Raw genomic sequence first — 72,089 nt, 5'->3', positions numbered from 1 at the left:
CAACCTTAGCTTGAGTCGAAGACAATAGCTCAATCCATGTGCCAGCCCTGCCTGTGGCAAAGTTGCTTACATTTATTCTTGGGTTAATTCGTTTTTGGCCCCACTTTTAATAGGGTATTCAGCGTTTGGCTCCTGTAAGTTGCGTAATTCGTTTTTGACCCCGCCTTACTTGAAAACAGAAAATGGCAACTTTACTTCCTTCACTTGACTTGGCGTGAATCTCGAAATACTGGTTTCATAAAATTTCGATTTTGAAATCCAATACAAATTTCATTTCGATGATATCGATTTAAAAGTCCACGTGGCACGTATCTATGTTACAAACATTGACGGCTTGATTAAAATGTTACATATCACGAGATTTTACATATCACGAGAATGTGGTGGAGAACGCGGAAAAACAAGGGTGAAAACAAGTTATTGTCCCTCGTCTCTCTCATTTACTAAGTTGTTGTCTCTCACTCCAACCCACTCCAAAACAAAATCTATAAAGGATAAGGGTGCTAAGGGAGAAGGAAGTTTAAGACGCATTACAAGTCTGGGCCACAAGTACAAACACAACCAATGATGGTGGTTGTGCAAAGCCTGTGTGCACAAGAGTTTGAAGCTCAGGAAGCAAAAGAGGAAGAAGTGACCAAGATTACATGATTCTTTGATTCTCGCTTTATTTATTACTTGCTTTTATTCACCTCAAGCTCTTTTTTATTTACCGTGGATCGAAAGGAAAGACATCTTCGGTCTTTTGTGGGGGGTTGTAAAGACAGTTAATATGCTCCTTTTGTTTTGTCCCTGTCATTTTCAACTATGACTTTTGGTTAGGTTTGGTTCTGAATGCTTTTGGTTAGGTTGGTTATGTCTTGTCTTTTGGTGTGGTGTTGTAATGAATGTAGAAACTTGGAATGCAATATGAAGTAGGTTTTCAGATGAAACCATTTATGTAATGGATGAAGTTTGTTTTGTAATTGGATGCGTTTTTGTAAGGCCCTTTTTTGTAATATATATAGGGTGCAACTTCAATTTCTTCTTAGATAATAGACTTCATTACATAGTAATACATAGCAATACAATACAGTTAGCGCATTACACAATCCCTCACACACTAACACGCACTATTGGCACAAACATTAGGTAGATGACACCCATTGCATAGGCTACACACTTCACACACTTCTTTGCACGGTTGCAAACTTCATTCTCAACTTTTTGTCAAAGTAGATCCACTCCACAACACTACATTGCTCAAACGAAGCACTTCAACTTCTTGAATTCTAGAATTCCTTGTTCTCCAATTTCATAAAGCCACAAAGAATAAGCACGAGGGCAATGCATCCCAAAGTACTTACATGTAGGAGCATAATGCCCAACTTCAAAACATAATTGACAAACCCAAAAACAAACATAAATTGAAATTTAGTCATTCCATTTACATATGTTTTGTTTTTGGCCCCTCGTTCAAAAATAACTTTTAAGCTTTTAGCCCTTCCTCCATTAATGAGTATTGGGATATCCTTCAAACAAAATACAAACCTTTGGTGCACCAATGATGACAACTTCACTACCCCCATTGTATTATTTGATTTGAGTCGACATGAGCAAAACCAATAAGCAATTGGTCCAATTATAGATGACCAAGATATCCGTTGGGAGCAACATTCAAAGCTCCAACGCTAGTCACTAATAACCCTTGATCCCAACCGTTGGATTTGGACACGTGTCATTAGTTTTGTTAAAAAAAAAACAAGTGTGGCATCGTGAGGGGTATTTAGGCCATTTTGAAATTATGAGGAGCAAAACCTACGTTGCTTAAAGTTTCATTTATTCTTTTCAAAAACGAATTACGCAATTGTTAATTGGTTGTGTGAAAAGTGGGGCCAAAAACGAATTAACCCTTTTATTTTTTTTTCGTTTTAATTGTTGTGTTTCAACAAGTTGATTTGGAATTTTTATTTTTTATTTTTTTTAGAAATATTTAGAGGGTTAAGACACACACCGGTTACATTAAAGGATCCTAGCCCGAATGCTTACATTCCCCAAAGGCTCATCAACATCTCGAAGGGAACCTAACTTGAAGGCTCTCGCCGATGCACCATTTTGAATAAACCCAACTACTTTTATTTTGTCTATAAAAACTTGCTTTCGCTCCTCAATCCACCTATCGAAACTGTCCTGTCTCGAGCTTAAAAGCTCACCTAACTCAAAGACTCGTCACATAATTACACAAAAAAAATCCCAACAAACAGTTGGTGGGATTTAAACTTGTAATTTCTCCAATAAAAATAGGAATATCCAACCAATTGAGCTAGTAGAAGCTCTTGTATAGTTGCTAAGGAAATTCGATGTACCGAATTGCTATTTAAAAGAGATCGTCTCGCCCGCCCACCACACAGTCACACACGGATGGTTTATCGGTATTTTTTTTAACTCTTTCCTAAACGACAAAGAAGAGTGGATGGGTCCACAATCCACAGAAATACACGGCTTAAAACATGGGCCCACCTCTTGTATGGGCCAACACTCGTTACGAAGTCATCTTCTATTACAAACAACTTCGCAAGCATCTCATATCAAACCCTGGACCACTGATCAATCAAACCCCATGCTTCTTTTCCAATGGTCCACCTTTCAAGTGGCCATTCACCAAATGGAGAATAAAGGGTCCTACAGTGAGGTGGCCCATCACCAATGGGCTTGTGAGTTGTGAGTTGTGAGTTCAACTTCCCCACAGTTGGTGTGGATGGGTAGGAGAAGCTGTAGTTTCCGACTTCTCACAAAGAAGGGTAATATCAACTACTCTTAGCAATCGCAATCTCCTTGCATGATTCTACAAGATAAGGACAGATACATCGATTATAGCATCAAATTCGTATTCAAACAAATTCAAATTTACACTTATACTTCAGTAATTTCCTACCCTTTTTCCCATACTTCATACAATTTTCAGCTCACTTAACCAAAAAAAAACCGCCCCGAGCATGTGGCTAGTGCAATAGTGCTGGCTCTGTGGGACATTTTTTAGCATAAGAACTTATACATTTAGTAGCAGACTAGCAGGTACATTTGATGATTCCAGATTTCCAGTAGAAGTCGGAAATCATGATTATATTTTTCCAATAAGACAATCCCTAAAAGGCGACTAGAAGCATCATTTTGAGCTAGAATTATGCTTGCACTTTCATTAGTATTTTCATTGCTAATCGGTGTTATGTAAATGTTTGGCTATGAGCATACCTCAAACAAATTATATCAGTTCAGTTTGCTTATAGAACTTAAACTTTTACCAGTGCCAAAAGATGTCATGCAAACTTTTCCTGATTAGATCATGCACCCATACCACTTTTTGAATTGAGTTGACTAGATCATGTACCTATACGATACGCTATACCAGATAACTTGTCTTCGTTCTCATACTTTCACCACGATTTATCAAGTACATATATATCTTCTAATAGCCATGAACATCACAGAGAGTATAAACTTCATCAACTTCACAAGGCATATATAGAGCAAACAGTTAGCCTACATCAAAACAAAACACCATCGCCAAATTCGTTATCACGTAAATCAAACACCGTGAAAAATTGAAACAGCTACATCACTCAAACGTTAATCAAACACAAAGTACCCTACTTCGATTAGCAAGTCAGCAAAAGAGCATTACATATTTACATCCACTTGATATAAAAAATATATATCTAAAATTCCACGTGTCACGCCAACATGAATAGCGAACACAATGACAGCTAACTCAGCTGCCCCACGCCCCCCACCTAAGCTTTGCTTCTTCTCTCCGGCTCTAATTTGATTTGACCAACCAGAAAACATTAATAAAAGAACAAGTGGGATCCTCACCGGCAAGTCGGCAACCTCAATGGTGAGAAATCAAGGACCCACCAAATAAGGGACATACTTGTTTGTGGTCTACCTCAAAAGTGGGTCCCTACACTTCGCAGGCTAATAATAAGCGATCTTCCCCGGCCCAATCTCCACACGTGTAAAGTCTACAATATATCACGTGCCAAAATCTTTCTCTTTCTCCGTTAGCGTTCACTAATCGAGTTCATTAATGGCGGACAAATCACAAAATATGAGAGCCAGTTGATCAATATTCAAAACATTTAACAAAACCCCACTAAAGTAAATTACAAAAAATTACAAAACTAATGTTTTCACGACTTTGAAGGACTAGATTGATGATCTTGTTGACGATGTTTTCCCATGAACTGAAGCTCTTGTTTTTCATAAATTTCCAAAGAGAAATCTCTAAGTAGCTGTGTAGTAGTTGTAGTAGTAACAGTTGAAGAACTAGAAGGAGCCATAGCTGATGGTTTTCCAGGTTTCGCTCCTAAAGCACAAGTTGGAGAATGGGTTTGAACTGGAACTGGAACTGGAACTGGAACCTCAGGTGGGCGCATAGTTGTAACAAAAGAAGAAATAGGTCTAGGAGAAATGTTAACAAGAGGGGTTACAGTAGGTGTAAAAGTCGTCCATAGTTGAGGTTGATTTGAAGGTCCAGGAATAGATGCTGGTGGTGGTATCATCCAAAAAGTTGCGTTTGAAGGGACCATGTTAACGTTAACATTACCCCCAGTTCCTAAAGCCCACATAGGAACAAGCCCTTGATGCTGCTGATATGCTGTTGCTGAAACTGCACTTGCTTGAATAGGTGCTAAACCAGAAGAAACAGAAACCCCATCGTTAATAGGATCAAAGAAATCACTAGTAACAGGACGTTTTCTTTTCTTCTTATTCATATCTGTTGTTGGTGTTTCTTGACTTGGAGATGTAGTTGGTATCTTTAAAGTTCCACCTACAGACATAGCTATAGCAGGAATAGTTCCAGTTCCTGTTGCTGCAATAATAGCTGGTTCAGCATGTTCAAGTAACCATCTAATAGTTTCACCATCTGATTTATGACCAAGTTCTCTGGTTAACTGAAATATTCTTGCTGCACATGTTGCTGGCATACGTATCCTTCTTCCTCTTCCTTCTACTTTTGTGTGTCTATCTTTTGTTGATGCTCTTTTTGTTGTTGTTGGTTTTGTTACCTGCATCTGCATAGGCATAGGTGCAACTATTGGAAAAAGAGTTCCCATCTGCTGCTGCTGTTGTTGTTGTTGCTCTGTTTGTTCTGTCGGTTCTTCCTTCAAACACCTAACACCAACTCCTCCATGTGTTTGTTGTTCTTCTTCTTCTTCATAAATATTGTTGTTATCTTCTTCTTCTTCTTCTTCTTCTTCTTCACTACCGTTGTTTCCTACACTGTTGATTCTAAGATTAGTGAACCCTCCATCTTCATCTTCTTCAAGTTCATGTTTCTGAATCAAATCCATCTCAACAGAACCAAAGTGTCTGAAGAAAGGTTTGACAAAAACAATAAACCCCAAGGACTACTCGGAAGGAGAGAGTCCCCATTGGTTGAACTGTGGTTTTTTATATATGACCTCAACAAAGAACCCCACACTACACATCATTTCCAAGATACATCAGAAAATTAAAAAAATCGGACGGTCAAGTTTTCACTATCGGAACTTTTTGGGCCCTCACAAGATATTGACACGTGGTAGGTCCTACCATTGAGGAAGCCAGTGTAATTTGGGTCAAAGTTGGTGATAGGTCCAATGATGTAAATTTTTATTTCTCTAAACAGTCTCGTTTTTAGTCTTTTATGGTCTTTATGATACACTGATGCAGAGATTAAATAAACATGTTTTAACTGCAATCTGCTCTAATTGCACTAGAAGTTTTTAACTTTTCTAACTTTCACAAGTTACCAAAACCGTGTGTAGTGGGCTAGTAGGCACTAGGCAGTAGCTTCTTTTCAATGCTTAATTCAAAGTCTGGTTAATGTTCCATCTCCAACTAAATGTGTGCTATATAATAAAGCTAGTTATAATAAACCTTTTGTAAATACATTTATTCACCTAGTACCGATAACCAAACACGAGACGACACATGGAAAATAAGTCAACGGCACAAGTATTGACACGATGCCCTATATTTGGCACCGCTCTACCGATATCTCATCCAGACTACAACTAACATACTACGCCCTATATCTCTAACCGCCTCATCTTCTCTCTCAGTATCTATCTAACCGATCTATAGACCTTCATACACTAACAGAACGCCCTGAACCAAGTCTAGAGGGTCCTCTCCCTCAACATGCATCAAGTACGGACCATCATATATTGGCGTCATTGTCTCACCAGCTGCAATCATTATCCCTCCTACGAACTACAACATTCATACCTCTCCACCAATTATATTCTGTAGTCATATTCTCGGCTCTCGGCTATAACCCAATCTTTGTTATTATGACTCACATTATGACTATAAAAACCAATCCCAGAACTATGTTGGTTTGATTTTGGATCTTTCTTTATAAATAGATATATGTATTATCCACCAATGAAAGGAACCATTACCAAACATCAAAAACCTTCTCCAACGTTTAACTTAACTTAGGGGTCGTTTGATTTTTTTAGCCTCTGAATGGTGAATATTGAATGCTGAACTCTGAAAAAACATATTTCATATTTGTTTTCTATTAGAATGAACGGGCTCTGAATACTGAATAAAAATTATTTAGACAATTTTACCCCTGTTATCAATTTTGAACACAAACTTATTGATGCTATAAACTTCCCACCACATAATTTTCAATATGATTCACCTTGGGTGTATGAGCTTGTGATCATGATCAAATAGATATGATGGGCTTGTTTTCTTGTTTTACTTTTACTTTGATTGTCTAAAATGAGAAAAACAAATGGGTTTTTATAAGTTTGCTGTAACAGAATACCAAACAACACATTTACTTTTGTCTAGACTTGGTACTACCACATCAAATCTTATAAAAATTGGGTTATACACATTGTCTTCAACCTATTCCCAATCAATTTCGATAACTCGCTACTTCAATTTTTCCCCCCCTCCTATTTTTCTTTTCAATCTCTCCCTCTTCTCTCCATCGGCTATCGGAGAAGTTCTCTCTCTTATCTCTCTCACTCTCTCACTCTCGACAATAATTTGAAAATAAAAATATTGAATGGGTTTTTTCTAGATTGCAGGTTTGGAGACTAGAGCATGAAGATGAGCAATTAAACAAAGGGTAAGACTAGTACTCGTCACTTTCAGCCGCTTCAATTCAGCATTTAGAAGCAACTTTAGCGCGGAACGCTAAACGCTTAAACCATTTAGAAAAACAAACAACAATTTGTACGTGTTGTTGAATGCTGAAACTTAAGTTTCATAGGTGTTGAATGCTGAAACTAAAAAAAACAAACAACCCCTTAGTTATAATTAGGGGTGTCAACGATACGGCTCTTAGTGTTGTAAAAACCAATAACCATTTAATTTTACAATTTTGGTTATGGTTCCAGTTCTTCACGGTTCTTAACCATACCCATAACCATCGGTTCCTAACGGGTATTTTTGTTCCGGTTTTTCATTTCGGTTCTTAAGAGATTCATTATTTACTCACATTTTTTTTATTGGTCTTATTAAAAAAAATGTACTAAAAATATAAAAATGCCACACAAACGAGTCGCTTTTTAAATATTGATATAAGTAATGATGTCATCCAATAATAAGTTAAATAAAACCATATATTTTAGGTTGTAAACTATATTTTTATATTATTTATAATATTAAATACTATGAAAACTATATATTATATTAATAAATAAATTTTAGTAATATATAAATGAACATTTTGAGTTTTTATATTCTTTCTTTCAATATTTTTTTTATGTTAAAAGTACGATAACGTTCAGTTCCAGTTTGGTTCCAATTCTAATCCGATTTTTAAAAAAAAAAATTCGGTTCCAGTTCTATATGGTCCAGTTTTTTTAGTACTAATTTTTAAACAGTTTCTTAAAATAGGAACTAGAACCATGATTTTTTCTACGGTTCCTGCAGTTAAACGGGTACTATAATACCATTTGGTGTAATTTAGAGTGAGTCCTAAATAGACTCATTTTAGTATTTACACCTTGTAACAACTTGTCGCAACATTTTTACTTTTTCACGAAAAAGATTTATTAGTTCTATGTTTATTGTATTGAACTATTGATAACTACAAATATCCTGCATGTAGATTGTAGAAGTCAATTGTATTAGTCTAACAATATCGATGCTTATTGGAGTAGATATTATTACTCGCATGAAATTAATTATTCTGATTAAACTCGATGAATATGTTAAATCGTAAATCATAAAAGGGTTCAGTTGATGTACTGGGATAGTTTTTAAAACTGTTATGAAACTAGTGCACTACTCATATAGCAATTAGCAACACAATACTTTTTAACAAGGAACCCTTAATTGCTCGTAATTTTGACTCACACGTGTTAAATGAGTTCCAAAAGGTACTAATTTCCAGTTCTAATGAACCCTAGGATTTATTGCCAATCTGCCTTATGAAATAAACGACAGACAATGATATAGAATGATGTTATTTGGTTATTTCATATTTTCATCACATGTTTGTTTCTGGTCATGGAATCACCTTACTCATGGAATTTCCTTCATTGGAACTTTGGAACTTCGAAGCTTGGATATAATCGAATGACTTGTATTAGGAGGCTCAATGGTCAGGTAGTGCAAAAGATGTGGAAATAAGTTGGGACACGCAGACAGTACTGCACAACTAAAAGAGTCACCTTTGGATTGGAAGATAAATTTCTTATAACTAGCAGAACTTGGGATCAGTTATCTGTCATTCCATACTTGCATTCTGTGACTTCTGCTGTTATTATGTGCTCTACTTTTAAACATGTACACAAGATCATGCTAAGTGAGCAGATGTTGGCATGTTGCTTCCTATGTTTTTGGACCCGGATACCTACGACCATGGAATCAAATGTCAGACTTTAGTTGAAGATGCTAATGCGGACCAATCATCTTCTGCTGTCTCTCTGTTTTTGGTGGCATGCCACAAATTCGGTATCTTTTCCTTTTCACCTGGAAATCAAAATTGAAAAACCACAATTTTCATTTGGGATACAGAAAGCAGCTACATCTTTCTAGATTCACAAAACCTACATATGCGCTCTATGTTGTACGCTTGTACCTAAATTCAGTTTGGGCATTACAGCGACATCCTGGAACCCGAATTGAGAATTGCAATAGAAAAGTAGAAAGCTAGATCTATAGCCCACAAGTTGAAGAGCCAAAAACTTAAGCATTACATATTTGCGGTTCACGAAACTAGGATTCTCCGAAGACCTTTTCTTATGAGAAGATGTAGGGGCCAACTTGTGTGTGACCCAGGGCCCAAAATATCGCCGAGATATCCGATATCTCGCCGATATATCTCGGTAAATTGGTACACCGATATCGATTTTTCCGAGATATATCCACCGAATATTGAACCCCTTTTTTTTCGAGATATATCGATTTTCGTTCACGAAACTAGGATTCTCCGAAGACCTTTTCTTATGAGAAGATGTAGGGGCCAACTTGTGTGTGACCACATTAAGGTTCAGCTCATTGTATCCTCTATGATGCGACGATCTTGGGTCCTACGATCCATCAACTCGATTCTAATCAGATGCAATAAGGATCAGATGTGTTGGGACCCAGTGGCAACAGACATGGTCCTTGGACGCATAATATTTAGGACATAATTTTTTCTTTTCGTGATCGACAAATGTACATCGGCATACCTGGTAGTGGCCGTGGCCGGGACACAAAGTTACAGATCATGCCTGGCATTGGTCTCCACTCTCCAGTACATTACGTGTTTTCTTTGTGTACTCAAGAGAAGGATCATTTGATTCAGGGTATCCTTTGATTCCTGACCTGCATTGATGACACATATAAAGTATCACCGAAAAGTTCCAACCATAGGGGAGAATTCCGATAAGGTTGCTATAGAAAAGCTGCAATGTTGCACACAATTTTAATCATTTTCGAAAGTTCCGGAATAAACAGCTGATTTGGTACAAGTGTACAACAACAAAAACATTTTCCAGAGGAACCCACGAACTAAAGCTGACTTAACCAACGGGTGCACGCGTGGGTAGGAATTAAAGATCAAATAAACACCACTTTTCTCGAGACACGTCGTTGTGTTGTAAGGCTGCACGCACCAAGTTAGTTAATTAATTTTACGGTATCTTTAATAGCAGCTGAGCTGGATGGACCCAATTCCCTTTAATGTAGGTCCCTATAACGGTCCCAATCACCTTGGGTTGTGGTGGGTCAACAAACTACTTCAACGTGAGAGATGATACTAAGTGGGCCCCACTCATCTGCTGTCTCGTGAACCGGTCCCATCTCAAAAAAAAATGGGACCCGAGGCCACGACCACGTCCCATTTACCATATGGTGGTCCCAAAAACCAATGGATAGGGATTTATCCCCTTTCGTGGGTCCCATTTGCGCTCAGCATCTCTACAAAAGTACCACGAATCAACCGATGCTATCTTCACACGTGTTTGAGGTTGTGGCCCATCTTTCTAGATTGAATCTTTGGTTCTTGTTTGGCTCACGTGTTAAAAAGTAAAAACGCTACACAAGTGCAAGTGGGCTGGGTTGGGTTAGGAAGGCGTAGCCCATAAAGAAAATAAGGATGACCGTTGCCTGGGTAACCGAGACCTATCTATATAATAAGATAGAGGTTTTTTAAGCACTAAAATACAAAATTATAATAAAATATGGTCTAAATCATTTTGAACAAGATCTAATGGTAGAGATGTGGGTTTCATTTTAATTTCTGAAAAGGGGCAAAACAGCTCCCGCTTGGTTTTTACGGGCTTCTGCTTCTCTTACACCAAGTCCCGGGTTCAAGCTTATTAAAGTGTCGCTCATTTAAATTTAAACTGCTCAGACAAAAGTTATCCAAAAAAAAACCAAAGTAAGCCAAAGATTATAAAAAAAAAAAAAGAAAGTAAGCCAACACCACAAATCCTCACCCTCAAAGTTTTCGCTACTCTACTCATATATGGGAATACATTGTTTTCCATATATGCAAATGGAAAAAAGATCGATACATTGTTTTCAAAACTCTGCCTTGAAAAAAGGTTAACAGATTGAGGATCAAAAGAATTTGGAGGTACGATTACAATCTCTATTTGAGTATCTATCTATTGAATATCATTTTTAATGGTTTTGGATCTGATTTGATATTGGAAATTTGGATTGGATTGTAATTTAGCTTGGTTTTTGTTGTTTAATGTTTGATTGGTTGGATTAAAATGAGCTGGTTGCTATTTCGTTGTTAGATTTGGGTGTTTTCATGTGATTTATTTGAAAATGGTTGAAATTTTACATCGTTAGGTGTTTTGTTTGAATTATTGTTGTATTATTTGGTTGTTTTGTTTGGATATTTGCATTGGTATTAAGAAGAATGTTCTACTGTATCTAAGATTTGTTAACTTGAGATTGTTTTTCTTAGGGGCCATTTGTTTTTGGCTCTTATAAGACCTTGAGGTCTTATAACCTCTTATAAGATGTGGCCCAGTGATTTTGGACAATTTTTTGGTTTGTTTTTGCCTTTATATATAAGGATTCTACTAAAATGTCTTATAAGAGGCTCCAATTCTATAAGTACCAAAATTAGATCTACTTCAATTCTATAAGTCTTATAACTTGAAAATTGACTCAAACACTCCCGTCCATATACCCCTAGCCTCATTTATCTCTTCTTCCATTTTCATTATCTTATTTTCCAAATAACTCCATTACCCTAACCACCACCGACTACCACCACCACCACCACCACCACCACCACCATCACCACCACCACTAAACCCTAAACCCTAAACCCTAAAACCACTATCACCACCATCATTACCTTCACCACCACTACCATCGAACTATTAAGACTATCACCACCACCACCACTACTACCGTACTATTAAGACCAATATCATCACCTCCACTACCACCACCACCGTACTATTAAAACTATCACCACCACCACCACCGTGCTATTAAGACATCCACCACTTCTACTACCACCACCATCACCATGCTATTAAAATCAATATCATCACCTCCACTACCACCACCACCGTGCTATTAAGACCACTACCACTACCACCGCCAATTAAGGTAGTTTCTTAAAATTGATATTCTAATTATCAAAATTGATTTGAAACCGAAAATCAAACTATACGTTTATTTCAAATTAATATATTCAAGTTAAATGTGATGTAAAATAGGGTTATATTTGTCAAATAACCATCTATAAGATGTCATGTATTTGTTTTTTCTATTTTTACAAGTGCTTATAAGAGGAACTTAAAATTAAAAACAAACCACTTTATAAGACCATCTTATAAGACCCTCTTATAACATATGGTCTTATAAGACCCTCTTATAACTTAACCCAAAAAAACAAATAGCCCCTTAGTGTTAGTTGATACATTGTACTGCTTGCATATTGTGATTTGTTAAGTGATTGTTTTGATTCCTGGTGCGCTGATTTTAATTGTAAGAATGGCTTCTGCTTGGTTTTTCAGGCCTTTGTTTCCATCAGGTTGCGGGTTCGACCCCAAGAAACTTTAGTTTTAGGTGTTTTAATAAAAAATCAGGTCACTCTCGCCTACCGCAACTTCACTTCTCTCAGAGTTCAATACCCATCTTCTTGCTTGAGGTATTTACTCACAGTTCAATTTCATAAATTTCTAAATTCGTTTGATTCTAATTGATAGGGTATTCTAATTGATTCTTCGTATAGATTTGTAGTGTATTCTAATTGATTCTCCGTATAGATTTGTAGTGTATGTGAATTCACATTGCTAAATTCTATTTCATCTTTTTCTCCATTCCGGTTTAAATATGATGCATGATTTTAAATTTGATAAGATTCTTCAATTCCGTAAGTTTGCTATTTATTTCGAGTTTTTATGTCTTCCTTAACTTCTTCATACCATTCTATTTACGTCGAATTTAATCTTTTGAATAATTTGCATTTAATTATATAACTGTATCTCGATGCTTTTTAACTAGGTATCCAACAATTTACTACTTTGAGTCTTCGCCGTACTCTTTGATTAGAGCTCCGTTTTGATTATTTAACTTTGTATGTTTCCAAATTTTTGCAAATTGATGCTTCCTAGACAATCATGGTTAAAAAGCGCATGGAAGATAGAGGAAGGGAATCGTTAGTTCACCAAGTTAATTCCATAGCACGCCATCCTATTGAACCTCCCAATCTGGTATATGTGCCTCCACATCGAATAAATGTTGTGTCTCCTAATCTATATGTGCCTCCTAATCGAAGATCAACTGCGACTCCCAATATTTTATTTGTTGTGCCTCCTAATCGAATATCCAATGCGGCTTCAAATAGGTTATCTATTGTTGTGCCTCCTAATCGAAGATCTAATATGCGAGTCCTAATAGGTTATCTGTTGTGCATCCTAATAAAAAATCTCCCGCGGCTCTTAATAGGTTATCTGTCGTGCCTCCTAATCGAAGATCTCCCGCGGCTCTTAATAGGTTATCTGTTGTGCCTCCTAATTGACGATCTCCCGCGGCTCTTAATGTGTTATATGTTATTTCTCATCATCGAAGATCTACTGCGCCTCCCAGTCAAAGCTCTATTGCACCTCCTAATCGGAGATCTATTGCACAACGTCTTCGAAGAGAAAAAGATATCGATCAAAGGACTATAGCACAAAAAAATCAGAGACGGAGGGAAAAAGACGTTATATCTGATTACATTTCAGATTCCTTTAAGAAGACGAGGTCAACGTACAAAGTTGGGTCCTCTTCATCTATCACGGAAGATGTCACAATGCAAAGTTGTGAGGATAACACTATGTAAGTCAAGCGCTTAAATTCTCACTCTTTTGTTAGGTTTCAACATACCGTAAAGCGTGATATATCATAGGTCTATTTTTGCAGTGATCATGATATGACTGGATTTGATGAATGTGAAGAAGAAATTCTTAATCCTCATAGAGGCCATGTGCTTCCTATTCCAAATCGCCGCCACTTTTTGGGAAAGATGGATGTTCTCTGTCCATTTTGTTCGGCCCTTCATTGGAAAGATGAACAGTTATCAAAATCAATGCGCAACCGACCTTTATTCGGAACTTGCTGTTTACAAGGAAAAGTTAAGCTACCGCTTCTTTCTCCACTACCTCCGACACTTAAATATTTATTCGAAGGATCTAATAAACGTGCAAGATTATTTTATGAGTAGATTCGGCAATACAATGTGTGTAATGCCTTTACCAGTCTTGGTTGCAAATTTAACGATCGTGTGTTACATGGACGTGGTCCAACCTCATTCACTGTTCATGGGGAGTTGCGGCACCAAATCGGTTCATTGTTGCCTGATCCGGGGATGGAACCTAAGTTTTCACAACTTTATATGTATGATCCCCTAGCTGCTTTGGATCACTGCCACAATCGCAACCCAAATTTGTCAAGGGAAGTGTTGAAAACTGTACAAGAAACTCTTCTGCAGACCCACAAGTTTTGTGATATCTATAAGCAAGCATTTGAGGTTTTAACTGAAAATGCTTTTGAGAATAACAATGTTCTGGTCCATCTACATTATCATCTGCGTTCGGATAGATGAAGGTACAATCTTTCGACAACTGATGAGATCGCAGTGATATTGCCTGGAGATGGGAGTAAGGTTGATGTCATGCGTGATATTGTACTTCGCTTGAGAGGAGGGCATGAGTTGGAACAGATAAGCGAATGTCATCCCGCTTATTTGCCTTTGCATTATGTTCTTATGTTTCCTTATGGGGATTTGGGTTGGTCACCTGATTTAAAGTTGTGAGACGTTAAGAGAAATGCTCCAAGCAATGCAAGACTCACCCAATTATTATATTACGCCTACCGTTTGTTTGAACGACCCACAGAGTACTCATCCATCTTGCTGGGGTGTAAATTGTTGCATGAATTTTTGGTTGACGCTTGGGCTGCATATGAACAGAACCGTCTGCGATACATTAGACTAAATCAAGACACCATCCGTTCGGATGTGTATAAGTGCTTGACAGATGTTGCACTTGAGGGATTAAGTTCTGATCAAATTGGCCAACAGTTCATTTTGCCTTCCTCGCATGTTGGAAGTCCAAGGCACATGTACGAGATTTTTCAGGATTCAATGGTTATCACCCGGCACTATAAGCACCCAAATATTTTTCTTACGGTGACTGCAAACCCTAATTAGCAGAAAATTAAAGATGCGCTCAAGGAACACCAAACTTCGACACTTCGGCCTGAAATAGTTGCACGGGTATTCGAGCTGAAACGAAAAGCAATTATGAAAGAAATCTTGAAGAATGATATCTTCGGTCGGGTGGTTGCATATGTCTATACCATTGAATTTCAGAAGCGCGGTCTTCCACACATGCATTGCCTTTTATTTCTCGCGCATGATGACAAGATCCGAAACAGTAAGCAAGTGGATAAATTTGTATGTGCTAAATTCCCAGACTCCGACACCCACCCTGCATTGTTTGAAACAATGAAGAAGTGCATGGTTCATGGCCCCTGTGGTGATCGAGATCCGAGTGCTTCATGTATGGAAAATGGTCGATGCACCAAAGGCTATCCAAAAGAATTTGTGGAGGAAACAATTATGGATAAAAAAGTGTACTCCATTTACTGACGGCGCGACACTGGCAAGAAATATTTTGTGAAGAGGAAGAATAAAATGGTTAAAGTTGATAATAGAGATGTTGTTCCCTACAATGCATATCTGTCTGAAATGTTTGACTGCCATATCAATGTTGAAGTTTGTGCATCGTGTCAAGTTGTTAAATATATTAACAAATACATCTACAAAGGCTATGACAAAGCAACAGTGGTGGCGGCAGGAACAAATGATGAGATTCAACAATATATCGATGCAAGGTACATTGGACCAACAGAAGCTATGACATCTATTTTAGAATCCAATGCATAAAGAGTTTCCAAGTGTCCAACGATTGGCGCTTCATTTGGAAGGTATGCATTGGGTTGTTTTCAATAGCAAAGAGCCTATGGATGCAATTCTTGCCCGAGCCAGAGACCAAACTTCAACACTGACAACTTTCTTTAAGCGTTGTGTTGAAGCTCCAGATGCACGAGCATATACCTATCAAGAATTTCCACGACACTATGTTTTCCACAAAGACTCTCTAGAGTAGACTCCTAGGACTCAGGGATCTTCCATTGGTAGGATGTATTTTGCAAGCCCTAATGTCGGGGAACGGTTTTATCTACGCTTGCTACTTACTGTTGTAAAAGGGCCTACCTCATTTGCATATCTTTATAAAGTCGGTAATATCGTGTACAACACATGCAAAGAAGCATGTATTGCCCGTGGGCTATTGGAAGCTGATGATGAGTGGATACAATGCCTAGAAAAGGCGGCGATAATGAAAACTGGATATCAACTGCGGATGTTGTTTTGTGTAATTCTTTTAGAGTGTCATCCATTATGACCAGATCTACTTTGGAGCAAATTTGCATCGAGTATATGTGATGATCTTGGACACTAGCTTCGAACAAAACACGACATCCCAGATCCAACTGATGAGCAAATAACAGATTACGACTTATATTTGGTGGAACAAATCCTTTTAGAATATGGGAAGACATTGGAAAATTTCCCGCCCATGCCAAAGCCAAAAGAGGATTGGAGTAAAATTGTTGGCAATAGGCTCATTTGGGAGCAACGCCAACTTCAGCATGAAGGCATAAGAGAAGAGGCTGCAGTTGATGTGAGTCGTCTTAATGATGAACAACTTCATGCTTACACTGCTGTGACTGATTCAGTATTTGGTGACAAAGGCAAACTTTTCATTTTGAATGGAGCAGCTGGTACAGGGAAAACTTTTTTGTATAATACAATTGCAAAGGCCTGCCACAGCATGGGTCTTATTGTCATCATGGTGGCATCATCAGGAATTGCATCTTTGTTATTGTTTGGTGGATGCACTGCTCATTCTACATTTAAAATTTCAATTGATGTGATGGATACCACTTTTTGTGGCTTCACTAAACATTTTGACCTTGCTGACCTATTTAAAGAAACAAAACTAATTGTTTGGGATGAGGTGCCCATGCAACAAAGATATTGTGTTGAAGCTGTGGATAGAACACTTCAAGATATTTGTGGAAACAAGAAGATATTTGGTGGTATCACTATAGTTCTTGGTGGTGATTTTAGACAAACACTGCCTATTATACCGTTAGGCCAGAGAGAGCAATTTGTTGGTGCATCACTACGACGCTCTTTCCTTTGGAGTTATTTAGAAGTTTTACACTTGGTACATAACATGCGGCTTGAAATGGCAGAGTCCGAGAATGTCGAATTCACCGATTTTTTGTTGGAGGTGTGCTACTAATGCCTTCTAATTAGAATGTTTTTTTCTCCATTAGTTTCATATATAAACGAACTATTTTAGAAACTAATGAATTCATTTTTTGCTTTGATTCATTTAGATTGGTTCAAATCCTAAAGAATGCGTACAATTGTCGAATGGAATACGCAAGGGTACCAATATCCAAGAACTCATCTTCTCTATCTATCCCCAATTGGATGTTATGGACACACCGCCTCCAAATTTCTTAACTGATCGTACTATTCTTGCTGTCCGTAATGATGATGTGAGTGCAATTAATGAGGTTGCACTAAATTTGTTTCTGGCGGCAGCGAGTATTTGGTCATAGATAAAATCATCGAAGATGATATTGATAATCCAAGTGGGGCTCACTATCCCACTGAGTTTCTGAACTCCCTCGACCCTTTTAGCTTACCACCTTTCAATCTCAAGTTAAAACCTGGATGCCTTATAATGTTGCTCAGGAACATAACACCTAAAGATGGCCTTTGCAATGGGACACGACTTATGGTGCTTCAATGTGCGAGTAAAATCCTTCAAGCCAAAATTTTGACTGGAGAGAAAGTTGGAAATCCGGTACTCATCCCAAGAATATCTCTGGCTCCCTCAAATTCAGAGTTGCCTTTCAAACTATCAAGGCGACAATTCCCTGTTCGACTAGCTTATGCCATGACAATTAATAAGTCGCAAGGCCAATCAGTGAAATATGTTGGCATTGATTTGAGGACACCAGTTTTCAGTCATGGGCAACTCTATGTGGCCATGTCCAGATGTACTTCTTCAAAAAGAATATCCGTTTTTCTTCCACCTAATGCAAGAAATTGTACCACAAATGTCGTATATCCAGAAGTTCTTCTCTAAGGACATCGATACCAATGAGAAAAGGTGAGTGGGAAATTAAATAATGTTATTTTTATTGGTTTAGATATTAAATAATATGTTGTATCCATATATATGCTATGTAAGTTTTTATGATAGTTATTTTTTTGATGATAGCGTGGATACTTAAAAATAAGAATAGAGATTATTTTATTTTGAGAACCATCTCTTTTGTAAACAATATGCTAAATGTGTCAAGTCTAAAAAATCATGTGTATGTGGTTTGTTTGCAGGTACCAATTTAAATTGCCATAATTTTTCAGCGACATGATTGTAGTCTTTGTTCCATAGCACATTTATCCATATGGTAGCAGAATGGTGTGAACAGTATGCATAGAGGGGAGAATGAGAGAAATGAGGAACTCGAGCAGTGGGTGTGGAGTTTTTATTTTATTTTATTTTATTTTTTCCTTTCGTTACTAGAATTAGCCCCAGGTGAAAAATTATGCAAAGTCTTCTTTAATGTTTAATGAGTTGTCTTTTAGTTTTAGAAATAATTTGTGTTATGTATAAATATGAAGTTATATATTTTGGTATGGTTGATCTATGAGAATTGTATTGTTTGATTTTCAGGTTATGACATGATTTAGGTTTTTGAAATGTTGAAAATACAAATGAGACTGCTGGATTTTTTTTATTTTTTTTGCTGGATTTTTTTTATTTAAAAAAAAATAATAATGATGCTCTTAATTGAAGACTCTCTCCCTTTATTTTCATTATTCTCATTCTTATATGTATTGAATTAATGAATGTGTAAGAGTATGTAAAATGAATTAGTTTGTGAGAAATGAAATGCATAGAATTGCAATAATTAAGCTCACTTGAGTATGCGTATGAAATGATTATGAAGTATAAAACTATTGGAAATGGTTATATTATCGATCCAATGCTACCATAGAGATGGTCTCTTGGGGTGTTGTTCAAAAGCAATGTGTCTAGAGTGCCGACTGGCACGGGCATTCACTAGTCCTCAACAATCCATACCAATGACTCTGATCATCAGCTATCGTGTTGCTGCTAAAATCCATTTGGGTTAACTAGTATTACCCCACTAGATGAGCCAATTAAGATTCCCCCATATGGGGAAATTAGTCTCCCCCCAAATACACACAAAACAAACACAGTGAACCCAATGGGACCCTAATTTAACCGGGTTGACCGTGTTTTTTTTTGTGTATATTTGGGGAGAAACCCTAATTTCCCCTTCGGGAGAGGGGAATCCTAATTGGCTCATCTAGTAGGGGGTAATACTCGTTAACCCAATCCATTTTAAAGATTCAGCTATATGATTATATGTGATAGAGACAAACTGTGCCCAAAGCAAGATTTCAGAAGGGCGTTTGAACAGTTAGTAACATTAGGTATCACAACAAACAGAAGTCCAGCTTATGACAATGGAAATCATCATGTACGAAAATTTCAAGTAACTACACTGACTCAAATTCTCAGTTTAAGCTAATAAGTAGAAAGTAGAAACAACTCAAAAGACACTTTCTGAGTTTCTGCTATGAATGAGATTCTATCCAGTTATCCTTACTGAGAAGACATCAAGGAAAGTAGTTGAACTCTCGCAGGACTTAACAGATTATTGATTGTACAAGTTAAAAGGTCGAATCATTTCCACTTCACCTTTCAACCAAATTATTTTCTTAGTGAAGGCAAAATGCCAAAAGCAACCTAAGAAGTCAACCAAGCATTTAGTTTAGTGCATTTCAACTGTATAGATATGGATGTTTAACCAAGCTGCTCTAAGATCAGTATCAAAACGGTTGTTGCACATCACAAGCAGAGTCCTTCACTCAATCTCTACTGTAGCCCAAGCAAAAGTGAGGCAGACATGAAAAAACATAAGGAAAGCTGTTGAACCTTCTTCTAATATAGGTGACTTTGTTACCTAATTGATTACAACACCATATAAATCCGATAACAAGCTACAACAACAAACCTATTTTCAGACTCACGATATCATATTTTCCTGTTACCTGAAAAGAAGAGAGAGAGAGAGAGAGGCATCTATCTCATGTTTTCCCTCAAAGGCAATTGAACCACCAAGTGGGAGACTAACAAACTGTTTAAGTTGCTAATGCAACTAGCTTCTATTAGTCGCAGAACATTAGTGTGGCTTTTGGTTGGAATTGCTTCTAACAAATTAGTACTATTACTACAATTTAATTACATACTTACACTTTTGGCGAAAAGAGAAGTTTATACATACATTACATCAATAAAGTTGACAAATATATTAAAGTACTAAAGAAGAAGCACCTGAGGAAGGGCTGTCCATTCCATAAACATAGAATCTACTTACTAAAAAACACATAGAATCTCTTCAAGAGAGCTTTTACAGGAGTACTGAAGAAACCAAAATAAACAGTTGCTGAAAAGCAGAAGTCTAATCACATCCAAGCAAAATGTTTCCATTTATCTGCACTATACTTTGAGCACAAAAATAATACCAAAATAAAGGAGCAGGCGTGCGAAAAAGTGGAAAATACAACTTTCAAGTGTATAACAGAACTATGAGAACGCATAGGTGAACTCCCCGCATTTAAACGACCTAGATGATGTGCTCACTACCTTACCCTCTTCCCTTCCAGAGTAATTTAATTCAAATTTAAAACAAATTCTTTCTTAGTTCATTGACTGGCAGGATTCTCCCATGTAAGAGTCAAATCTGAAAAGTAATTCATTTCAGACATAAATCCAAACACTCAAAATGCTTTCATTGGAATCTTCTTCGCTCAAGCTTGGGAAAGAACCCAGGTTTACCAGCAATGGCATCATAATATACTTTTATCACAGACAACACCAGAACTTGTCCCTCTCAAAGCCTTGGATCTCCTTCCTTAAATGGATAAGAACTCTGACGCTCTTAAGAGTGAAGAGACAACCTCTACATATGAAGCACCAAGGCTACGTATTACTCCCTACTATTAACATGGTCACACATTACGCCACAATTTAGATCGATTACAACAATATTTGCAGCACAAATTTTCTTCAATGTTCACATTCAGTATGTGTTGGTCCACTCAAACTACGATTTTGTATTCAAAACTCACCTTGAACTTTACCTCCGTAGGGAACAAGAACTTGGTGTTCACCAGATATCCTTAGTCCATACATCACACTCCTGTGCTCCAAATCTCTCAAACACACTAACCACTTGGCTACGTATGATCCAGGCGTAGGGATTTTGAAGATGCGAAAGAGATAATATTGTGGGAGGCAGTTTATTCGTCTTGGAACAATATTCAAATGGGAATTTTACGGGTCTGAGGCAGTCTTGGGTATAGTAAAATTGATAGCTTTAGTCTTTCTTGCGGCCGAGAATTCTACCAATTCTTCCTTAGTATCAAGATTTTTTATCTTAGCCACCTACAACATGATAGATTGGCAGGATAAGAACTAAAGGAGTGCCTCGCTTAGAACGACAGGAGCCCTTCCATTGCTTGTCATACTAGACGTGTTGACCCAGTTCTCGTCCATCGGCCTATCCCCGCTCCAGTACGTATGCCTTCCACACCTTTCTTATAAGGACTGGTTCCCCCCTCCCTTATCACAAAATCAGTTGATAGGTGACTAGGTGAGCAACGTCAGTGAAAAAGGCTCGCAGAACTTTTATACTTCAATGCTATCCTTTTAAAGCCCACTTCTCAGTTTGATAGGTGAACTTGGTCAATGACGAGAGAAAAAAAAAAATCAGAGCGTGCTTTATGGAGAATTCTACGGTTCAATATTACCCTAAGGCCTTGGAGGTCACCTCTTTTGGAATAGGATTTAAGACCCAGATACCTCAATAGATACATTTGTTGTTTGGTGTGTCAACCTCAACTTAACCCTCACCACAAATGATATCTAATTAGAAAGATCATCACTAGCTATTGTCAGTTGTGCAAACTAGCAGGGGACTCTTTTCCATTTTGAGCACATAACTATATGAGACCTCACTGTTTCGGAATAGTCAAAGAGACAAAGGTCAATAAAACCTTCCAGATACCATGGTCTCGCTTGCCATTTCATCCAAAAGAAAATTGGTAGCATTCCCAGTTTTGCTATTTTTTGGGGAATGCAACTAGAAAAGTTAGTCTTCCCCTTAAAAAAGAGAGCAAGTGTCATACTTAGAAAGGAGTTACTTTTTCTATGGACAAAAATAAGTAATATTTCCTTTCCTTTTAGTGTTTATTGGGAGAACATGAAAAAAATTAAAGGCTAATTTGTTAGCAGAACGGCCCTTAGATTGCTAGTTCTGGTAGATTTGTTTCTATAATTCTTTGTGTTTTCATTTTTCTAGTAAGTTCTGTCCAATTACTAAATTTACTTTTTGGTTGATAATCATACCCTTTGTACCAACCTATATACTTGAGCAAGAAAAGTTTCCTAAAAGTGATGAAACAATAAAACTAATTGATGATGCAACTAATCTACCTTTATTTATTGTTGAAAGGGCATTTACAACAGAATAAATTTGTGGACAAGCAACTGTTTGCTGTCCACAAGACCTCAGCTTCTTATTGGTGGAGTGGCTGCCCAAAAAAACTGTACCTACTGCCCGAAAAACTGTTAAACTGACCGAAAAAACTGTTAACCAATAGAATTGTGCTGTTTGTGGACAAGTCTGTCCACAAATTCAACTCCATTTACAAGGGTACGAAGTATCTCCCAAAGCAAAGTACCAAAAATTGAGGTCTATATAACCTTTAATATGTATCCGTGTATCCAACACGAATAACATATCTGTGTATTCTGACACGGATGTCTTTTAAAATATAGACTATCCATGTTACATAGTCTATAATGCGTACAATTTAGACTTGATTACAAACCGTTCTTCTTTCAAATAAGGAGATGACTGATGAGGATATTGTGAACACAAAAAAAGAAAGGCACCTTTATTCTTACAATTGAGGGATTGCTTCACAAAGATCGAATCGTCATATAGCTTCCTTATGATCCTGACATGTAAGTGTACCGTGTTTGAGCTCCAATTGCAAGCTCAACAAGTTTAGCTGCATAAAATGAAATGGAGAATCAACTATATTATTTAACCTAACAGTAAATCAGGAGTCAGGACATCCTACCTACATTAATATCCATTCTGCCAAAATGCTCATAGGGAGCCACGTCAGCATATTTTTTTAAAAAGTCCCTATTTGAAAAATAATTAATTGATTGATTACCAATTTAACCTTATTATTGGTATATTTTATAATTTTGGAAAAAACGTTTTGGTCTTTTCAAATGTTTAGGAATTAAAAAACCAAATACACGCTTTTTTTAAATTATACGTCAGGGGTAATTGAGTAATTAAACACCAAAAACAGAAACAAAACCCAATTGATTCGTGAAAATGTGAAATACTCCAAACTCTCTCACAAAAAAAACCATAGTGACAAAATCTCTCAAATCTATCTCTTTGAAGAAGACAAGATCGACGAATCTTCCAATTGGGTAACTCATCTTCACTTTTTTTTTCTCCAATTGAAGAAATCGTTCTAAAACCAAATTTACCATTGATGGTTTCTATGGGTAAAAAATAATGGAAGAAGGGAAGGGCGTTTCTTCATATACAAAAGATCGATTTTTCTATGTGCTTCCCAATTTTTGAAAATTTCGAAGCCCCAAGAAATAGCTGAAGAGATACAACCAACTGTTGTATTTGAACAGAGTAGGAAAGCGGTTATCGGATATGTTCAGGGCTTAATTGAATGTGTTCAGAGCTTAACTGGTGGTTATCTCGGTAGTGAGGTGAGATTTTTACTGCCCAAGTCTTTATTTTTGTTTAAATTTGATTCCCACGTTCAACTACATAGCATTGCATAACATGTGTGATTTCGAATATATGTGGTAGAAAGCATGTGTTGTTACCTTTAACATTTCTATTAGTTGTGTAAATCTCACTTCTCTATTTCTTTATTCCGCAGATATATAACGTACTTGAGAGAGGAGGAAGCAGTTCACTGTATTCAATCCGTACATGGCCACATCTTAGACAGCAAACCTTTAAGGTAAACCATGTTCCCATTGTTTCTGTTATGAGAGACTCCTTAGTTCTCCCTTTCTTTTGTTTGTAATATTGTTTGTAGATGTCATTTGCAGAGCCTGCTTTGGAACCACAAAATATTGCCATGCGTGGTTGAGAAATATGATACAAATTATATTTTGATTATTTTCATTTAGCCAAGATTTTTGTTTCTGCTAGGCTATAATTTTTTATTAACAAAATGTATCTATTGTTCCAGTCTTGTAGCAACCTGATTGTCTCTATTTGCATGAATTTGGCTCCCAAGATGATAGTTTTATTAAAGATGAGACAATTTCAGATTATACAAGGTATATCTTCATAGCTTGGGCTACTTTCCTTTCATAATTGTGGTAATGGGTTTTCATTGGATCAATATTAAGATGAGACATATCCTTATAAAGTTATAAGTTGAGTGGTTTTAAATATGACTGGAGGGTTGAGCCAAGGTTTTTCTTGGAAGCCATAAAGGACTTACTGATCCTTGAAAACACTAGAAAGCTTCAATGGAATCTACTTATTGATCCTTTTCGGGTATTCTGTCTGAGTTATATTGAGACTGGAGAGTGAGTCCTTTTTCCTTGAATATTGATGATGAGTATTGTTTGTGTTGTGATGGTTGCTTCTGTGAGAAGGAAATAAGGATTAGGGAACTGACTTTTGTGTAACTTTATGCCGAGGAAGATAATAGTTAATATAGGACTTTATGATATTGCTCAAGCTTCTTGGTGGGCTCCATTTCATATGAATTTATCATTTATAATTTTTTTTATCTCTTCGATATTCGTTGGTTTTTTAAAAAAATGTATTATGGTATAGTTAGTTGTTTTCAATGATTAATACATCTTCGGATCTCTTGCTAATTGATTAAACTCTTAAGTGTGTTGTATATGAATGTAAAGTTATAAAAATTCTTATATATATATATATATATGAAGGTGGCAAGGAAAATTTGAAGATATTGATTTTAATATTAGAACCTAAGAACAAATTTCATCGCTTAACCAATGATTTTGACAGTTCCAAGTGCTAAGCATATCATTCTATAAGACTAAGCCCTATAAAATCATAATGGATTAGTACCGTATCATTGAACATAAGCTACCCACAAGGTTTTAGTTTAGGATCCCAAGTGTTTTGAGCATTAATCTAATAACGAAAAACCAGGTGTCTCAGGAAGCACAGGAAGCATGTCAATCTACTTTCGAGATGTGAGCTTGGATAGGAGCTGCGTCCGAGCATTGGACAATACAATTCCATTATTTGACGACAGGAGCATCCTGATAGTTGTTGCATGCTCCATTAGTATAAACAAATAAAAACTATTATTAGCTATTCCTTGGGGGAATTGAATTTGTGCTCGCTGCTTATATTGGATCGTTTGAACTTTGGAGGCAGTAGCTTGAAGAGGTATGATCTATAAGAGTTGCACGTTCGCCTTGCCGAACGAATTGTTGTCATACAGGAAAAGGTTTGCTCTTTATTTTCTTCGATTAGTTAATATGCTTTCGAGTAGATGAAAATTTGATTTTCTATTTAGAAACCAACCTTGGTTAGAGTACAGGTGTAGTTTTTCTATCGTGTTTTTATCAATTTTGTTGTGTTGCACGCCATCAAGTTTTGCTCAAGGATGGGAGAGAACAATGATGGGAATCCAAACGTGTTGGCAACGGTGAGGCCTTATTTGCCCACTTATTCATTTGCCCACTTTGCAATCGTACATTTTATTTCCTGAAATCACAAATTGAGTTTTTATAAGTCCCCCACCTACCTAATTTACGTTTTTTGTGATATAAATATTTATAGTGTTGTTCTAATGTACTCAAATTTCATGGGTACCTAATTTAGTTTTGCATGCGTGTCTAATACAATCTGGAACTTGCCCATTCTTAAACTACTTTTGAATGTTAAATGGTTAAGAGATTACCTAATCATTTTATTTGAAAAGGCTGTGTGGTGTGATTCTCCAAATAGTTAAAGTTTGTTGTTTCACGCAGTCCTTTCAAATCTTCATTTCAACAGTTACTATACTATCCATGTCCCAGTCTCCGTCTTTGTAGATTGTACTACTATCATAATTTTGTTTACATAACATGTACATGTACAGTTCATTTATACTCCTACTTATTATTTCATTACATTAAATTCTACACTATTGGTATAAATCAATACTGTGACACATACCTTTTCCCATTTGTATCTTCTTTTTTTAATAGTGATTCGTTTCAAATATAGATTGATCAAATTGATAATTCCCTTATGATAGGCATGATTTGTTTTTCTTTATTTGAGTTTTCTACTGAGTTTGAGCATGTTTGTATCTTTGTCCCTGTCTTGAGAAGTCAATATTGTTTCTCTATTCCCACGTCAAAAACCGTAAGGCTACCACCTTCTTCACCAAAGGCTACCTGCTATGTTAATCAAGTTCATATACGTTGAAAGAGATTTCTAATATATATTTTTTTAAATTGTGTAGTTGCTTGAGGCGGCTTGGTGCTTGACAGACACAACGGCTAGAGAGTTAAAGCAAACAAAAGCTTTACTTCCTGCACATTACCTAAGCTTATTGCTCATCTAGGAGGTTTGTGGTTGCCTTTGGATTCTCTTTGAAAATTGTATGTTGTGTTTTATAGTTTTAATTGCAAAGTTATTATTTCTTTTAATTGCTGTTGTTTTTGTGTCTTTGGTGATAACAAACCAGTAGCTACCTGCTTCTTCTAGCCTTGAGCCCAGTCTTTAAGACCTTGAAAAGTTTAGGGTCATTGATTGGTAGAGAAACAAAAAAGAAATGTCAGGACATATTTATTGCTCTATTAGCTAACCCATATGAGGGGTTGCATTCAACTGGTGAAATTCGATATCCAATCAAAGAGTCTAAAGTCGTCTAATTAGGATTGTCATATGTTCTATTGGTTGTACTGGTGAGTTGATGAAAAACTAAATTTGTATCCTACCACATGGTTGTTGTTGCAAGTAACATATGGTGCACAATACTTTTTTTGGAAAAAAAATAAAAAGATCAATTGTATCATGAAAATTTGATGGGGTCATTCTTCAAATCTATCGTCTGTTTTATTTTTTAGCATGCGCTTTGTTATTATTCGTTGTTATAAGTTGTGGATTAAATATTGAAATGGTAATATGTTGCAGAAAACATATATTTTGCATGAAATTGGAGATTCTTATATTTTTAGCAAGTTATCAGTTGAAATTAAGACCCCAAGGATGAGTCTCGAAAAATAGGTAAGTGTCACATTTGGTTTTTCCATTGTTACTGAGGGTATCACACAAGAGATGACGATAAAGGATGTGGATTAATAGCCACGGCTTTGGCTACTAATTGGGTGATTCTCATCTCAACTAAAAGAGTCAAGTACTGGCCCGTCGGTTTGGCACTCTCAAGAAGGATCTTAGAAAATATGACGAAACTCAAGTGACTAGGGCAAACTTAAACTCTTGCATGTTTCATTTATTGGTGAATTCTTATTATGCAAAAGCTACTATTCAATTAGTTTTCTGGAATTTTCTAAGTGCTTCATCAAAGGTGAGTATCTTAATTCTGCTATTTTAGATGCATATGATATCAACAATGTAACGTGTGTGTGTGTATATATATTATGAACAATTCTTTTATCCTTTTTTTTAATGCAAGAACAATTCTTTTGGAATTCCACCTCAGTAGTGAAGACATTAGCAGGTAAGGTTTGGTTTTCTTTCTGATTTAGTTTTATATCTCATTAACCTCTATCTTCGTGTTTCTGTGAGCTAATCCAACTTATATCATGCCCATCATCTTTAAGAGTTAATGTGAAGGGAAGAGCTAAGTAGCTAACAAGCCGGAAGAACTAGATAACAATGTCATTGCTCAGATATGAGGACAAGTCGAGTGACCTACTACATATAGTGACTAAGGGGTGTACTTTAATTCTTATTGATGTAATCTCTTATGTAGATTCAGTATGACCCTTTGTAATACATGGTAACTAGGTACTATGCCTCAGATGCTATTGTAACTCATTTTTTTCGATGAATGATTGACCAACCAACTGACTATTATTGGAAATTTAAGAGATTTTATTTTCTATTTCAGTTTTACCTATTGAATCCAAGTCCATGCCCAAGGTTTTCTCATCTACAACTACAACGTGCACTTGCTAGGATAAGTCTAACAAACATAATTGAAAGGCTCAAATTACGTGTGATTTGGAAATCAACTTATTAGTGTATATATATATATATATATATATATATATATATATATATATATATATTTAAGGATAAGTCCATAACAAACATAATTGAAAGGCTCAAATTAATAACTTAGAAAGTACCCAAATTAAGCATGTCTTAAATTAACAGATTTGGTTTTTAAAATAATCTGACGAGAAGAACCAATCAACTTATTTTTCCATGAAAAAATCTTTGCCTGCAGTTTTGAAAAAAGCAAAAGTAAGTAAGTCAAAATGATCAGCAGAATTTACAATTGACTTCAATGAATTAAGTATATTACCTGGTATACTTGCTGAAAAATGGATCTCTCATTAGGTATAGGGCCCACAACATCTTTCTTCTTCTTACCTGTATCAACACCAAAAAAGAACATTACAAGCATATAAAGAGGAAATGAAAGAAATGTAAAATTTATCTATTAACTGCAGATACATCGTTCCAAATTTTATTTTATTGGCTTTTCTTTTCTTTTTTTTTATAGGCAAGGTTTGTTGTGGCGATGGTATGTTTGGACTCAATTTTGTGGTACCAGCTCCCACAACATTAATGATTGAGTAATTATATGTAGATCTTTTACAAGTTAAGAAGCCAAAGAATGCTCACCTCATTCTTCTCAAGACTGGAAAGAGAAGTATATCCGCCATTCCTACTAATACCAGGGAGTTTAACTAGGGAAAGAAGCCCTGTTCCAATCAGTTCCACACTCAGCGACAGAAGCCACGGTATCCATGACTGTACCCCATATTTTCTGATTAATAGAACATAAATAAGAGGTCTGGTGATATGGAGCACCTCTGCCATCAGAAACAAACTCCCATAAAGTCCTCTCTCAAACAAAATGGTAGAAAGTGTAGGTCTCTTGACTGAAGGAGCTGCGCGAACAAAAACTAAGCATGAGCAAAATTATCCCATAACTTTTACCCTGTTTTATCCATATACCAGATTATCAAAAACATATACCTGGAGGCTCCAACAATGCAGCTTGCTGGTGCTGGAGCGTTGTTACCTGTGTGGGATCAGAAACCACTCGCGCATTCTCTCCAAACCTGCTCAAGGCAGAAAGTGCTCTTCCTTCGAGATTCTGCACCTGACATCCATAGCTATAACCCGGTCCATGACGATTAGGGTTTGCAATACCAGTCATTCCATTTTGTGACATCAAATCATTAGGACCCTTTTCAGAATTTGGAATCTCCCCTCCATGCAAAAGCATCTTGTAACCACTATCTCGGAACAATGCTAATCGAAACAATACCCTGTAATAAACCAAATGGACCATACTTAGCCAGATGGTCACAGACTCACAGGGACTGCGTAACATAACATACAAGGGAAAAAAAATAGTAAAACACTACATCACACATGCAACTTACTTGGTAGCTTATGTGAACGCAAGGAAATTCCATTTCTTATCCTCTCCATAGTAGTGTTGCGCCGCAACTTCCACCAATGTCTCTAAGTCTTTAAGTGCAGATATACATAACGGCCAAGGGAATGACGATGATTCCACAAAGCCCATTCGAGTTTTGACTGGGGCAGTGTCGATTATATGTTCGTTTATGGCAGTGATTATACCCAAAATAGCAGTCACTACAGAAACCAAAACAAACACGTATGTAGTTCTCAACACCTATTACATTCTAAGTGCAAGTCAATAGTTTCTTAGCTCAAAAAAAAAAGTAAAAGTTACCACAAGTTCACAAAACCTGCTTCTGGTCCTATTTCTGTTTCCGAGAAGCGTTCCGGTAGAAGCCATGTTAACCCCTAAACAATAATTCCAAATTTACCGAAATAAGAAAACTTGAAAACAAACGTGTAAAATAAATGTGGAGAATTGGAGAAAGAGAATATTACATTGGCAAGAGACTCTAAGGAGTGAACGTAATCCTTATTCCTTCGAACCCACTTCTTGTAAACTTCCATAACGAAGCAATTCTTCACTCTTTCTAAAACTTCTCAGCAAATAAGTGAACAAGGAAACACCTCGATTTGATGAAAATTTTAAGAGGGATGAGTGCGTATGTGCCCGACTTCCCTTACGTGTGTAACTGTTTAAAACTAACACCGCATAATCATGAAATTTTATGATATATGTCGGAATTTTGACAAAACGATACCACACTATTGGGCTATGGGCTTGATATGTTGATGTTCCAGCCCAATATGTCAACAGGCACAGGACACCTGCTTAAGTCTGAAAGAACATTGATGATAAAATGCTTCATAGGCATAATAACTCTAATGCATGATTTTATTTCCTTCACTTTTAACTGACAAGCTCCTAGAAGCAACACTCGCAACTCTTAAGATAGTCTAATCCACCACATAATGGATGGTATCAATGTGAATCTTGAGAATATTTGCAATTCAATATCTTAACAGAAAACTTTTCGCCTGCTTAAGAGAGATCCGATCACCTCCAAGAATTCCCGCAGCTATAAAGTTTGTGAAGATTATAGAGACGTGGCACACATATAGGCTGCGCTTGTTTACCTAATTAATTACTTGTAAATCATTCCACATGTGAATTTGAGCTACAGTAGTAATGTTTCTGCTGATCCCAAGGATTTGGAACCCAGCTACCAGACCCCATGGCTATCCTCTTCTCCTCCAGCTCCTGCTGCTAAGCAACCTTAAGAGGTGAAGGGTCAGATTAACCTTAAGCTGAAGGAGTTGCTGACCCGATGTGGCGATTCCAAGACAAACTTGGATGAACTATCAGTAAACTCAAAAAGAAAGAAGAACAAGAACTGGGAGAGCTACAGTAGGAATGTTTCTAGTTGCGATTTTGAATGGTCTCAATGATTACACTGATTCACATTCTTTTGGAGGAACTTTAGTGGAACTTTAGTGGTTGAAACATTTCTGGATTACTTGAAACATCGAATTTATTTCAAAACTAATTAGAAAATATATACCGACAATGTAATGGGAAGGACAGTGACATTTTGAATGAATTAGGATGCATTAAGAGATGAATAATCCATTACGCCTACAGCTTATCAAACATAGAGGTTAGCAACCAACTAAAAGCACAAACATTATTCTAACTACTACCACCATCTGGTAACAACAAATGCCAATTGCTGCCCATATCTCCATCATTGACCCCTTTTCAGTGACCATTAACAACGGAACCATTCTCGCAGGTGGCAGTGTTGGTGTCTTCCTGAGACTTCTTGGAATAGAATCTTCGGTACAACGAATCAACTTGGGTGAGATAGAATGTTCCGGGGGGCAGGAGACTGTGGTCCTTGCTTGTCACAAAGTCCTTGCCTCCATAGCGATGCTCCATTAACTGCAAAGTTTTGACAAATTTTTCTGGAGAAACCTGCATGTAAAAGAAAGCAATCCACTTAGTAACCACAGATCGGGGAAATAGTTATATCTGAAAATAAGCAACATTAGAAATACCTCATGTCTTGATTTCAACTTCCCAGAAATATCCATCACAGTTGCAATATTTGACAAGCTGAAAGGATATTGACCTTCCTGAAGTCGGAATGCAAACATCGTTGAACTGAGACCACTCCCATATGAGAACATTACTACTCGTTTGTTATCCTACAAGTTTTTGAAACAATTACAGTTAAAAAAGAAATCTGACGTTGGACATTATGTCTCAATCGGATAAAGGCATATTCTTTTACCATTGTGCTATGCTTGCTGTCAATGAGGGATGCGAATGCTGCATAAAGTGATGCAGTGTACATGTTACCGACTTGTTTTGGTATCAAAGTGGTTGGTTGCACCTTTGCATCATATAGGCTTTTCGCAACTTGTTGTGCTGTCTGTGGTTACAGAGAATGGAATAAACAATCAGCAGAAGAATCTAAGCTATGCAAAAAAATAAGACAACAATTGTGCTTGAAATATGGTAACAGTATGCCCAGACGACCTTCTCAAGATCTCGGCTAGCATAGCTTTCATCACCCGACAGAGATGAAAATGGCGCCAACTTTTCTTTCGCAGCTTCCTCAACAGAGCTGAACAGTAAAAGATGTGCAGAACAAAATCACTTTTATGCCCAGTCTTCATCTATGCATCAACTGATCTAAGAGTCTTACTGTGAAGGACAAAAATGCATAAAAAAACCTAAGGTGGGAACCTGGCATTTCTCAAGAAATCCATATAGTACAATCGAGCAAAGCTTTTCTGCACGAGCTGCAGGACCAATTCAAGAAACAAATTTTTTTTAACTCCGTGTCATATACCAAAAGGACAAAGGGTTCGCAAAATCGCAAATGTATTAGTAGAATACCTTGTTGTATGGTGAATGAAAAACAACATAATCCGCATCAGATATCGAAAATGGCTTCCCCTGGAATTTCTCATACCTGCAAAGAAAATAAAAAGTTAAAGGTTATACAACTAAAAAATTGTACAATGCATAATCGTTTCTTCCTATACACAAAAAGCTCACTTAGCACAGAAGCGTTTGTAGCAAGAATCAAGTGCCATGAGATAGCAAGTTTGTGAAAGCTTTCCATCAACAACCTACAAATGATGTTCAGAGGACGTAAGAATCTGAAACTTTTTTCCATAACATAGGGGGCACTGCTTTCTAAAGGGGGGCAAGTTGGCAAAATACTTGAGGTATGCAAATCTGCCATGCACGCCTATAGTTTACAAGCAAAAGAAAGGAACCGTGTGATGATCTCAAGAGCCAGAACAACAACACCAATTGCAATATACATTGCAGTATAATAACCTACAATCTTTTGTTTGTTGTCTATCCCTACATGAAAACTTTGAGATTGGGCATAGACTCTTGTTGAGTAGTAAAACAACACAAATTACTAATACTCGGAGTGGAACAAAAGAATACCGGGTATTCACTTGCAAGATTAGGCTTATAAAAATCATAGGCATGAGCCATGTGTGACCCTCTGAATTTGCTTTCAAAAGCAATTGGAGCATTTGGACCTATCAACATAGCAATGGCAGCTGCTCCTCCAGTAGGCCTTGCTGGACCTTCTGCATAGACCTAAAAATGAAAGCTGTCAATAAAATAATGAAAACCTCTCCACTTCCACCTCGAAAAACAAAAGAATTGTGATAGAAATCTTTATTCACATTGACATCATGTGAAAAAACAAACACGTAAAGGGAGATAAAACTAGATTTAATAATTAAAAGATAACAAACGCCCAAATAAACAAAACCTATTAGCACAAATGTAAAGAAAAACAAGATGTCTAGGGAAGGTTGTACCGCACTATCTGTGCACACAACGAGTCCATAGCGTCCATCCCAGGACCTACTCTCTACCCAATTCACAACATTCAACAACGCTGCAGTTCCGCCATAGCAGGCATTTGTTGAGTCCACTCCTTCGATGTCAGTATTACCTTGTTCCTGTTGATTTTACATGAAGAAGGATATATGAGATGGCCATAGTTTAAGAAAGAAATTAAGATGGCAACCATACAATGACCACATTAAGTAAATCAATTCTGACCATAAAGAGGGATGCTTCCTCCAAACTCATCTCAAATAACTATCAAAATAGTATAAATAAACAAGTCCTAGAGAGAGAGAGAGAGAGAGAGAGAGAGATGGGAAAAAGAATCTATTCAAGAATTGCCACCTTATAAAGGAACAGGATCTCATTCGTTTGGAATAACCTAGGAACTATAAACTCTCTGAGTTCAGTCTGAAGCTTCTGCTACGTCTCAGCTGTAAAGGTTATGATCTTACTCAATCCTAATCATTTATTTGGGGTCGGCCGGTGTATTCAATCTTGTTCCGTACCAATCATTTATTTAGACGACTTGACTGCCTATTCAGTCTCCAGGGATACCAATGGATTTGTTCAAGCAAATATGGTCGAATTGAGTGGAATTCCATTTTTTGTTAGTCAAACCAGCCCTAGCACCCTTCTCACATTCCTATTTTTTTAATAGGAGAGTAAGGGATCGGGCAGATTTTAAATATAGGCATATTGTAACAAGTCCCACACTCATAACAACAAAGCTAGCTACCACCTTGCAGTCTTAGCGTAATATAATATGTGAAGTACTGTGTTCAAGTGGAATGCATTTATATATAAATGAAATACAACATTGAGTTCATGCAAAGCACCGTAGCTAAAGGATTTCAGAAGTATACCTCAAAAATTTGCATCAGGAAGGTCTTTATGGACTTGCTCTTGTCTATTACAGTTTCACTGCCTACTTCCAAGCGACCAATTTGTTTAGGGTCAATCTGATACTTTTCAAGTAGCGAAGAAACGGCTGTCAAACTAAAGGTGAAAAGAAGACATTGGTTAGTGATTGCATGTTAATATGAATGTCCTATTTAAAATTTAGATCTTGATCAATTACGTCAACTGATATCTTATCAAAATCCCTAAAGTTCTTGAAATTCAAAACATCGGAGCAACACCAAAACCTCAAACCCCAGGAAAAGTGGATAATGAATTGACTTTACAATAACAGACAGCGACAAACCTCATTGAGACAACATCTTCCACATCTGTACAAAATGCCATGCAGTCTTGCCCAAGTCCAATGGTGTATTTTCCTTTACTTGCACCATCATGAGCTTCCAATGCTTCCTATAATTGCATACAGAAAAGGAATTAAATAAGGAGAATAAAACCTCAATACGAAATGCATTTTTAGCAATTTCTCATACAAAGCAGTCAAGCAAGAAGACCAGAGGAAATTTTTTACACAGAGATCTAAATGTACATGGAACTCGGAAAATACTCCAACTATACATGCATTGCTTTAAGGGCGTAATGTCTTTCTCTTTTTCTTTTTTTTTCGGGTAACACTTTTGGGACATAATCAATTTGAGCTGGACGTACAACAATATAATTATTTAGGTACACATATCTCTGAATCTTCATTTAACAGTCCGAACATGAACATTTTCTGTTTCTATTCTTAATATATCTTGGTGTATCCCACCATTGAATGTGCCTATCACCACTTAGATCCAGCATCATCTGCTAATGCTCTTTTGTGGGGGTGAACCTCATAGTAGCAAATCGTAGCTTAAAGGACTTAAGCCTATGCCGAAACTTTCAGCGACCATAAGCCTATGCCGAAAACTATAGAACTAATAAGCCAAGCCAGTGTGCCACAATTCAAGGTCCCAAAGTTGATAAAAACCGCCATTAAGTCTAAAACCAAAAGAACCCACCTAACTCCAAAGAACAATGAAAACAAATCAACCCCACTAACTAATTAAAATATATCAACGACAAAGATTCAAGAATTGCTTAAACACATGGATCCAAACAACAAGCTAATAATTGCATTCAGATCCAACAGTAAAACATTTAAGTCCAATATTTCTACAAATGCTTAATTCCATTTTACATGAATTTACAACAAAAAGAAACAAAAATAAATTCACCTGCTGAACACAAGTAAGTGGGAAGTAAATTTCCATAGCGAGAATACCGACATCTTTCTGATTCAAATCCATATTATTCTCTCTTCCCTTGAAGAAAATAAAACCCTAGATCGAAGGTGTGAGAGAAAATAGGAGAGAGCTGTGTGATTGAATGAATGAAGAGGTGTCGTCCCAATATATAGGAGGAGGAGGATACTCAAAATGAGAACCTCTCAAATGCAGACTTCGTGAATTCGAAGCCTGCCTTACCTGGCCTAACAGAATATTTGTGAATTTACCGTTATGGACATCATTCTTTTCTGGGTTTTACTTTTTTTTATGAATATTTTATTTGTTAAGTATCTGCATCGTGAATTCGGTCATGTGACTTGACAGTGACATGAGAGTTTGCATCTGGTGGTTTTGGGGATGTGTGATTTTGTTGTGATCTCATTACCTTCTCAAAATCAGAGATTTTAGCTGTTGAAATTTCTCAAAATAAATACTATATATTTTTGGCATGGCAGCAACATCTGGAAACAGTTTTACAATGGATTTTTTTAATTAACTATTTTGTTGAATTTACTCCCCATGTTGTACTGTCTTCATGAATAGCAATCCAATTGAAATGCCAAGGTAGCTGATTTGGACCATGGAGTACACACTCCTTCAATAGGCATACAAGTATTTCAGAATTCACGAAAATATGGAATTTCACATTTCACCCATAGTTCAGATTTCGAAATTTTTAGAATTCCGATAAATTCAAAAACCAAAATTCATCAAATTTCAACCCTATTATATTTGGAATTTCGATTGATTTCAGAATTTTTAATATTTCAACACTATATTTAGAATTCCAGTTTTTTGAAAAATCAAAATATTAAAAGAAATTCCGAAATTTCATTCGAATTCGAATCATGAACACTCATTTCACCCAAGTCTCCACGTTCTTTTTTTGGGTAATCTATGTCTCCACGTTCGTAAATGATTTTTGGTTTTGTGTTTTTTTTTTTGGCACTTGTTATTTTATTTTTTAAGTGTGGGTCAACTATAAAAGACGCTTAAACTCACATATTTTCAACATGGGAATATTTGAAGAGTGTTTTGTACCATTTGAACAAGTTTTTCCTTTGCAGATTTTAGGTGTTTGCAATTTCAAAACATAACGTCCAGATTCCGACTAGTATTTTGTCTTTTCAACAAACAAAATGGCATCAAAACTTATTATAAGTGAAATTTCAATAATTTCAAAATTTAGTCGTAAACATTCACAATTTATTGGAATTATGATTTTTAAAGTTGTCGGATTTGACAGTTCCAAAATCTATATTTATAGGCATAACAGGAGAACAAAGAGTGAGGGGAAGACAAAACTCAAAAGAACAAGCAGCAAACTCTTTAACGTTTGCATAAAACAAATCATTAATGTTGAGCACAAAACATTTATTCCACACTAGGGTATGCCCGTGCCGGCACTGATAGAGTCGCAAGCTGATAGAGTCGCCTGCGACGCTAACTCTGTAGAAGTAGCCTAAACTTGTACACACCCCCCTCCCCCGTTTTGATTCTATTATACTAGCTATTGTTCCATTTATGGTCAAGAATGATTATTAGGCTGAGAAACTCAACATCACACTAACTTGAACTACCTGAGGGATAATTTGGATAGAACCTCTCCATTATTTTATAACTTTCCAATATTTTAGATCATGTTAAAAGGTTGCAAAGACAGTTCTCATTCAATAAATCATGTAGTGATTTGCACAAATGCTCTAGACTCATTCATCTAAATGGACTTAAACATAGAAGAACACTAATTAAACTAAATGAAATAAGAACAATATGAGAAACAGATACATAATCAGACTCCCACCATTGGTTAGAATAAGAACATCAAAACAGTACCAAAAAGAGCACCCACAAACCAAGTACAAAAAAAGTAGCGAAAGTATAGATAACATTGTTGACAATCATAACTCTTCCATAAATCCCATCTTCATTCGCCAATGTCAAGGTCATTATCATAAATTCCGAGCCTTGAGAAAACTTCATCGAATAAATATGTAATTATCTGTTTTAAATTCGTTAAATAGAGTAAGTAGGAAAGACTATATATACTGAAGGGAAGAATAAATTGACAATTTAGAAGTGAAACAATCAACGATTGTATTCACCTCTAGACTCTCATTGAAATCTTATTCTCGTGAGTCCAAATGTGCAGCAATGTCTTTTGATAGAGACGAACGCAAGACATAGAAGATGTGAAGTAAAAAAGATTCATTGCGCTCCTGCAAGATGTATCACAAAAGTTTCATCGAAGTGGCAACCAAATGTTTTGTGGACTGAGTCCAAGATGATGACTATGGTCATTTCTACAAATACTTAATTTTTCTCAAGTTAACTTTTATTAGCAAACTCATACCCTAATTTCTTTTGAGTGTAATGTTGGACAAATAACCACCAACACACAATACAAAATGAGGATAAAATTGAGGATATACAATTGATATAGATGGTGAAAATACCTTACTGCCAAAATAGGCCATTGGGGTAGTTCCATAAACGCGACTTTCTGTAACAACACTAATAAATCAAAGAACAAACAATAGCCACCGAAATGCTACCTGCATTAAAATACCTATAAAAGTAACAGAACCAAATCAAAGCTCAAATCAATCAAAATTAATACTTTTCAACAAACCCAAAACCAAAAAATAGAACCCTTAATAAACAAGCAAATAAATACTTGTAACAACATTAGAAGAAGCTCAGACTAAACCTTTACATAGAAGAAAACAAATAATTCATCTTTGGCTAAACGATTTTAAAACGAATTGAATCTTTACATGGAAAATCAAAGAGATTGAGTTATAAGAGAAGAGATATTACTTGTTTCACTTTACTGATGTACCTGTTTCACTTTACCTGATGTTACCTGTTTCACTTTACCTGAGAATCAGCAGAGATCACTAAGTTATAGTGATTGGCCAAGGTCCATCGCCACGTTCATAGATGAAAAAAAATAAACAACACAATAAGTAAAGAAAGAGCAGGGAAGGAAAAATGAAAAAAATGAAAAGGAACATACTTGAGAATCAGCAGAGATCACTAAGTTTTGAAGATATGAGAATCAAAATTTCTTCGTTCAGCTAAATACCATATAAACAGACGTCACTATTTAGTAGAAATTGAAATAGATTTGTATAGAACTATAAATTCAAGTGCGGTAAGATCAAAAAGAATAAATTAGGGGAAAAAAAAACTAACCAAGGTGTGCAAAAAGTTCTTCAACGCAATACTGACAAAATGTAATTACACTCCAACTCACAAAACCTACATAATTTGAACGAAGCAAATTAATTAAGTAAGAGCAAATACAAATGTATCAATTTGATGACTATAAATTCAATGAGAAACTACTCAACACGTGACTATAAATGAAAAAGAATTATGGATTATAGTAAGACTTCTGGGTAAACAAAGTTTGGAGTGTGACTTTCCGAATTTGGAGGGAGGAGAATACTGATTATGTCTGAAGAAGTGCACCTTGATAGTGCAACATATAATTGACCGTGGCTAAAAACTTCAGTGCGAAGGTCAATCTCCACATACTTCACCGATTGTCTTTGTGACTCATTTATAGTCATTGAATAAGCAACACGCACAGGAAACTATCTTCTTGTCATATGAAAAGGAAAATCAGAAGACGTTGGTGACAAAGATATTCTTGGAATAAATGCATGATTACCAGCTTTTTCACCAGTCAAAATTCTTGTGAAAAGAACGTGAGGTCGACAATGGACCACCATCAATTGGGTTCCATTGCATAATCTATCTTTGGGAGCAATATTTCGTAACAACATTATAGGACAACCGACTTTTAGGTTGAGATGAAATGGTGGTAGACCAGCTGGATCAAGTGAGTTCAGGTACTCATTTGGGTATTGATTAATATTGGCTGGATTCGTTGCATCCTTGTCTGCCATCTTGCCTACAACTAGAAATAGAGTACTTTCCCCTGGGAACATATTTAAAGCTATTGTATTAATATCATTGACATCATCATTGCGTGCAGATAGAATTGTGCGCTCAATTAAATATTCCGGTGTAACTGTGGTAGGTTGATTCAACTAAGGATATGTAGTAGAAATGAGATCTTGAAGATTTGCACATTGATGAATTGTTGATGGTAGTTCAACTGTCTCGCTTGGGTCACTTTCTATCTAATTAACCAGAAAATAGTAATGAATATTAGTACGAATAAAAATAGTATAAAGAATGATGCAAATGAATATTAGTATTAAGCAAAATAGTACAAAGAAAAATGCACAGTTTGGTACCTCCATTAAGAAATTTGCGAACGCAATATTTGCAGAGTTCCCATTTTCCAATCGTATGTTTTGAGCAAGAGTTAGAACATGAATGTGACTCTAGAGGAAGGAAGACCACAAGGAAGCACGCACAATCTGTTATCGAACCCCTTTGGGTATAACTGGAAGGCATTGGCGGAAGTCACCACCAAGTACAACTGTTATTCCACCAAAAGATTTATTATTGTCGCGAGTATCCCGAAGTGTGTGATCAATTGCCTCAACACAAAACTTATTTTGCATTGGGACTTCATCCCAAATAATAAGTTTAGTTTCCCTGAATAATTCAGCATGAATTGAATTCTTACTAAACCCACAAACAAAGGTATCAAGAATATCTAGTGGGATGTGAAAGGTCGAGTGAGCAGTACGACAACCAATCAATAGTAATGAAGCTATTCCAAATGAAGCGACCATAATAACAATATCCCCCTCAGCACGACACGTAGCAATGATTGTGTTGTAGACAAAAGTTTTGCATGTTCCTGTTGCTCCATCCAAAAAGAAGAGTTTTCCTAGATTTTGTGTAAAGTCCTGAATTCTTATTAAAGGTAAATTAGTAAAAGACAAGTGAAGCTTAGAGACGATTACATACGTGACCAGTCGGATAGACGTTTAGCATGACGTAACGTAAAGTAATTTAACACCGACCGAGAAAAAAACCAAGTTAGTTCAGGAAAACCACTTGGAAAATTCTAAGATTTCATATCACTGGTTACTTAGAATATACGAAGATCGGAAAAAGAAGATAAATAATAAGTGATAAAATAATTCGATCTGGGATAAATTAGGTAATGCCGTAGAATAAAATATTTGCATAGTCAATAGAAGTCCGTCACCAAAACCTAAACCGTAGCAATTCATCAGATAGTGTCTTGCGCCACTTGGGCATTGCACGCGAGAGCGTGTGATCAAACCCTTGTTTGATACTAAATTACAATATAAGGGTAAGATGGTCTTTTTACCTAAACCTTAGAACTTGGCCAAAACAAAATCGCACCAACCAAAATCGCACCAACCAAAAATTGCACCCAATTTCTGCACATAATTGACTTCAATACCTGAAATATATAAAAGCACGTAATTAGCATTAACTCTTATTTATTACTCACATAATTGGTCTAAAAGTATTATTGTTAAGGGGTTAAAACTACAGTTTTGGGCTCTTATCAAACCACCCCCAAATAGCATTTTGCTTGTCCTCAAGCAAATATGAGAAATTAGCATAAGTGACCAAAAATGGAGTTCTAACTAATCTCGTTTCGCCGAGTGCGATTGCATTGACCATATGCAACAAGGCCTTAAACCACTATGAATTCCCTAATGGATGAGTTATAGCCTCGTGAGAGTTTTTCAGTGAAGGTACTCACAAACTTCATCTATACTACAATGACTCAGAAATAAAACTATTGTTTTCTTCTCTATGTCTCAATTATCTATATATCTCACTAGCAATGAATACAGAATAATCAAGTCGAAACCTAAACTAATATATGCATAATAATCAATCATCTACGAATAAATATATATACAATGAGTAATACTATGAGATGAACTAACAGGTCCGTTTATGAAAAGTCGAAATAACGTCCTTAAGTAGGTCCTCACGTAAATGTCAAGACAAAAATCACTCTACTTTTTCCGCTAAAGTTTCGCTACTCCAGTGTGCAGTGGGCACACTTTACCTTACAAACTCAATGACACACAAAGAAGCCGGAGTCGATTAAACACATCTGCCACTTACTATCATACTAACATATTCCTAATTGAGCTAGAGGTCTGTATTAGGTGTTGCGGGGATTAGGAGATCGTTTAAAAAGGAAGGAAATGGATATTCAAGAAGGACAAGTCTGAGATAATAGAGTCTTCATATTATGTAACTAGAGAAAACCTTGTTATTTACTTTTGCTTCTACACTTTGTTTCCATCCTTAGCCATATTTTTATTTTTCTTTGGCTTTTGACTCCTTTGATTCTATTTTTGGAGTTCTAACTCTTTTTTTATTTTTTTTATCATATATATATTTTTTATTTGGATAGAAACTTACTTTTCTCATCTGAAGCGACTAACAAATTCTTGATTTCAAAGGTTCTTCCATTTTCTATTCTTCATCTATATTCTCAAACTTATTCAAAGAATTGGGTAGGTTGATTTTTTATTTTGTTTTGTTTTGTAACAGGGTAAAGAATTTGCGGTTTATGAAAGGTTCAAGAAAGGCTCAGAGGGGCGACTAGCGGAAAATAATTCATAGGTTTGAATTTCTGGCTATATCGATCCAAAGAGGGCCTAAATTCTCGCTTAGAATATGGTATAGTGATCAAGCAAGTGGACGTGTGATTTTTCTATCCGGATTTTACTTCTCCCTTGTGTCATTTCTCAAATGTTTCACTCATATAATACTTTAGGCTATATTCTCACAGGATTTGTAGAATAAGTATTCTAGCCTAGATTTCAGAAACTTACTGCCAACAATCATAAATACTCATGTAACATATTTATAGATAGATTCAAGGATTATTACCTACATATTAGCTTAAGTTTCTAAAAACTATTCTAATGCAAAAGCTACGTGAGACTTTTAGATTATTGAGAGCATAGAGAAAGAAAACAATACCAATATTTATAAGTGTATAACATACTTTTTATTTATATTTTTAAAATTTTTGAATTTTTTTAACTAGAAAACAAGTGCATATTATATATATCTATATCCTAATTAACATATGCCTTAATTATACGTGTTTCTATGCCCCCCCCCCCCCCAAACAAGAAGCATGCTTTGTCCTCAAAGTATTTAAATAAATAGGGTAGAGAAATACCATAGAAATGCGTGAAATTCTGGAACATTTGCAAAATAAGGTTAAACATACTAATATAGAAAATAAAAACTGACGCAACTCTATAAGAGTTCCACCCGTTATGGGGTTAATGAGAAATAATTTGCTTGGGACATAAGCAGACACTAACTGAAATAAAAACTAACATTAACTCCCATTTAATCATTTTCCTCCTCATCCTTAATAAAGAAATGAGGTTCTTTCGCATCCTGTCATGCCATGGTAATTTGTCAGGCTTCATGCCACTTATCATCTACTATAGCTAACATGTCAAGCGCCACTTGGTCGGATGGGGTATAAGGTGCAACCTGATGAGGTTATATCCTCTACCCTTGCCAAGTCATTGTACGGAACGATCGAATAATACAATTGATGGGTCTCACAATGTATCGACCCCAACCAATCCGTGAAATAGGCACAAAAAACAGGGAAGAAACATAGCATAATATGACAAATTAAAACAGGCATAAGAATGTACTTATGTCGCTTGTTATGGGCTCGGGCTAAACTAGACACTAGACATTAGGGTCTGGGGAATATCATAGAGTGTACGTCCCCCAGCTAAAGCAAGGAAAATATTACAAGTTTCATCATTCACAGAAGAATAACGTCATTCCCCTCTAATATTTAACATGATCCAAAACATAATAGTGCCCACGTTCATAGACAGGCTACCAAGGGCGACGTTATAATCCCCTTGGTCCTCTATCCTAAAGATTCCTGCCCCATAATGCTCATGCAAATCATCATAGTTATACATGTACATATTATCTACTAAATAGGCCCATGAGTCTTGTATTTCGGCCCGCATATCAAGTCCAAGCACAAAGGCTAACAAGAACCTAGAAATTTCCATTGGTTCATCCCCGATGGTGATGGAGAACAAGTTCCATTTGGTCTATCAAAAAACTTACAAGTATCATAAAAATAAGATGTAAGTGCAGGAGAATAAAGTTCATCAGGACTTACCAATAATGGCTCCTAGTCTGCTAGAATGATCACTTCGCGAAACCACGCACCATAGGTGTCACTTTGGAACAAGTCTTCAAAAGACTGTTCTGGTATGATACGAGGGAATGTCATCCCTAATAAACTCGCTGGAATAGCTGCAAAGGATCCCGGAACAACCCACAAAAAATCGGATTTTTACGTGCCCATAGGGTCAAGGAGCGGGGTGCGCTCAACCTATGCCTGGGATGGGCGCGGGGTGCGCTCTTGTGAATTTTGAGTTCCAGGCACTTGGGTGCAAGGTGCGCTCACTTTTTGCCAGGGATGGGCGCAGGTCGCGCTCCGGATGAAAATTGGAATTCCAGTGTTTTAGGCACAGGGTGCGCTCAACTATGGGCTTGGTAGTAGCGACTTCGTGCTCGTGGTAAATTGGATCGGCAAGCAGTTATGGCGCTGTGGCGCTTCCAATCGAGGCTAGACGAAGCCTCGAGGTGTTGAAATGCTGAAGTGAGAAGGAAAACTTGTGAAAGAAAAGTGAGAGATGAATGTGAGAGATGTGAGTTTTGTGTGGGAATGAATGAAGTTTATATAGGTTTGAGTTTCCAAAACGAATCGGGAAGTTTCCAAAAAGTTTTAAGGCAATTACCGGAAACAAAAATTCCCAAAACCGGAAACGGAAACAACCCATATTCTTGATTCTAATACAAACCTAATATCTCTTAGACTGAATTTAGAATAGTAACTTCTAACTCTTATGGATTTCATCCTACCACCACATCTAAACATAAGAATGCCAATATCGGCAATATTCTCAACAATCACTCCAAAACAACTTCGAAAAATGAGGATCATATAAAAATCATGTTAGAATAAATAATACCACCACCAAACAATTCGGGAATGTGGGATTAACAATAAAATAACGCACAATTTGAAAAGAACCACATTATATTAAAATTTAAATTTAAACAACATTTAACTACCAAATTCAAATTTAACTACTGAATTTAACAACTTAGCATCCAATCTACTAAAAAAAATAAAAATAAAAACAACATCAAAACAACAAACAACAAGAAATCTAGCTCCGAGATGAGGAAGGGATAAGAATAGGAAGTTGAGTGATCAAGAATGGAAAAACCACACACTCCACCCCCAAACAAATTTTATAGAATAGAGTTTAGAAAATTTGTTTTAAACATGGGTCTTTTAAAGTCAGATTCCCCTAGACTTAATATGGGGTAGTTTTAAGTCGATTCCTAGATCAGCACACACCCCTAAACAAGCAAGAAACTGGGGTGGCACAAAATAGATGATGCGTGGTCAACTATAAACTAATAGTTGAAAGAATTGGGGGTCTAGCCATAAAAACATGATACTAAATGCACTTCCAAACATAATGAAGTTCTATAATTGGAAGCAATCATGTAGAAGAATGAAAGAAAACTTATGCAACCCATCAAAGAACATATGCAAACCATAATGTTGTAGCTGTGTTAAAAAATTGGAATGACCCAAAAGATGAATTAGCAATACTTTAGGTGAGAAAGTAATAAAGTATGGATCCTGAAGTCTTTTATGAGGCTCAGATGAGGAAAAATAAGACAAAGTAGGTTTCTCTCTACACTCGGTCAAAGCTTGGCTCTCAACTACAGGAATGGTGTACTCATGGGATTGTGTACTAGGCAAACACTCTTCACCGTGAGGGTTGAAAAAATTATAGAGTGTCTCTGAGGCAATAGGCTCAAGTGCAAATTCAAGGTTCCTCTGAAATGGTGGGTGAATTGATGGTTTAGTTGTGATAGATGGTTTGATTTTAGGAGATGGAAACTTAGGTGGATGGTTGGTGGTTCATCAGTTGGTGGATCCTCACATGCTCTTAAGAAATCATTGAAGTATTCATCTAGCTTAGTTGAATCCATAAAGTTGTGGTTTGTGGATTTATCTTTAAGAATTTCATCTATGTTTTCCATTGTTATTTCCTCAGCTGCCAAACTAAATTTAGATTCACATTGCTCTAAAGATGTTACTTCCTTTAATTCCTGCACATTACCTTGTTCATGCCTTAGATTAGAATTGTTGATTTCTATATTTCCTCACTCTCGTCCTCTAAAACAATATAAATTTCCTCAATGGCATCATGGTCATCCGAAACAAGTCCTACAGAGTCGTCTTCAAGAATTTCCTCATCCAGGTTGTGTGTGGAGTTAATATAATGGTTAATGGGAGGGTCATGGGAAGGTAATGGTTCATCTTGTGTGTCGATCTTTGGCAAGGTTGAAAGTTATGTATTAGGTGAGGTGTCACAGCTCGAATTTCTAAACAATAACAAAGTGAATATTTGAAATATAAATATCTCAAACATTACTATGTTCACTTGTTTAAAAACCCAGACTATGACGGGGTGGATACAACACATACAAAACCCTAAAAAGCCAAATCATAAAAGAATCAACTTAAACTGCACAATCCCCATAATTTTTTCCACCATCACTTTATTAAACTATCTTCCGTCCAAATAAAACATCAAACAAACCCTCTAAATAAAAGTCTTCAATATCTTATTATCATGTCATGCTAAAAATGTAAACTATGTTATTACATCCCTCCAATAAGAATCAGACCTAATAAAAGAACTAACGGACTGCTCCAGGCAAGAATCCAAATCACACGCCGCAGTTCCACTGCCTTCCACCTATGTTCCCAAGAACACACCCACGTTGCCAAAACAAAGCAAACATGGGTCAGCAAAATGAAATTTGCTGGTATGAGTAGACTAACCACATAAAACAATATCATGCTTTAATTATCCAAACAATCACTTTATATTTTTCCATAACTTAATCATTTTTATCTTGGAAAACAGGTAGTTCCGTCATTTCAACCGGCATAGTTTCTTCTCAAGCAAGACTTCCATTCTATTAACTCATTATCATAACACGTTTTAATAACTAGGTTACTGAATTAAAACTTACCGATATCCACTTCTGGATAAGGGTAGGACTGCGTCCCTGCACAAAATATTATTAAGTCCTACCCTCCTGCAAAAGAAAGTTAGAAATTTTATATAACATATGTAGATATCATATAGATATTCAAAAGCAAGTCCAAGCACACTAGCACCATCAAAGAATACAACTAACCCGCAAGGCGAATACTTTAGTTCCTCTATAGGGCAGTCCAAACAATCTAGTCACTCATGACACATTCATTGAATACCCATCTATAACACTAACAGGCCATTTATGGCACATTCAATAAATGCCCACCTAACATATGACATCATCAGTCATAAAACTCAAATCCAAAACTTGAGGCGTGGAGAGTTCTAAAAGGATGCGGTAAAATTTGTTTACGCATTATTGAACTTTATTGCATATATTATTTCCGAGAACGAAGGAGTATATTGTTTCTTATATTTTTGGTTTACACGTTATTAATTACATGGATGTCTAAGTGTCATAGCGTCGTATATAAAACTGAAATATCACATAGTAGTTAATACACGTACACACGTATATATAAAGGTCTTAGCCAAGCATGCTAATGGCTCTAGACCTATCCTAATAGACCGAATCATAATCCGAGTTAAAAGTCAAACTGAGTCAACTGGTCAAAGTCAACCCTGGTCAACAGTCAAAGTCAACCTGTCCATGGTCAACAGACAAAGTCAACCTGCCAATGGTCAACAGCAGTCAACCAGCCACTGGTCAACATCAGTCAACCAGACCTAAACTCCTTTAACCCAAAAGCCCAAAGCCTAAGGCCCAAAGTCTAAACTTAAGTCCAAAATAAAAATCTAAAATGTAAAACACATAAGCCCACCCACGATTTGGCCCAAGCCCAAATCAAAATTCACTATTCATCTTCTCCCTCACAACACCTCCACCACCACCGACCATCCAACAAGACTAGTTGGTTCGACCCAGACAACCATAGGAATGGTTCGGCCCAAGCCCAACAGAAAAGGAAATTGTTGGTCATCTTCTTCTTCCTCCAGCACCTCTACCACCACAACCACCACCGGCCATCACTTGCCACCACCATTGAACCCAGCGGTTGGGTTCCTTAAGAAAACCCCTACACACCTATACCAACAAATCGTGATTCTATTATACGATGAAAAACTCGAATCGACGCCATTAATGTCTGTAAAAGCTTCCCCTCACACTCTCTAGTACCCAATCTCCCTTCAACAATCAACAATCAAAACTACAGTCTAACCTCACAACAAAACCAACAAAACAAATTATTCAAACAATCAAAATCATGACGATTTGGGTTTTTTTTTGTTTGGATGCCACTACTGCTCTTCCGGAGCTTCGACAGTCCACATCTCATGACACCAACAATCACCGTCAATTCAACTCAATAAAAATGCATATATACTTATCTAGTTTGACCTCAACATTTACAGTAATCATAAACAATCTATGTACTCGTTTTGTTTCAAGGTAACGGGGCAGATTTTTCTGTAGCCAGTTTCGAACCAATGAAAACAGTAGTTAAACCATATAATTTTAAATGTAAAATCGACTATATGCACACAATAGGTATTCTCCAATTCCTCCTCATACATACAGAGCGAGCAAACACAAAAACTTAACATGAGTAGTAAAACAGAAAACTGATATCATTATAACTTTGTCGGTAACCCAAAACAGGCTGTAAGAGTAATAAGAGTAAGAAATTTCATGTTCAATGAAGTGAGGTATTCTTTACTCACCTGTAGCGCACTCCGACTATCAGCTAGCTAACAAAAAAACTTCCTTTTCTGCTATCAGTAAACCCCCCAACCCCCCCCCCCCCCCTTTTTTTCCCTCTCTATCAAACTCTCGTTGTGTTTTTGACCAACCCTATTTTGTTTCTTTTCTGTTTAAAAAAAAAACCCCAAAATAGGGAAGAAAGTTTATCCCATAAACCCACGCCTCCTATTTCCACTAACACTTATCCTATTTTATTTTATCTATTATCCATTATTATTATTATTAGGAAAAAAAAGAATAAAATACGGGGTGTTATAATATACACACCTTAGAAGAATCTCGTCCCGAGATTCAAGGTAGAGTGTATAGTAACCAAACAAACAGTATGTCAAACAATAAATATTTATAAAGTATAAAGTTGACAGATTACATGCCGACAACTAAACTTTAAGTAATAATATAGAACATGTAAGCAGGGAGATTAAATTAAACACATCATTTACCGCTTGCACCCAATGATCATAGTAAACCAATATCAGAAATGAGACATACGTGTATGCGCAAGTATACACACCTTAAAAGGAATAAACGTAATTAGTTTTTTTTCAATTGTCAACACTTAAGTAAACTCATTATTTCTCAATTTAGCAAAACTCATATTCTTTGAGTTAAATCATACTAAGAAGGCAAGCTAGCTAACAGAAAAACTTCCTTTTCTGCTGTCAGTAAAACCTTTTTTTTTCCTTTCCTCTATCAAACTCTCGTTGTGTTTTTTACCAACCCTATTTTGTTTCTTTTCTGTTTAAAAAAATCCCCAAAATAGGGAAGAAAGTTTATCCCATAAACACACGTCTCCTATTTCCACTAACACTTATCCTATTTTATTTTATCTATTATCCATTATTATTATTATTATGAAAAAAATAATAAAACACGGGGTGTTATATGAGGGGATCATGGAAATCATTTTGGCTAGATTCTGAAGCATAGTTTGGGTTTCTGCATTTTGTTCTCTAAACGTTTTTCTATTGTTGGCTATTTGTTGGGAAATTTGGTCTGGGAAGGGTGGCGAGCTAGATGGGTGGGTGATTTCTGGCATGGTGGAAAGGTCTGGCGTAGGTGAGGTTAGCATCAATCTTGTCCGTTCTAGGTTCTAAAGTATTATTTTGTTTTGAGCCATTATTTTATCAAATGTTGTTAGCGGAGGGGAAGCTTGTTGGTGTGGTTCTGGTTGATACGGTGTTTGATAGTCATAATTATTGGCGTTTGAGTAACTCTGGTTGATTTCGTACTGTGCTAGGTTAGGTTGACTCCATGTATAGTTTGGATGACTAGAAAACTCTTGATTGTATTGGTTACTATGAAAATTTGAAAATTGAGGCTCATAATTATTATTATATTCTATAGTAGGTCAAACTCTTGGTATGATGGGCAATGAGAAACCCAATGGTAAGGACTACCGTAGCATGAACATGGTGAAGGGTTTACATAATAATCACATGATTGTTCGTCTACATATTGATATGCCATATTGGTTTTAAAAATATATTCTAAGACAATTAATATGCAAATGAAACTCTAATTAACTATAAATTTCTAAATAGGCATGTGCGTTGACGTTTATGAAAAAGAAGCCTGATTATACTAGAATTAAACTCCTCTGACAGAAGAGGCGAGGAGTGGACGAAGGAGTACCTGAATGCCTCCTTGCTTCACTTATGAATAACGTCTTGTTAACGCGTGCTCAGTGTGTATAACAAGTTAGAACACTAAAAACCTTGAAAGAAATGGAAGTTTGAAACAAACCAGTGGAAATCGGGCAGTTTCAGCAGAGGTCGCAGGTCGTGCTCAGGATAAGCCTCAGTAGGGCGCGGGTGGCGCTCATGTCAAGCTGGAGTTCTAGGCGTTAGGGCGCGGGTCACGCTCTAATTTAGCCTTGGTAGAGGCAGTCGCTGCTTTCGAGGGAAAAACTCAAGGTCCAGTGCTTCAAATACGGGGCTTCAGCGTTTTGCCTTGGCGTGCGTGGCTGCTTAGCCAAAAAAATAGAGTTCCGGCGCATTTGGGCGGGTGGCTCCAATTTAGTTGCCCATGGCGCGTCAGCTCCCGTGTATTCTCAGAGGAAAATTTTCGATCTTTGAAACGGATAACCACAGTAAGAATCAAACAAAAGTGGGTAGGTTATGGGACTTTGGAAAACTAACAATTCTAAAGAAAACAATACTAAAGGGAAATAAGATGGCAGCGGCGCCATTTAATAAACATAAAATTGATAGTTTTACTAATGAATAAAGCGATGAAACTCTAAACGCAAGTAAAACTTAAACTGAACTATACTCGTGATTATCAAAGATTTCTACTCTCGATACTATTGAAGTAGAGTTAGAATAGAAGATTCGTTCCACTCCTATTTCTTTAGCATTCAAGTTTCCTATGACTATCAATCCTACCAAAGTCAATGAGAGAATTACGAATTATACTACGAAATGCTACGGAATACTAAGTTTGAATCTAGAATAAGAATTAGGGGGGAATTGAATCCACCTTGAATCCAACTTAAGAAACTAGCATAGATTGTTGTAATCCAATTCTTAATTTCTTACGGTAAGAATTAGTCGTTTTAATCCCTAATTATACATAGCATCTCTACCAATTCATAACTAGCATGTGAGGACGTCCACCCATTCTCATGGCGAATCAACGACCTTCTAGATTGGAATAGACTCTTACAACGATTCTATACTACACAATCAAGTTTTCATCAAGGCTTCATCAAACCTCTCTAATGGAGGTTTAGCTTTGATTCATCAAACTATCATTTCCATATGAAATTGAATAAGACATAACATAAAGATTCTAACTTTATTAATATAAAGATTCTAATCAATAATTCAAAACTAAATTAAACAACTAAGAAATGAATAACAACTAATAACTGAATTTAGATCTAAGTAATTCAATAAGTCAAAACCAAAATTATCAAGACTAACTATTTTATTTAATCTAATGAATAATAACAATCATTCAATAATCTAAATTAAAATAAGGTATGAAAACTAATGAATAAACTAATTAAAATTCTCAAAACTATATCTAGAACTAAGGTTTAATGGCTACTCTAATGGCTACTTCCTAACCTAAGCTAATTGATACTTAAGATCTAAGTCTTGTGTGTGGAAAAGGAGGAGACCAGATCCACATTTTCGTGCATGGGCAGAGGGTCCATGTTTTGGGCTGGAAAATCGAACCCAAAGCCCAATTTCTTCAGTTCACAGGGTCATTTTCAGCTGGCTTTGACTTCAATAGGCTTTTTGTCTACTTTTGCTCTTCTGATTTGGTCAAGGTTTGAACCATTGGAAAGCTCTTTCCGAGACGGTCGTTTTGACATAAGGTACGCCCAATTCTGAGGCCTGAGTCCAAATATACGATCTTCGGAAGTTCTACCAACTTTTGTGTGCTGTTTTTGCCCGTCTTGGCCTTTAATCACAGAACTTCTTAGCAACCAACCCTTGCTCCTTTATATCGCCAAAGTGGCACATTTCTGCACATAATTGACTTCAATGCCTGAAATACATAAAATCACGTAATTATCATTAACTCTTATTTATTACTCGCATAATTGGTTTAAAAGTATTATTGTTAAAGGGTTAAAACTACAGTTTTGGGCTCTTATCAGTAGCTGACGGTAGTAAACCACAAGCAGTGATTATTTCGCATGTAAAGGTAGTAGTAATTAGGCGTAAATACATAGATAAAAATTAGGTTGTAGTAAATAAAACAAAAGGGATTAAAAAAAATTAGATGGTAGCAAGCAGAAGTAAATTAGACCACATATATAAAAGTACCACATATATGTTAATGCCAACCAGTGGCTCAAGAACCTCCCACTAACTTCCATGATCAAACTTTTAGCTTCTTCACACTCCTAAAGCCCAAATATGGGCACTGTGCGCTAAAATTTTGAAGAGGCTTTTCCATAAACTTGTGACTTACAAGTTACAACCCCTCTGAGCAAACACTTAAATGTATTCAAAACATGATTCTAAACTAGAAGAAGCAGTCTATTCAATGCTTCTAAAAAAACTTCATATTTGAATTTACAAGAATGAATAAAGATAATAACACTGTATGATTAGGTTGGAGTTGTGGATCTATTGCTAATCAGCTTTTTAATATCAATAAAACAGATGTGTCCATTGTACTTAGAAATTTGGAATGTGGAGATGTTGAATTATATGTTAGTGGTGATGTTAGGAGAGTTGAGACATAAATGTATTAGAGAAACCAAGAATAAGAATTGAGAAGACTAGAGATTGATTAGGGTTGAAATATAGAGGTTCTCAGAGAGTTTGTTCTCTACCCAGAGTTACATACTTATACTAACCTAAAATATGATAGTAGAAACTACTAGATATGGATGTCCACACTTATAGAAACATGGGACTTTCCATATTGGACATATACTAATAGTAACATATTATAATACTCCCCCTCAAGTTGTAATTACGCAAACTATGCAAATTACAACTTGGATTACAAAGAAACAAAAGATAATAATACTGCTCCTCCAATCGCATAGAACTGTCTTTAGTTGAAGAACTCGAACAACTGTTGAGACGTTCTGGAGGTGAAATCGGTGTAGGCAATGGCCTAACCTAAATCTTGAAGGTGTACCACCGATCCAAAATTGAAATCATAACACCGGGTTTAGTGGCTTTTTGCTTACTACTACTCCCACTCCATTCATTGTTATGGTCATAATAATAAAAATGAAAACAATAACACCGACTTGATGTGCACTTCATGGTTGCTACTATCAATATCACTGTTAATGTTAACAAAATACTATTATGGGTACTCCTGAAACATACTTGCAGTTGAGGCTTGACTGCTACTTGAAACATAGTTGCAGTTGAGGCTTAATCGCTACACCAAAACATAATGCGTCAAAGTTGAGACTTGATCAACTACCAAAAACATACGTCGCGTTTGAGGCTTGACTACTACCTAAAACATACTTGCAATTGAGGCTTGACTGCTACCTAAAACATACATGCAGTTGAGGCTTGACTGCTACCTGAATACTGAAGACTAAATAGTGGAGATGTCATACTGAAGACTGAATATTGGATATGCCATACTGAAAACTGAATAGTTCGTCAAGGCTTGCTGAATATGGAGACATGAGTACTCTTTCTCATACGTCGCCATATTCTCCTTCCCTCATATACTATTGAATGTCTTCATATCTCCCTATTCCCCCTCTCAAGTTGGAATATACAAGTCTGTCGAAACATACAAAGGCTTGTCTATTCCGACTTGAATTTGAAACTGAGAAAACTAAATATCAACTTATACAACCAACCAATGCCCACTTCAAAAAACTATACCTCATACTCCAATTCACAAAAAAAATTCTAACAGAACATGCATCAAACAATACTCACTATAGAGGGTGAAGGGTGGGCGCGTCTTTTTATGACTGCGAACTTCTGGAACAGTGGAAGATGGAAAGAATAATTCCTCGTGAGATAGAGGTAATGTGCCCCTATAATACTTCAAACAAACAACTTGATCATGTTCTAAAAACTGAGACAGAAGACGGCATCAATACCAATTGCGCGGAAGCTAGAAACCCAAACATCCATAACGGCATACAAACAATACTACCCCTCCAATCCTGGATGAGAGTGCAAACTACCTTCCAAAGGCTTGATACTTCAAAAATCTCGAAAACTTATGTGTGGAGGCATGAGTGCGTGCGCGCCTTCATCAAGGCATATTGGAGCGCGCCCCGTGCCTAACTGCTTGGAAGTCGAGTCAAGCAAGAGCGCACCCCGCGCCCATCTCAGGCAATTTTGGAGCACACCCCGCGCCCTATTCTCTGAATATAAAACGAACAATACTGAAAACAACTTTTGGAGAGAACTGAGTGCGTGCGCGCCGCGTCCAATACTAACTTCAAAGACTCCAAGATACAGAGAGGTTATGCCCCTCTTATCAATACTAAGACAGAGAGATTGCGGAAGACGTAGATTGCAGAAGCGAAACAATACTAATAAACCAATACTGAATGTCTTCATATCTCTCTCCTAGCATTCTTCAAACAAACTTTAAATACTAGCGGAATCTTGAAAACTTACTTTAATCATGTCGATGAACAGTACCAGTGAATAGTGACGATGAACAGTACCGATGAACAGTAAACCCGCAAATAGAGAAAAAATTGAAACTTCAATTGAGACCTTCTTCTTGTGAGAAAGCTTAAAACTTAACTTGAATACTATACTGAAAATTAAAACAAACTTAGATTTTCTTGGTGAGAGATTCCTCTCCTAGCATACCACTGAACCTCGCCCTTATACCATGTTGAATTCTATGTTAGTGGTGATGTTAGGAGAGTTGAGACATAGATGTATTATAGAAACCAAGAATAAGAACTGAGAAGAATAGAGATTGATTAGGGTTGGAATATAGAGGTTCTCAGTGAGTTTGTTCTCTACCCAGAGTTACATACTTATATTAACCTAAAATATAATAATAGAAACTACTATATATGGATGTCCACACTTATAGAAACATGTAACTTTCCATATTAGACATATACTAATACTAACATATTCTAATAGGAGATATGATCATACATATTAGATGACATTAACTTAATCAAGACCTAAAGGCAACTTAAAAACACACTAAATCAGTAAATTGATTAGCGAAAGATGCCAGAATAGATGCCTACATCTCACTAAGGATTGCCAAGGATAATGACCACACAGAGCCTAAAAGTGGAAAGGACCACATATATAAAAGTAGTGGGATAGTGGAGGGTGGAGCACATATATATATATATATATATATAAAAGAAAGGAAAAAAAACATTTTATTTTTTGGAGATATGATCATACATATTAGATGACATCAACTTAATCAAGACCTAAAGGCAACTTAAAAACACACTAAATCAGTAAATTGATTAGCGAAAGATGCCATAATAGATGCCTACATCTCACTAAGGATTGCAAAGGATAATGACCACACGGAGCCTAAAAGTGGAAAGGACCACATATATAAAAGTAGTGGGGTAGTGGAGGGTGGAGCACATATATATATATATATATATATATATATATATATATATATATATATATATATATATATATATATATATATATATATATATATATATATAAAAGAAAGGAAAAAAAACATTTTATTTTTTGGAGTTTGGTAGACATTGACTTCGAATACCAATGAAAAAACATTGATAATGTCTGGAAGTTTGGCTCCTGTTGTATATAATGAAGGTATTCTTTGCTTTAGCCATTGAGTTACCCTTTTTGGGTGGTGCCTTTTAGTGCTTCGGCTAGGTAGTGTTTGTATTTATGAGAGTGAGCTCTGAAAGAAAAGATGAGTGGCGCAATCAGGTAATAACCTTTTGAGGAGAAAAAATCCACTAACTAATTCCTTTGTGCGAGCAGAGTTGCCTCTGAAAGTGGTAAGCAACTAATTCCTCTCGAGGTGATAGAACCTTTTGAGCCCACTCTTGTTGGCTTCGCCTTCTTCGATTTAGAGATCCCTTATGCTAAGAAAGCAATCAAAGAGGTTCATCTCCGGTTTGGTTGAAATGCTACTGGTGGTTGATGCTCCGACCGCAGTTTGTGCAGGAAAAAAGCTTAGAAAGAGTAACTCTTAAAAAATGTGGGAGTGACGGCGGCAGGAAGAATAGGGCATAGATGTTTTGTTCGCAGATATGAGGAAAGAAGATCTAGTAGATCCGAATATTTTGGACGTAAGGAAGCATACTCCTTAGGGCTTATTCTGCCATGTCACAACTTGCTAAAAGACAATAACAACCATTGGATGGAGGCCTTGCGGGCCCCACACCATTGCTTTTTATTAGATAGATTTCTACATACTTCGAAACCCAATGGAAAATTGGAAATTATAATAGTGTAACACCATCTGTTACAGACATAGTATCACACAAGCCAATGACATTAAGCCACATGTAAAATAAACTAAATAGCTTAGAAAGGTGGTAAATCACTAAAAATAGCCGTCATTCTCCTCCTTCTCCCTCTTCACTACGCCCACAACCGCGGCCCTCTGGCCTCCGCATTTACAAGAATAAATTTCCGGCCCCTGCCAATTACAAGGGGATGTGGCCACCGTTGTCCTTGTTTACTCTCTCTTTCTTCGTCTTTATATCCCAACACTACTGACAAAAGGTAAATGTGTTGATTTTGGATGAAATGATTAGTGCAATCGGATTCATGGTATTTCACTTATTTCTAACTAAGAATTTTCAAGACCAATACAATTTAAAATATTTTTTTGTTTAAGTTACCTATTAGGATGGATTTGTTTGTTTAAGTTATCTATTAGGATGGATTTGTTTGCAAATTGTTATAGATTCGAAGTTTTTTTTTTGTTCAAATATAACTTTTTTAGAGAAGAATATATGTATATGTTTAAGTGAGAGAGGGGAATATGACGGTGGTCAAGCTGGTTGCGGGCGATGTACACAAAAGAACATTTTTTTGTTCTTCTTTTAGAAACCAGTTCATCAAGTTATCAAATCGTCCCATGACGGGTCAATTTTATGTTGGGCGGTGTTATACTTAAGTGTCACACATATTTTTAATTTTTGGTGTTTTATTAAGGCTTGATCCATGACCAGACTAGCTAATAGTCAACCACACTACCAACCAATCAATGGAATCGTAATGCACGCTGTGTGACCCTAGAACGACACTTTATTTTTTTAAATATATGCCCAAGTATTTTAAAAAATGAATCTTTCAGTTTGAGCCGCTTGAATTCGTCTTTGCCATCATTGTGCAAGTCAGTGACTTTTAGAATATGGTAAAAACATTATTTATTCTAGATTTAATTATTAGAAAAAACCATCATAGTTTTAAGAAATTATTACTAAAGACATATGGACATGTTTTCGTAACTAGAAAACTTTGTTTTTGAAATTTAATTATTGACTAGGACAAATTTGCAAGGACTTCTATAGCTTTATGCATACCCAGGTAATCTGCACGGCTTCTGTGCATGCCCTATGTAATCTGCACAAACATATCTGCATACAACATTTTTTTTTAAATATATATTTTTCAGATTGTAATTAATTAATTTGCACTATATTGTTTTCTAAATTTAATGACTTGATTTGGATTTGATAGTGATAAATATAGTTTTTGGTAGCTTTTCCTGTTAGACTAAGATGTAATTTTTTTTTGTATGGTTTTCAATCTTGTCATTTTCGATAATTTTAAAATAAATATGGCTATTAAGTATTTTCAAACTGAAAAATGTCCTCGTCACTTTTCCCTTGCTAGTGACTTCGCGTTGACTAGAAGATAAAATGAAAAAATAAATAAATAAACTTGAGTGGGCAAACAAAAGTTATGTACAACTATGGCAATTAATCAATGGTTCTAATGTAATGGCAAGGGATTAGAGTCAATTGGAATTTTTAACCACTATCAGCCCTGTCAACTCAAATGCGGGATCTGTTTCTTTGAAAGGTGAGTTGGCCAGTGCATAATTCTTCACCCACTTTCATTCCTCGCACAATAAAAACAACAAGAAGATTGGCCTGGAGACAAGTGTAACCTTGTAGGACCTCGGGAAGGAATTTTTTATGGGTGAGTTATGCCAGTATAAACAAAATCGCCCGTTGAATTCCGCAGCATATATAATAATTTTTTTTTTTTGGATAATATTTCGCAGCATCTGCTTTGAGCATTTACGTCCGGCTGGATCAATGCCTTTTTAAGTCAGGCTGGCAAGGGATTAACCTTTTGTGGACAACACAATACTTCTTCTTTGATAAAACTTCCGAGAATATATTTTGTCCTTCCCCTTGTATTTTCCTTATTTGATTTGTTTAGATGTATAGAAGAACCCTTTTTTTGGGCATATATGTATTCTAAATTTCCAATGGAACCTCGGTCGGTGCTGGTCTTCAGGAAGAATATATTATGTTGTTCTCACTGTCGCAAATAAAAGGCAAAATCTCAATCCTTCACTGCTAACACAACAACTGATTTCATTCACTCTTAATTAAATCAATGAAGTTCCAATTTTATTTTTTAACTCATAAGACTATAACAAATGTGTCAGTGTTCTTCATTAAGTTTTAAGCAGTTATATCTGGGGATATCATGTGCTTATTTTTCATTTCTTGCATACTTTGCATGTGGGTGGTCTGAGGGAATGAAGAAACCAAAGTCCCATATTACTAAAATAATAAACAAAATCTGTGTCACCGCACTAAATTCGTGCACATGCCTTGCGCATGGTACAATAATAATTGAATAACGTATGATCCACGTAAAGAAGACAAGAATGTCTTTGTTCGCGACTTTTCCAATTTAATAGCCACCAGTCCACCACAATTTAAAACACAGATTTGACGGGCTTCAACAAGTCCAAGCAATAAAGCCCAGCCCAGCCCAAAAACGTAATAAAAAGTAGATTCGCTCCAACTTTTGAACCGTTGAAAAAAACAAAAAACGGGAGCAGAGCTAGGGTTTTTGTTTGCACAAACAAGTAAAGATGCAACTCACTCTTGAATTCGGGTAAACTTTAGATTCCCTCTCATTGAAACTTTTTTACTGTTTTAGAACTATCCAATTCTTGTGTAAGTTGGTAGTTTATGTTTTATTTAAATGCAGTGGTGGACTCGAGCTTCTTTGTGAGTCAGTTAAGATCCATAATGTTGATGTCACTCTAAAGGCTGAAGAAAATAAGGTGGGCTACTTAATGGAATTTTGAATTGTTTATTTTGTTTCTGTTATTCAATATATATATTTATTATTATTATTATTTTTTTTGTTGTTGTAGTTAACGATGAAGGATTTGCTGTCGTGGGTACGTACCAATTTGATCAAGGAGAGGCCCGAGATGTTTATGAAAGGAGATACTGTGTAAGTTTACATTGTACCATGGTTTAACGGACTTGTTATCAACAATTGGATACATTCTTACTCTACTCAGGGGGGTTTAAATAATCACGGGAGGTAGTTACATGGACACATGGCATACTACTTACAGGGACACAAGGCGTGGTGGTTTCATGTGTTTACCGGAAAAGTATCTAGAGTCTAGACAATTGACCTAGATACTTTAGTGTTCTTTGAGTTTGTGACTGTGTTGACACCTGGTTAAACTTGTACTCATTGATCTCACATTTTCAGGAGACCGGGAGTTCTCGTCCTTGTAAATGATTGTGACTGGGAGCTAAGTGGTCAGCTTGAGACAACATTGGAAGAGAAGGATGTGATTGTTTTTATTTCGACCTTGCATGGCGGATGATATCTAAAGAGTGTCAATGACGATGCAGTTACTGCACTCTCGATAATTACTTTCCGGTATTATGATCTCATTTGTGATGCACATCATTCACAGCTATAATATGCAGTGTTTAGTAAAGTGATGAAAGAGATCTTTCGTTATCTTTTCTGAGATATACGTAATATGTTTCTGTTAGTTTATTATTCTATGTGGATTCTGAGCTGGTTGAACTGAAATAGAATGGTTACTGTTCCTATACGTCCTTTTTCCTTGTACTTAATATGATGTTATTGTTAACATGGGAGTATGTAGTAATTGTCTACTGGAATAGGAGCACAACTAATTTAGAATGATAGCCTAAAATGTTATATGTTTGGGAATAATAGTCCATTTCCTCACTTTGAGCACCTTTACACCCTCTCTGGGGGTACCTGCATATGTGTAAGAGTGAGCTTGTTTTTCTTTTTTCTTTTTCTTATTTATGAATTATTATTACTTTATTAGTATAATTAAATATCCAATTGTAATTTGTTTATATTTTGTTTGCGCTGTCTTTCTTCACCATCTTAGAAAACTTATATTTATTGTTCTTATTGGTACTTGTTTGTTGGTATTTTCAGTATAGAGCGTATTGGGGTCATTCTTTTTCTTAGTTACTCTCAGTTTATTTACACATAATCATAGGGTTGGACTGGAAGAAGATCCGAAGTACATTTACTTCCCGAAGTTGAGCATAAACATCAAGTTGTTAGTGTCACTTTTACTGAAGGACTATATAAAATAGAACGATACTTGTTTGGGATGAAGTATTTGCAAGGATTTTGAAAGGCCAAAAAGAAGATATTTTGAGTTTCTATCAAATCCAACTGAAGAAATGAGGATTATGAAGTTAAGAATGAAAATGTTTAACTTAAGAAGTAAAAATGAGGTGCTCTGCTTGTGCTACAGTTCCTGCTACTGTTGTAATTTGCTCAGATATGAGTTTCGAATTGCTGAATCTTAAATCTTATGCATTAAGAAATGTCAGAAGAAAGACGAAGTATGTTAGAAGAATAATATTAGTGAGGAGAAGAATTTAATGTAAAGCAACAAAGTGCCATTTCACCAAGCTTGCTCTTCATAATTGAAATGGAGTTCTTTTTGTATGCCTGGCCGAAGTGTTAAATGCTAAATGCTAGATCTGTTTAGGCTCTTTGCCAGATCAGAAATTAAAGATAAAGTGTCACAAGGGTTTGGATGAACTAAAAGGTTTTAACTTTTAAATAATATAGCACATTAGCACTTGAATTTCTGTTAAACATTTTGTATGAATTATAAACGGAAAATGCCCATTGCCATATGTTAACACTTTAAAGGTTTGTGCCTTCTGCCGTGGCTCTTCTGGAATTTGTTTGCCGTACGTAATAGTATCTAACATATTAACATTTACAACTTTACAAGTAGTAAGATTTGTGGTCTATCTTACCCACCCAACATTAGTTGGATTGATTCTATTGCTTCTATGCACATAAATAGATTTAAATTACCTTAATGATGGTGGACTAGTAGTAAAGTAAACTACATAAAAAGGACTTGAGTTGGTTAAGAGCCTAACTGACAAAGGATGAAATTGTACCACGTACCCTCGTTGCTGATATTCTTCCTTTAATATTTAGTTTTTTGCCCCTCTTCCAAGGGAAAGTGTTCAGTTGTATGATTTGATGCCATCAAGTTGAGTGAGAATCCGAGGTATTGTTTATTATGACTACTCACAAAGTTTTCAATAATAGTGTATGTGAAAGCAATGTTTTGATAGAAAGAGAAGAGCTGGAGTTTTCCATAACATTAATGTTAACTGGGGTCGTATGTATGAGATCTTTTGTTTTTTCAATTAAGAATAGTGTGTAAGCTTGATGTACGTTGTTTTATGTTTTCATCCAAAATAATAGAAAGAATGAAGAATTTCTTATACTTCAACTATATTCTGATTAAGTGCCATGTATCTCCATCGCTCTTTCTCGACAAAATCTGCATCCAGGAACTGGGCAACAAAAGCCCAAAGTCTGTATATATCTTCAAAATTGTTCAAGAATCCAAGTGCAGCTGTGACCACAGTTATCCCAATATCAACTTTTTCTTTCCTCTTGCTTTGTGCAGTTCCATCAGTTCCACGGAGTCTTGTTTCTACGACTCTCTCTTTCTCTGCTTCATACTTGTCTGAAAACCAGAGGTTGTTTAAGAACCCATAACTCAGAGATATATTGCTTCTATCAGCAAGCTTCTGGACAAGCACAGGTTCAACCTTCTCTCCTTTCCAATCAAACACATTGAATGACAATGCAGGTCCTCGGTCAAATTTTATTTTCGGTCCATAGATTTGTACCAGGGGAAGACCCTTCTCTGTATGTGGGTGTTGTAGCTTTGATAATGCATTCACTACCCAATTGATTTGGCATCTTGCTCTTGTACTGATGTTTATCAATCCCAAAGAATCTGCATGATCCAAACCTCTGCACTCAATGGACACTTTCCTATCTGCTTCAGCGGTATTGATTTGTGTGGTTTCCAGTTTCACAGAATCACTAGGTACTTCGACAATTTCTGATGTTAAATAATTCATCTGTTCTGTACAAGGCTCTGTTTCACGCAGTTCTGAAGTTTCTCCATGCTCAGATTCTTCATTGTGCCTCTCGGTTGAGCTCAAACACTTGTCATCCCTAATTTCTACTTGAGCCGATATTGGACCAGAATACGAGCTTGTGATAGGTAAAACATCCTCTTGTTCTCCAAATTCAGCCTTTTGTTGAGTGTCCGAGTCACTGTCTGATGAGTCACCTAACAATGGGTATGTCCTCTTCACGGGGACTAGGCTTGCAATCCCTATGCTTCTAGCCATGGTTGAAGCCTCTAAGACTTTAGCGCTGGATTTCTTAACAAAGAGGCACCCAAACCCAGATGGATTTTCGCCAAAAACCTTATACAGGGAGCATATAAGAAAGTCAGGCTGAATGAGAGAGAGACCTAAAGTGTCCATGTCCTTTGCTCCTAATGCACTTGCATCAAGTGCAACATGCCACCCGTTTGCCTGCGCCATACTCATCCACAGACAAGAGTATCGGGTTCCAGTCATCATGGATTGAAGTGGGAACACAAAGAGCCCTCTGGCTTTCTTTTTCCTTTTGCTCTCTACCATCTTCCTCAATTTGGTTGATTGGATTCTCATACTTGGCCATGAAAACTCCGCTGACATGACTTTAGCTCCTCTCTTCTGGGAGTTATCAATCATTGACCCGGCAGCTTCACTTTCATGATCATAAACAGTCAGAAGCCTCCGATTAGATTGGAAAGGATAAGACTCTGCTAAGAGCTTGAATGCTGCTGTGCGATTTGCAGTGAAAACCATGCTGTAATCATTTTCACATATATTTAGGAAAGCCATTATTCTTCTTTTCATTGCAGTTTCCAATTCGGATTCCTGGCCTCCATATAGTACCTGGGATTTCAAACTTGCAGATTTGTAGCAAACATTGAAGAAAGGAAATTCTGAATTACAGGTAGGCAGTGATGGTGGAGAAACAGAGGTGGATGCAACTGTAGCATTTAAGGAGCATCGGGCTTGTTGCTGAGAGTGAGAGAAGAGGCCAAGGCCAGTGTAATCGAGGCAGACATGATTGGAAAGGGAAAGGTGGTAGTATTCTTGTGCTCTGATGCTGTCAGCATGTTCAGTCATTCTGTATTGTGGGTAAGCTTTGTTGAATTGAGACAACGATTCTGACAAGGAAGGAAGACATTCATGGTTGGTGAATTGGGTCTCTGGGAAGAGTGAGGAAGTAGTTGCAGTAGCAAAGTCGATGCGAGAAGTGGCAACAGTGGTGATGGACTTCGATTTTGGATTAGGAGACTCGGAAAAACCAAGGATAGGATTAGTACAGCAGCCATGGAAGCAAGCTTGCGAGGCTTCTCTAAGACAAGGTGACTGCATTTCTTTTCTTTTGTTCTTTGTCTCTACACTCTTCAATTTCTTTTCTATACTCCCAATTCTTCCGTCTTGTATCTTTTATCCAATATCCTCTCATGGTTTGTTTGGAGTATTTGTTGTTGCAGATGTGATCATTCCGACTGAGGTTGTGAGCTTACACAGGTTGGATGGTGGTGGCATTCTATGAAAAGGTCAGACTACTTAAAACTGACTTTGTCTTCCATGATATACTGCTGGCCTTGTTTAGAAACCAGTTTGGTGGTAATCCCTAGAATTATTTAGGTTATGGCTTGCTACACCCAGTACTAATCTAGTTTTATAGACCCTCTGAATCAAAGTATTTTGCCGAATCTGAATTCAGCATCATCCTTGACATCATATTTCATTTTCCATTGTAAAAGTCTTCCATGATATACTGCTGGCCTTCATTAAAAACTTCGATTCCTAGTCCTTCATCAATCTGCTCTAAGGAGCCCATCAAATATCCCTGGCTCATCGGATGGTCGATCAACACATAAGAGTATCAATCTTGATGCTTCTGCAGAGCACCACAACAATCTTCAATTGAATAAATTGCAGCTGTGGAATTTGTCACCAAAGCGAGAAGGGGTATTTTGGTGAAATGCTGTCAGTAATGGAAAAAAAACAAGCAGAAATGAACAAGAGAAAGGGTAGTTGTAATGGACTAATGGCCGGCACTAGCCTTGCAGGCATGTACCTTCTTCAGGAACGGTTGTTAGTTGCTTGTAAGTTATCTTCAACGAATTTTAGATTACAGTGATGCCCCTAATCAATTTTTATGAGTTGTTTCTCTCTGTCACTATTGTTGAGCAAACTTTCTCTATCACTTTTTAATACCAAGTCGTCGTGTTGGTGATTGAAAGTCTTCTCTTTTAATTTATTTAAGAAAGTAGAAAGCCAACTTGGCAACGATGGGTATTGCTAGGTCCCAAAGTTTTGCAAGTGAGATAAGTTATCCAAGTGGCATTTCTGGTTATGAATTCTGAAGTCAATGACGAGTAAACTCTATGGGGATGCTGGGACTTGGGACGACGTCACTTGCGAAATTGTGAGAAACACGTTTTTAACACTCACTATACTAAACAAAACGAAGTAAAACTGTAAAAGGGTTATGAAAGCTTGCTATATAATTCTACTTATATTTCATTTTTTTAAATTCAGAACTTTGTTAATAATTTTCGTTAATCGCTCAGTTTACTACTTTACTTTGCTCAGCAAGAAATATCAAATATTTGAAAGAGCGTTACTCTTGCAATACGAAAGTCCTTTAACATAAAAGCTGAAAGTGAATAATATAATCATCGGCTGCCTACTCTTGACTTCTTGAGGACCAAATGTAGGAATGCTGTTTGGTTTGGTCGTATGGAATGATCATCTTTCAGAAATTTCTGGTATTTAGATGTAGTCTTGTAGACTTGCACTGAACCGAGCAAAATATTAGATTTTCAGTTTTACTTTCAATTTTCTCTTAAGAAGTCATCCATGAAATGATTCAGTATTTCACTCTTAAGCTGAATTACGTATCAAAATAAAAGAGAAAAGATTCAAAAGAACAAATGGGGACTATGGTTGGCATGTTGGGTCAATCTTAGCAGCTTCTTTTGTCATTGGGCAGTATTATTATAGTTGCGGGACCCAGACAACGATAACTTTCCCAGTGTTTGGGTTCCAATCACAGGTTAGAGGGTCGATTTCAGACTTGAGTGGGGAATAAAGGCTGCAGGATGAGCATGACTCTACCTTCTTCATTCGCTACTTATCAATTCAGATCAGAATATCAGATGTACCATAATTATAGTATTTGCCAGAATAGAAACGGGCCATCTGGGAAAACTATGCATGAATTGAAAGTGCGAAACTGATTTTAGTATATTTTGTTAATGCAGAAACCAAAACGAAAAAAAAAAAAAAAAAAAACGAGCCACGTTCACAAGATTTTTGGGATGAGAAGTTGATAAAACTTTGTAATATTCGTATTTACAGGGACAAAAACTAAAATGTAAGTGCAACTTTCAAAGTTTCGAACTTTCTATGCATAATAGTTCAGTAGAAAACTATACGTTTTGAATACTCAGCTGAAAGTGAAACTATTTTGATCTGGGGACCAACTATTGACTTGTTACTATAGATATTTTTTGTTGTATTGGTGAGAACAAGGAGAAAGTTCGGTCAATGGCTGCTTAAATGTGACTAAGACTTCAACTACAGGTTTCTCTTCTAGCCTTTCATGTTTTGATGGTGTTTTGTGTTATTGTTTTTTTCCCTGTGTGTGAGGAGCTCCCTCGCAAATCGCAACACTACTTTTCTACTTGTATTTCGTAGCCTTTTGCTACTAATTATCAATAAATTCAATTATCAAACAAAAAAAATACAGGTTTAAATGTTCTGCATTGAAGAAAAACAACTTTTTGCTGTTTTACAGTTCACGCTATTAGAGCATCTTTATGGTGACACCAATTCACGACCAGACACCAAATTTTTTAGTGAAGAGACCAAATCATTCCAACATTAAAAAATCATCAAACCAAACACCAAATGGGTTCCAATTTAGTGTTTAGTTTGATATTGCATCAAAAGTACGTCACGATTTTTCGAAAACCGCGCAACTTTTCCAACACCGCGTGGGTAGGGCTGGCAATGGATCGGTTTGGGTCAGATTCTGAAAAATCTGAATCTGAACTGATAAGAAAATTGGGAACCCAAAACCGAACCAAACCAATAAAATAAATTATAAACCAAAATCGAACTAATCCGAACCGAAAACAATAAAATCAATTAAATCCGAAATTAAATTAATTAATTTCAGCTACACAATTGATAAACATATACAAAATTAATCATAAATATTACTAAAATGTCATCTTATCAGTTCGGGTTCATATCGGTTCGGTGGAGGGCAAATCCGAAACCAAACCAATATCTTATCGGTTCGGTTCAGTTTTGGGTCGGTGGAGGGCAAACTAAATTACCAAAATTCAAATTAAACCATTTTTTATCAGTTTGGTTTGGATCAGTTATCGGGTTATCGAAACCCACTACCCCCCAAGACAAATAAAATTTTGGTCGCCCCGAGGTAAACCAAATTATGGTCCCCTAAGACACATTATTTGGTGTTGAAAAGTTGATGTCTAGGCTAAATATATTTGGTGTTTGAGTGATTTGGTATTTGGTTTGGTAAAATTTTTTGGGGTTTTTGAACTATCACAATTAGAGATGCTATTATGAATTGAATGAGGTTATAAATTATGACTTATCATGCCAGTTTTGGATATACTTATTGGCAACAAATTCAACTCTTTTGATCAAGTACCAAGTATGAACAGTCTTGGCCACAACACTCATTTGATCAAGTATCAAGTATGAACAGTCTTGGCAACAACACTCATTTGATCAAGTATCAAGAGACATTTTGTCGTCTAGTACCAATTTTTGCCATTTCGAAACTTAGAGTATTTCTAGGTGGTAGTAGTATCACCTCCAAATTTGAAGGCGAAATTTAAAGAAATTGGATACAAATTTTGACCAACTCTAGGTGGTCGCAAATATCAGTTGCAAATTTGGTGTAGGGTATACCATGCAACATTATCACTGTCGCCCCAAGTTGAAAAAAAAAACTCACGCGACATTCCCACTATCGCGCCAAATTGAAAAAAAAAAAAAAAAAAATGCGACATTAGCAATGGCATGCTATCTTCAGTCAAAAAAGTCAAAAATTTGGGGCGACATTTGCAATGGCGCGCGACATGGTATCTGCATCTAAAATCCCAAATTTGCTTCCAAGGATGCGGCTAGACAGGTGTTGCGACCGAATTTGTTTCCACCTAGAGTTGGATGTTGAATTTCCGTGAAATTTCAAGTTTTGGAAGTAAATTTGGAGAAATTGGGAGGTAATACTACCACCCAGAGATGCTCTTAGGTCGCATTCTTTTTGGCTTAAATATTATAGACATAATTTCAAATAAAGATGGAATTTGCATTTAACTATATAAGTATAGGGGTGGAACTTGGGTCGGGTTAGCCCAAGCCCGATAGACTAAAACCTGACTTTTGTTGGTTTTGGGCTAACATGTTAGATCCGTGGTATGGGCTTGGTTTAGTAAAATCAAAACCCGGATCGGTTTTGGGTTGGGCTCAGGTTAGAATATAAAAAATCCAAAAAACCCAAACCCGTATACATGTATCTTTCAATCCTTATATTCTTGTAAAAAATAAGATTGAGAATCTCTATTTTAGAGAGAATAATTTAATCAATCCCTTTCAAACAATCAAATCTCTTTGATTTTATTAGAAGACTTCAATTTTGGTGCTTTTTACCTCCTAATTTCAAAAAAAAAACACGAAAGAAGTACCTGATATAACCCGACCCAACTTGAATTGGTCGGGTTAATTAGGGCTTGGGCTGAAAATTCAAGAACCGATAGGATTTGGTCCCAAACTCGGGTTGAAACATTTGAAACTCAGGTTAGGCTCGGGTTATATCTCAATCTAACCCAACCCACCCGAGTTCCACCCCTCTATAAATAGCCCCTATATGCAGGGGCGGATCTACATGTTGGCTGACCAGGGCTACAACCTTCCCTAACTTCCCAAAAAAAAAAAAAAAAAGTATGAATAGCGAAAAAAAAAATGAATCCCATTGACTAGTTGAAGGTTTGTTAAGTCACAATCGCAGATGCCAGACTGACTCGTTCACAAGTCACAATCCCAGGCCCAGTGGGCCACGTTTCTCTGAAGTCACAAACTCACAATCCCACGTTTCTCAATTCTCACAATCACAAAACATCAAAAAATTCTCACAATCACAAAACATCAAAAAGTACAAATTGAAAACAAAACAAAAAACTGAAAGGTCAAAAAAAAAAAAAAAAAAACACTTTTTGCTGTTAACAAAAGAAAATTTGACTTCTTGTCATCTTCAGACTTCAGCAGTTCCAGTCTTCTTTCGCAGTTACAGTTCCGAACTTCTGGCCCAATCCATTTATCATTTTATTTCCTATTCATTACTTAAAGTAAATTGTTTTGCATTATGTCTATATTTTGCTAAAGAAGTTGATTTGGATGCAATAATAGATGTATTTGATAGGAATCCACGCAGGTCAAAACTTCACTAGTGTGATGCTAATGTGCTATGTTATTCTTATACATTTCTTTGTTATGTTTGTTTGGGCTATAGTGAAAACACTCGTGTCGATTTTGGATAAAGTAATAAAAGCAATAACTATTTTGTTTATCAATGTTAGCTAATTATAAATTCAAATAAATATTCAGATAATTTTACGTAGACATTGATTATTTGTTCCTAAAAAAATATTTAAAAGTTAACTCCATGGCAGCTCCCTCTCATCTAAAATCCTAGATCCGCCCCTACCTATATGATATGATAAAACTTTAATGTGGATTTTTTTTGGTAGATACGATAACAAACCAGACAAAAGTAATAAATATTCACTGGTTGGGTGGACTTTCCAGCAACTTCGGCAGATAATGAACCAAACATAATAGTTTCCACTGATTAGATGACCTGTTTAAGAAATTAAGATCCGGTTTAGACTTCTCTTTCTTTCAGTATCAGAAGAATGTTGAAATTAATTTTGATTTGATAGGAACCAAAAGATACAAGAAGAAAAGTGTGTAGTACCACGGCAACTGCGCACAATCGTATCCCTTCAGGCACAGATCTGTACCATGTAGCCATGGTGATTAACTAGCCAATTTATGGTATAGGTTAGAACAGAGCCAAAACTCGGGGAACTAGCTACATACGGACACGAACCCTCAAGCAAGCACGCATACAAAATCAGAGATCAAAAGAAGTTCAGACGGGGGATAAGCCATGGAACCATGCATTAGGAAATGCTGCTGCATCTACCCCGGACTCTACAGTTCAACCATACAAGCACCAAAGAATAAAACAATTCCAATATTCCCTCAGCGACCATTCACATACAAAATTGAAGCACCTCAACCATTTGACATCATCATCATTTTTACCACAAAAGCCAAATAGTCCTGGCCATACTTGTTATGCAATCTTGCGCCAATATACAGGACGATGTCATATATTCCTATCACATCGCTGTGCGAGCAGCATATGCATTGTACATTGCGAGCAGGTCAAGATACATAGAAATAAAGGTAGCTAACAACGCATCAATATATATAGTAGATAATCATACATTTTCCTTAAATCCAAAGGTTTTAATTGTGCCTATTCTAGCTTGAAACACTGTCAATACTCAATTTCCATTACCCCACTAGAGATCGATATGATGAAGTTATTATTAGAACCATAATTTTAGTCCAATCAGATTAGAATACCCTAAGTTTAAGGACATTTTTAGCTGTTCCAAGTTCCAAGTAGTGTTAACTACTACTATCTTCCTTAATACAAACAAATAGAGGCCCATCTTAACATATGCAAGTTGATAGATATTTTCTTATCTTCATTCATATATCGCAGGTGTGGAGATGCATATATGTTTCAGTTACGAGGTTTTGGGTATCGGTTTCTTTTTTTTTTTGGTAACTGGGTATCGGTTTCTAATTACTTCATTTCTTCTCGAATATATGTAATCGGCCACGTTACTTTGCATTGAGAGGTTTTCCAGTTACTTTGTTTACTATCTCCGGGATTATATTGAATGTGTGTGTGCATCTTTCTTCGTTTTCTTCCTTCAAGTTTCAAACACTTTTTTTTTTTAACCATAAATATATTTTATTAATTATTGGAAAACATCATACAAAAGTGGTAGTAGACAAGCGCATTACAATTTAGTTGTACCGCTAGCCCTTTCTGAACAACAAATCTTATCCTCCTACAAACATATTCATTATATCCAGCTGATGTTCTCACATTGTTATCCATTACTTTATGCAACCTCTTGAGGAGTTCAACTGCTTCCGGTGCTAAAAATTCAAAAATATCAAAAGCAACAAGGGAACTGTGTTGGTTAGCCTCACATGAACCCTCATGTTTCTCTACTTCTGCTGCCGCTGCATTAATGTCTGCTTAATTGCAGTCCTACCTCAAAGATGTTATTACCAAACCCAACCATCGGAGAAACTCCGGTAATGTCTACACAGGCATGCTCACCTTCAGACTAATGATAGATCAACAACAAATTACATTGATACTTGCAGGTTAATTTTATTTTCTGTTGCAATGAATTGATGAAGCAATAGCTAATCCAATAGCTGCAATTGCTACGACAAAAATCGAGAAAACGTCTCCTTTTAATCGGCGACTATCAAATACATCAGAAAATGCATGTGCAAGTTGAAGGGTCGATCTACTTTCCCTAGGGTCGGTAAAAAAGTTAACATAAGCCTCTTTCTTCACATTCACATGTAAGCCTTCAGACATTTTTATTTATTTGAAGATTAATTAGCTGGGTTTAGATTCCTAGTGTTACAATTCAGTCAACTTGTTACGATCTCTCAAGTTCCAATTAATCCTAGAGGAGGTACACAGTAAATACACTATAATTCTATCAAGTTGCAATCTTTATATATGAATTGTATATACTGTTAGAAGATAAGGCTTGCATGATCTCAGGCATGCTTCTATTTAAATTAACTGGTGAAATACTTGTCCAAATGCTGCTAATTTCAAATAGATCGATCGAGTTAGGTGCAAAAGACCATTTATGTCAGTTACAGCCTAATAAACCTATACACATTTAGAAAGTAGACTACCTATATGGCTATAGCGGGATTGAGTCACAAGTCGCGACCCTGAACTTTGTGCATTCTCAGTGTTTCCACAATTCCGCCAATAGAATCTCTGAATCTGAAGCATAAGCGTACTAAAATAAATATACGGGTATGCCTGAAACGATGTACGTCTTTTACATACAAAATGCCATGACATATATATATTTGCTAAAACTAAAAGATTGCCCGATCCTTTTCACTCTTCTAGTATGATTAACTCTCGAATAAAGAAATGCAATGATACCAAGTTACTTACCATTACAAAGCAAATTTTTGGTTCTAGAATGAACACTATGACCATCTTCGGAGTTCCCGTACAATTGGGCAACATTGGATTATATGACCGTTAAGTTAGTCAGATAGTGCTCTCTGTTACTGTTAGGCATTTGTAGTGATTTATAATTAATCTACAACAATATCTGAGTCATAACGAACAGAA

The 72,089-nt window shown here is 36.4% G+C and overlaps 5 protein-coding genes, 1 long non-coding RNA gene and 1 pseudogene across 9 annotated transcripts; 3 read left to right on the top strand and 4 right to left on the bottom strand.

The window, feature by feature from the left end:
• Nucleotides 1–4,075: 4,075 nt before the first annotated feature.
• LOC147513787 (transcription factor TCP9-like) lies at nucleotides 4,076–5,656 on the bottom strand. Its single transcript, XM_086597069.1, has one exon. The coding sequence runs from the start codon at nucleotides 5,328–5,330 to the stop codon at nucleotides 4,167–4,169; it is 1,164 nt and encodes a 387-aa protein (XP_086453195.1). The 5' UTR covers nucleotides 5,331–5,656; the 3' UTR covers nucleotides 4,076–4,166.
• Nucleotides 5,657–17,243: 11,587 nt separating this feature from the next.
• Nucleotides 17,244–19,320, top strand: LOC147513786 (uncharacterized; annotated as a pseudogene). Its single transcript, XR_015217418.1, has 3 exons — nucleotides 17,244–17,300; nucleotides 17,410–18,194; nucleotides 18,422–19,320. The product of XR_015217418.1 is annotated as an uncharacterized LOC147513786 (transcript).
• A 3,526-nt stretch (nucleotides 19,321–22,846) lies between these two features.
• On the bottom strand, nucleotides 22,847–31,233 carry LOC147513784 (peroxisome biogenesis protein 16-like). Its single transcript, XM_086597065.1, is given in 7 exon segments — nucleotides 22,847–23,197; nucleotides 28,721–28,788; nucleotides 29,044–29,312; nucleotides 29,401–29,696; nucleotides 29,814–30,030; nucleotides 30,147–30,204; nucleotides 30,295–31,233. Coding segments are annotated over 7 exon segments (981 nt in total). The 5' UTR covers nucleotides 30,364–31,233; the 3' UTR covers nucleotides 22,847–23,193.
• On the top strand, nucleotides 23,197–27,655 carry LOC147513785 (uncharacterized). 3 transcript variants are annotated; one of them, XR_015215649.1, is made up of 3 exons: nucleotides 23,197–24,521; nucleotides 25,387–25,882; nucleotides 26,687–27,655. It is a non-coding gene; the product is annotated as an uncharacterized LOC147513785 (long non-coding RNA). The 3 variants fall into 3 exon arrangements; XR_015215650.1 differs by having other exon boundaries at nucleotides 25,609–27,655; XR_015215648.1 differs by having other exon boundaries at nucleotides 25,387–27,655.
• Nucleotides 31,234–31,310: 77 nt separating the features above from the next.
• HMGS (hydroxymethylglutaryl-CoA synthase / HMG-CoA synthase / 3-hydroxy-3-methylglutaryl coenzyme A synthase) lies at nucleotides 31,311–36,087 on the bottom strand. Its single transcript, XM_086597064.1, has 12 exons — nucleotides 35,809–36,087; nucleotides 34,893–34,999; nucleotides 34,552–34,684; nucleotides 33,655–33,798; nucleotides 33,269–33,427; nucleotides 32,864–32,937; nucleotides 32,702–32,777; nucleotides 32,549–32,604; nucleotides 32,339–32,426; nucleotides 32,091–32,231; nucleotides 31,855–32,004; nucleotides 31,311–31,771 (listed from the first exon to the last, which is right to left on the bottom strand). Exons 1-12 carry the CDS (start codon nucleotides 35,878–35,880, stop codon nucleotides 31,556–31,558), a joined length of 1,416 nt encoding a protein of 471 aa, XP_086453190.1. The 5' UTR covers nucleotides 35,881–36,087; the 3' UTR covers nucleotides 31,311–31,555.
• A 23,014-nt stretch (nucleotides 36,088–59,101) lies between these two features.
• On the top strand, nucleotides 59,102–60,216 carry LOC147513782 (ubiquitin-related modifier 1 homolog 2). The gene is made up of 4 exons (XM_086597061.1): nucleotides 59,102–59,243; nucleotides 59,340–59,415; nucleotides 59,509–59,591; nucleotides 59,862–60,216. Exons 1-4 carry the CDS (start codon nucleotides 59,221–59,223, stop codon nucleotides 59,977–59,979), a joined length of 300 nt encoding a protein of 99 aa, XP_086453187.1. The 5' UTR covers nucleotides 59,102–59,220; the 3' UTR covers nucleotides 59,980–60,216.
• Nucleotides 60,217–61,885: 1,669 nt separating this feature from the next.
• On the bottom strand, nucleotides 61,886–64,730 carry LOC147513781 (Pyridoxal phosphate (PLP)-dependent transferases superfamily protein). The gene has a single exon (XM_086597060.1). The coding sequence runs from the start codon at nucleotides 63,917–63,919 to the stop codon at nucleotides 61,904–61,906; it is 2,016 nt and encodes a 671-aa protein (XP_086453186.1). The 5' UTR covers nucleotides 63,920–64,730; the 3' UTR covers nucleotides 61,886–61,903.
• Between the last annotated feature and the right edge of the window lie 7,359 nt (nucleotides 64,731–72,089).

The sequence above is a fragment of the Coptis chinensis genome, chromosome 3 (genome assembly GCF_015680905.1).
Source record: "Coptis chinensis isolate HL-2020 chromosome 3, ASM1568090v1, whole genome shotgun sequence".
NCBI classification, from domain to species: domain Eukaryota; kingdom Viridiplantae; phylum Streptophyta; class Magnoliopsida; order Ranunculales; family Ranunculaceae; genus Coptis; species Coptis chinensis.
This window is presented reverse-complemented; position numbering and strand designations above follow the sequence as displayed.

What these genes read in the sequence shown, in the direction of transcription:
- LOC147513782 (XM_086597061.1), top strand. Translation starts at nt 59,221, where the DNA reads ATGCAACTCACTCTTGAATTCGG. An exon ending in CAACTCACTCTTGAATTCGG is followed by an intron (nt 59,244 to 59,339) that starts GTAAACTTTAGA and finishes ATTTAAATGCAG; the next exon opens with TGGTGGACTCGAGCTTCTTT. An exon ending in TTTATGAAAGGAGATACTGT is followed by an intron (nt 59,592 to 59,861) that starts GTAAGTTTACAT and finishes TCACATTTTCAG; the next exon opens with GAGACCGGGAGTTCTCGTCC.
- HMGS (XM_086597064.1), bottom strand. Translation starts at nt 35,880, where the DNA reads ATGGATTTGAATCAGAAAGATGTCGGTATTCTCGCTATGGAAATTTAC. An exon ending in TTCATTCACCATACAACAAG is followed by an intron (nt 32,605 to 32,701) that starts GTATTCTACTAA and finishes TTGGTCCTGCAG; the next exon opens with CTCGTGCAGAAAAGCTTTGC. An exon ending in CTAGCCGAGATCTTGAGAAG is followed by an intron (nt 32,232 to 32,338) that starts GTCGTCTGGGCA and finishes CTGTAACCACAG; the next exon opens with ACAGCACAACAAGTTGCGAA.
- LOC147513787 (XM_086597069.1), bottom strand. Translation starts at nt 5,330, where the DNA reads ATGGATTTGATTCAGAAACATGAACTTGAAGAAGATGAAGATGGAGGG.
- LOC147513781 (XM_086597060.1), bottom strand. Translation starts at nt 63,919, where the DNA reads ATGCAGTCACCTTGTCTTAGAGAAGCCTCGCAAGCTTGCTTCCATGGC.